The sequence below is a fragment of the Nothobranchius furzeri genome, chromosome 4 (genome assembly GCF_043380555.1).
Source record: "Nothobranchius furzeri strain GRZ-AD chromosome 4, NfurGRZ-RIMD1, whole genome shotgun sequence".
NCBI classification, from domain to species: Eukaryota; Metazoa; Chordata; class Actinopteri; order Cyprinodontiformes; family Nothobranchiidae; genus Nothobranchius; species Nothobranchius furzeri.
Window position 1 is genome coordinate 49,422,802 of NC_091744.1, and position 71,244 is coordinate 49,494,045.

Sequence of the window (71,244 nt, forward strand, 5' to 3'; positions counted from 1 at the left end):
GAACACTCCTCCTTTTTCTGAAACCGATTCTTATAGAGAGCGACTGAAACCCGACCAAAGACTCACGTGAACGTTATATTTGGCTTCATAAACGGCAGTTTTCGCCGAAAAGCGTCAAATTTGCAAGTGTGAGATGAATGTATTTTAAACCCACGTCAATACTAACCAAATTTAAGACTTTAATAAGTCGATTTAAGACATTTTAAATACTTTAAGCGTCTTAATTTTCCTTTCATCTCCTTTACCCAGCCGGGAGCTAGCTGGGAGCAATTTCCCGCTCCTCCCCCACACCCCACGACTGTTTCATTAGCCACAGACTACTCATTAGTTCAAATGCAAAGTACAGAAGTTCCACTGGATTTTTTAATGTAAAAAAGTAATCAGAATAGCAGTTTATGAACGACACAGATAAGCTACTGACACTAGAAAAGGCTAAAGACAACCGCTAAATGGCTAGCTAGCTACATTGTTACCCAAACCAACCAACAGAGCCTCAACAACATTCAGATACCAACAGGTAACGCGGCACAGACGTGACGGGAATCAGATAGTAAACACAAACAATACAAACCTCTTATTGTTGATTTACCTCGCAACGAGGATGTTTTCCCCCACTCAGATCGAAGACAAAATGGATCCTGGCGTTGCGTTGTGGAGGATGACTGTAGATGTAATGATGTTCAAACCGGTTCAAACAAGTACAACAACCCAGGTGCTGGGTCAAGTTGCACTAAAATAACCCAAATCTCATTCAAATAACCCAAAATGGGTTACACATTTCATAACCCAGCAGTTGAGTAGATTAAATAACCCAACTGTTGCACAAAAATAACCCAAATCTCATTCAAATAACCCAAAATGGGTTACACATTTCATAACCCAGCAGTTGAGTAGATTAAATAACCCAGCAGTTTTTAGAGAGTAGTACTGGCAAGTGTAGCTAGAAATTAAGAAAAGGGGTTGTAATCTACCTAAGATTTCTGCCACTGGGAGTCGAACCTGCGCAAAACTACATGCCAACCTGCCTCCATAGCCTCTACCCCACCACATCTGATATGAAGTAAGTGGCGTTACATGTAATTGTCCTATCCAGTGTGTCTTTGGAGATGGGATGTATGGTTTATTGGCGGTGTCTCAGTAGAAGTCATTTCAGAAATAATTTGTCAGAAAATTCACAGAATATCCAGATTTGAGAACCAAGACCAGACCCACTTCAGGGGAGGAGACCAAATTGAAGCTGAGATGGGAGGAAAATGCATGAATGAGGCCAAAAATGGCTTTGGCGTGTTTCTTATGAGGAAATGACAATATAACATGATAAAAAGTTCCAAAATTTAGATTTTTAATTATATGGAACCTTTACAAAAACTGTTCAGTTAACTTCTCACCTCCGTCCTCAATCTTGTATTTTTTAGCTATAAAACCCTCTTTGGTTCCAGAATGCTATCAAGTCTGACAACTGGAAGGAATTGTACTGACTCTGATGGAACGGACGGGGCTGACTCTGGAATGGGCGGGGCTGACCCTGGTGCAGCTCCACCTTCTGGTGCAGCTCCACCTTTGTGGTTCTGCAGCGAGCACCACTTGAATATTTCTGCAAGCCTGGTTTATGCTTCTCCGTCAGCTCCGCAAGGGACAGACACGCACGGACTGACGGAAGCGTTTTGCTCTTGTACTTCTCCGTCTCCTGGAGAGTGTTGCAAAGCAATTGCCCTGCAGGACAACAGAGGGCGTAGCGCTGTTCTGTGGTATCCTGTCATGCATCGGTCCAAGATCGTGTGTTTATATTGTGTTTTTTGTGTATATAAGTGACTTTTAACAGGGACATATTTGTCTCTCATTCTCCCACCCCTTCATGCGCTCCCCACCTCTAAACCCACGTTTCCTGTCATTTCCGTCCACAAATAAAATGCTTGCTGCGCATCTTTTCACTCCTCCAGTCACGGGAGAATTAAACGTTCATATTTTTAGAGTTTTTTCGCGAGGTATTCTTCAAGCTTCTCCATGTCTGCAGCTAGTTATCCTCAGCTCTCTTTGCAATGGCGGCGCTGTAAACAACAGCGGCATCCTGACCAATCACAAGCTTGCGTAATCCGTCTCGTTCGACGGATGTTTAAAAAAGTGGGCTCGACTCCGTACGTACTTGCGTGCCCTACGCAAGTACGGATAATGGCGTTGCGTGTCTCCGCACTGACGCAGACGGAGAAGCATAAATCAGGCTTACGTTGACCAATAGCGCTGCGTTTCCACCAGGGGGCAGCTGTCAATCATCGAGCACGAGCAGGTCTCAGCGTGCACAACAGTGTCATGCGCCTCACTCGGCTTACTGCAGAAACATGGAGCAACAAAACCCCAAATTACCGATTCCTCGACTGCCTTCCACATCTCAAAAAACATTTAAAAAGTTTAAAAGCCCTTCTTCAAAAGTGGCTGTAAGACGTTTAAGACAGTCGAGCAGAATTTACATTGGAGATTGTTTTACACACGATGGAGAGATTTTCGTGATCTACACGGCCTGAAAACGGATGAAGAGTTGGCAAAGTATCTTTTAGACAGGTAAGTTATTTATTGTTTTTCGGATAAATTTACTTATAATCTTTATTTCACTGAAAGAAGTAATAGAACAAACAAGCTTTGTATGCTTGGTGTCCTATTGGCTAATGTAGCATTAGCTTGAATGCTAAGTCGACATGAATCGATGCTAGTCGAACTATTTATGCTATATTTGGAAGAAGTATGAGTAACGAAAGGGGATTTTAGTTTTTTGTTTATATGGGAGCTAATGATTAGTGTGGCGTTTAACTATAGGCCACATCAGTATATTGTTTTAAGCTCTTGTTTATAACTTCCCCGTTAGCGGGGTTCAGTTAGCATCTTGAAAGCTGAATTAGGTGTTTACACTTTCCTGAGCTGCGTGTTTGATTAAAATGAGTAATCAGCAGCTCATGTAGCACTTGTAGAAGTCTGAGGAGATGATTCAGCAGTTAGAATTAGGTGTGATTGATCAGGAACCTATCCGAAACCTTACGTTTCCATTAGCACTGAAAGACATATTGTGCTAACCTGGGTGGGCCACGTGTACAGATTACTGAGTTTGTGGTCTTACCTACAGTAAAACTCCATATTAAAATAAAAGGAATGATAATCAGCTCGTGCAAAAATCTGTGAAGGCTGGGGATACTTGTTTAGCTTGTGATCACTAATTTTTGGGCTTTGTTTTTTACAGTCATCAGTCCAAATATGAAGCATCAACATCTACACCATTGAACTGTGTATTTCTCCAACACCAGTGCCAGCCCTGTCTAGCATTCATGGAGAATCATCTGAAAGGTAAATAGCTGCGTAAAAACCTCTACCAGGAATATTATAATTTTGCCTCTGTTTGTTTTAAGTTAGTGGTGGATTATTTTGAAAAAATTCTAGAAATGGGATAATGAATGACTATAAAAAATGTATAGAAATAAATAGTAAAACTACATTTTATATAGCGCCTCTCAAGATAAAACTCTTGAGACACTTCACAACAAAATTAAACATATTTTAAAAAATTATATTTTTATTTCAAAGTTTATGAGAAAAAAAATAACACAATTGTGTTTTTAAAATGTAAAGAGAGACAGGAAATTATTTGTAAAGAAGGAATTCAGTGGATACAGAGAAATGCGTAATAAGTAGAGTGAGAAAAATAAGGAGAGGGTGATGATGACGGCCAATAGACGAGGTCTATTACCTTCAAAATGACAAAATATGTATTGATTCTAATCATATTCTTGTGCTTGTATTTTATTTTCATAGGGATGATAATTTGGAGGAGGTGATGGAACAAGGTGAAACTAAAAAAGAAGGATCTTCACAAATGTAAGTACAAGGTTGTATCTGTATTTGGCTGTCACATTTGTCAGGAAAAGTAAACAATAATTACTTTTTTAGGTTATCTTGTGTGGGAATTGAAGCAAACATTGACGAGGAAGAGTTCAACAATATTCAAAACTCTGTGTAAGTATTCAGATGTTAATAAAATGTGTCTAATTTTCCATACTAAAAACTTTATATTGTGTATGTTCAGGATAGAGTCATCAGATGACACATGGTCACCAAACAGAGAACCAGAAGTTGATTCGTCTTCAGAGGAGGACGAAACCATCGAGATGGACAGCGGTACTGATGACAGCGGTGATGAGGACTACACACCTTATACACACATAAGGTAATTCTTTTCGTTTAACATTCTATAAAACTGCAATAGCGCATAGTTAATAAAAAAGCTTTTGTTCACAGGACTGGAGCAGCATTACAAAAAACATTACAACTTGAGACTCTGCAAGAAATTAACATAGAGGATACAGTTCATGACTGTAATATCCCAGAAGCAACGGACCGACGTTTGACAAGCAAGAAAGGTCTTCCTCGACGCTACAAGCTAAGGCCTGAGGATCCAAGGCGTTATGATTTGCTGTCCGGAGTTCCTGCACCATCAACAGAGGAACTTCTACAACACCTACGGACTTGCGGTGATGGTAAAATAAAACATTATCTGCCTTACATCTTCCACACAATAGTCCATTGCTAATTGAGTTTATTTTTTATTTACAGGTAAAACTTTGCCACAGACATAGGTGTTGGGGGAGGCAAGAGTAAACCCAAAACCTTCTTTATATTTGTTTCCTGTGTTTTTTTTTTTTGAAAATAAAGATATATTTTGGGGAAATAAGGACTAATAATTAAAAAAATTTATGTAAAATGTTGGAGGTAGACATAATTTTTTGTTGTTGTGCAGGAGTTTTAAAATTTATGGTATTTTTACAAATGCAACACAGAGTTGTGCTTTAGAAGACTTTATTAGAGCATCAAACAAAAATGTATAAAAACAAACTTATGTAAAATATCAAATATATACATTTATTTACAATCGTCTTGGAATAAAACCAGTGTAGTTACCATTGGGGTCAGGTAATTTTGCCAAGTGGTGCTCGCTGCAGAACCACAAAGGCGGAGCTGCACCAGAAGGTGGAGCTGCACCAGAGTCAGCCCCGCCCATTCCAGAATCAGCCCTGCCCATTCCATCAGAGTCAGTCCAATTCCTTCCAGTTGTCAGACTTGATAGCATTCTGGAACCAAAGAGGGTGTTATAGCTAAAAAATGCAAGATTGAGGATGGAGTTGAGAAGTTAATTGAACAGTTTTTGTAAAGGTTCCATATAATTGAAAATCTAACTTTTGGAACTTTTAATCATGTTATATTGTCATTTCCTCATAAGAAGCATGCCAAAGCAATTTTTAGCCTCATTCATGCATTTTCCTCCCATCTCAGCTTCAATTTGTTCACCTCCCCCGAAGCGGGTCTGGTCTTGGTTCTCAAATCTGGATATTCTGTGAATTTTCTGACAAATTATTTCTGAAATGACCTCTACTGAGACACCGCCGAAAAACCATACAACCCATCTCAGAGACACACTAGGAAGCACAATTAGATGTAACGCCGCATGACTTATAACAGATGTGGTGGTGTAGTGGTTATGGAGTCAGGTTTACATGCAGTTTTGCGCAGGTTCGCGTCCCATTACTGTAAGTTTTAGGTAGTGTACAACCTCTTTTCTTCATTTCTAGCTAAACTTGCCAGTACTATGTTTACAACAATTTACTGGCATACAGTTTAACATATAATGACTAATGTGTTTTTTTATTTATTTATTCGTTTATTTAGCCAGTGTGAGTCCATTTGTGAGCAGAGTTTCAACTAAAATGCTGTTTAGGAACGACCAAATTCAAAGAACTTTTACAGACATAAATATTTTGCTGAAAATAAACATTACAACTAAAATATAAACAAATTAAATGTTTCAGCTGGCTAAATAGATTGCTGACGACCCCACCGAGAATCGAACCAGCATCAGCTGAGGGGAAAGCAAAACTTAACTCAGACGATCTCACCACTAGACTACCAAAGCCCATTCAAAAGTCTGTAATGCTGTTATACACCATTTCTGTTAGACCGGCTGTGGGCAGATATTCGCTGAAAGAAACCTTTTCATTTCGAGATATATTCAGTCTTTGTCATGTAGCAAGTTATATTTATCTTGTTTAATTGGAGCATAGAACATAGCATTAACGACTGTAAACTAGTAACAGCCGTAATTCATGTGGGTCAGGTCAGTTTGCGATAAAGTTGAAAACAAAAACGGAAGTCAGTGGGCTAGGCTGAGTTTGCATGAATGGGCGGGGCTGACTCTGGTGCAGCTCCACCTTATGATGCAGCTCCGCCTTTGTGGTTCTGCAGCGAGCACCCTCTCAATTTTGCAGAATAAACTCCTCCATGTGTGGTACAGTTGAAATACATGTCTGGGGAGGCTGTTGGCAGCATTTCTTTTCCAAATCAGTTGGCATATCTCTGCAGCGGGAGCATACACACCATGAAGGTTGATTGGGTGTTGGAGGTGTTGTGGCAGGTGGACCAGAGAGGGCACGTACATCAAAGAGAACACCAGTGTCTGTCCAGCACCATGGTAAGGATGTCAATAGCCTGCTGAGGGTTCAGGTTCTGTATGTGTTGCTACAAAAGTGGAAAGAGATGCTACAGCAACAGTTATGCTTACACGTTCAAAGTCTATTCGCTCGGAACAAAGATTCCGAACTCGAGAGAGATCATCTCCAAGGTCCACAGCTGAGTGTCTCACACTTCTTCGGCCTCTGGATGCACCGCGGCCTCTAGACACATCACGGCCTCTGGATGCACCATGGCCTCTGGATGCACCACGGCTTTGAGATGATGGTGGGCATCTCCTTTTTGCACCACGTCTTGAGGATGCAATAGGAGGTTCAAACTCTTCCTCAGAGGATTCCTCAATCACTGAACTCTAAATTGTATTAGAATAAAAAAAATTATACTAATATAAAAAGTACTCTTGCATATTAATCAATTTTGACACAGATCAGGTTTACATCTAGTCAAAATTTGGGCTAAACCAACAATAAACAGAAACCCTATGAAAACAACCATGATTATAGGAGGACTACACAGAATGCAGTGTTTATTCATGATTTCCACATAAATTATTTATATGCTTTGATATATTCATCCCATCCTGAATGGCAAAGCAATTAAAAATAAGCTAATTACTTGTAATAAAATGCTAACAATTTGATAGGATTAATTTTATTTACAATATAGATTGCCAACTGTTACTGGTATTTTAAAATATAAATATATTTATAGATATTCTTTATAAAATGCCTTTTGTAAACAGTAAGTGTTTAATGTGCTGGTTAAAAACAACTTTCTTACCTCAGATAACTCCATTGCTAACACTAGCTCAGCTCTATTACAAGAAGCAATGCTCCGATGTTGACTCTGCTTTTCCTGCGCGTGTACATTGAGAGGCGTGGCTTTCGGCTCTTTCAGGAAAGGCGGGGGAGTGAGCAACAGCCGTTCGAATTTAAAAATCTCCTCCTCACCCTGACGGCGTCATCCTGCGGACTGTGCCTTTAATGTATCCCTGTATATTCTGCATCTTGTTATGGATTTTAACATGTCGTTTAACACTTCCTTTCACCCAAATCTGCTTCTTCTCTGCAACGTACTGTTAGTTTTTACAATTTTTTTACACTCATAAACATGTCTGCACACATCCCAGAATGCTCTGCTAAACCACGTGTGATCCCAAGCCCTAATGTTCATACTCTGAATTTGTCTTCTGAAAGCTAGAATTTCTTTTTCTTTAATTTTACTGTTTGTGATGCATCAACAACTTTCACATTTGTGGCTCCGTGTCAGGCCTTTCAGAGCAAGTTAAATTTTGTTAAATGCATAAATGTGGGTCAGTCGAACTAAAAAACGCTAGAGGCCACTTTTGTAGCTCAGTCATTCATTGACGAGCACTCAAAGTTGAAAGGTCAGAGAGGGAGTCAGGATGTGTCTGTCAGTGTTTGAGTAAAATCAATTGTTCTTGTGAGAGTTGATGTGCGTCAGTATTGAGTTTGTGCATTTACACTGTTACGTTAAAAACTCAACATTGTTAAATATAAGTGATTGAGTAAGAGAGCAAGCAGAGTGACCTGATTTACAACATGCCCAAAGCAATAACGAGAGCATTGTGTTTCCGACCACGTGCTTCACATCAACAGTGAGTTAATGGATTTTCATGCTGTGACGTTTTTGTGCAAATGCTTTTAATTATTGTCTTCTTTTAAAGTTTACGGAGGTGGACAATGTAAATCCTAAAATATGATTCAGGGACCAAACAAGGTCATACATTAGATAAAACAACTGAACACGGATGGGAGTCTGAAAAGCAAAAAAGGCAATTGATGTAACACAGAAAATGCATTTTATAAAAAAAGAAGGAAAGACTAAGGTAAGCAAAATCTACAGACCATCGGAACCCTGACTTTAGAATAAAATAATGCTTTGAAGCGATCAATACTACAACAGTACTGCTTATTTTTATTTTTTATGTCAAACTGAGAATATCAAACATCCAGTGCACGGTGACTCACATAAAAAGGGCGCTGGATGTTTTAACCTCTTCCCTAAACTCATTTCCCTTCTCATCTAAGAAGCCTCATGTGACATGCCATCATGAGTCATAAAACAACAACCTGGATACACTCAGCTGAATGCTAAAGTGAGCTTTCTCTCCATGATGACCAAGTTGAGCCTTAGAGTGAAGCCTGAGTGACACTTCCGCGTCTGTGTCAGTTCGGAGACACGCAACACCATTATCCGTCCTTGCAGGCCTACTGGAGAGCCCCCGCAAGGACGGACGGAGTCGAGCTCTCATTTCTAAACATCCGTCCGTCGAGACGGAGAACGCAAGCTTGATCAGGGCACCACATGATCAGGGCACCACTGTCGTCTACACCGCCGCCATTGCGCCCTCAAAAACATAAAGAGAGCCGAGGATAACTAGCGGGAGACACAGAGAAGCTTGAAAAATACCTCGCGAAAAAACTCTGAACATATGAACGTTTTCTTCCCCCGTGACTAGAGGAGTGAAAAGATGCGCAGCACGCATTTTATTTGTAGACAGAAATGACAGGAAATGTGGGTTTAGAGGTGGCGAGCGCATGAAGAGGTGGAGGAGAATGAGAGACAAATTTGTCTGTGTTAAAAAGCCTCTTACATTCAAAACACACAATGTAAACACTATCTTGGGGGGGGGGGGGGGTTAATGTAGCGGTCCGATCACTGGACACTCTGCAGCGTTTGAAGCAAATGGCAGCTTGTTAATCAACTTCCACAAACAATTCGGACGCATTTTCGCCTAATTTACTCACTGACAATGCAAAAAAATCAATAAATCTGGTAAATATAACACACTCAACCTGGAGTTAAGTGGAGAAAATTTAGAAGTTTGAAAACATATATTGACGAGGTTTTTGAGTTTTTTGTCATGGGACCGAAGAAAGCAGCAGCAGCTGAGACGAAACACCTAGGACCAAGAGGAGCCGTCCCCAGGACTCGCCCGAGGCCTCATCTCCACATAAGGATGTCTTAGATTTACTACAGTCCATAGATAAACGGCTTCTGGGATTTGAGGCGCGACTCCACCTGCTAGAGGTGCTTCACAAGGAGTTCCAGGACCTCCAAACATCTCTGGAGTTTAGCCAGGAGCAAGTGGAGCGGCTCGCGACTGAGAACACGTCTTTGCGGAATCGTTTTCCTCCTTGACTGCAGGATTAGATCAGATCTCCCAGGACAACTAAGTTATAAAGGAGACGGTTCTGGATCTCCAATCACGCAGCATGAGAGACAACCTGGTGGCACTTTAAGCAGAAAGATCTTGTTAAAAGCCGCGGGAGAGAGCTTATAGGTAAAGACTACAGCGTTAACAATCAGTTTCCTAAGGAAATTCTGGATCGCCGCCGAGTTCTCTTCCCGCTGCGTAAGAAGTACATCCAGGATGGGAAGCGGGATGTGATCTCCGTGGATTAACTGTTTGTTGACGGTAAGATCTACAAAGAACGAGGAGTAACAGACTGGCTTTATTAGACAAACATCAGGTACAACTTTATTATTATTAACAGCTCTCACTGGGTTTGAACATGTCAGGATTTATAGCTGCTAGATCTGTTTAGAAATGTTCACCTGTTCCCTCACCACCTCACACCCACAACACTTTTTCTTTTCTTTCTTTTTTCCTTTTCTTATCCTTTATAATTCCTTTCTTTACCTTTTTTATCTGCTTCTGGGTCTTCTGCATGGCACAATTTTTTTTCTTCTCTTTCCACACTGCAGCACACAACTTGTGTGTGCGCATGTGCGCACGCATGCACACACATACGCACACACACACACATATAGACTCCATATGCACAGTCAAACGGATAAGTAGCCTAAGGCGATTCATTGCCCATCAAAACACTGTTGGGCTTGTCTTGTTATTATTATAATTATTATTATTTTTATTATTATTTATTTATACTTTATCATTATCAGCATTAATATCTTTATATTAATATTGTATAAAAAAATTAAAACAATATTATTTTTTGCTACTTTTTTAATTAATGTTGCAAATAATAATAATGATTATAATAATACCCTTATTTACTCTATCATTTACTATAAGATTAATGTGTGCGTTTAATTACTTATTTTATCTCATACACATGAAGCTACTCACACACACATCTATGGGTGCACTAAGGTTTGTCTCAAGGAACGTACATGGAGCTGGCTCCAGAGAGAGTGCAAGCAGACGTAATATTATTACAAGAGACTCATAGATCTGCCACATCTGCAGATGAACTTAAAACACCTGAGGTCCCAGCATGTTCTCTGCATGCTATAACTCTAGGCAAAGGGGTGTAGCTATTTTAAGACACAAAAACATCAATTTCACAGTAGTGGACACAATTTCAGATCCAGAGGGTAGATTTATAATGTTAAAAATATCTATACAGAACCCAAGCTTATTCATCGTCAGCATTAGGGTTGTCACGGTAACCGGTATAGCGGTAAACCCCGGTAAAAAAGTTGACAATAAAAATAACCGTCCAGTTTTTAATAAACTAAATTATCTCGGTGGGTTTACCGTGGCCGCGGTTTCGGCGCGGTGACCCTTACCAGCCACCGTCGCTTCAGCTGAAGTTCCTGCGGCGCGCACACGCACTTTTTAGTTTGCAACGGCACCAAAACTTTTAAGCTGAAATAATGGCCGAAGGAGGAGACCGCAGCGCCCAGGACATCCATCAGCCCTCAAAGAAGACTAAATCGGAAGTATGGGCATATTTTGGATTTCTGAAAAATGCTGAGGGACAGTTAATAGAAGACTGCTATCCCGTTTGCAGAACGTGCAGGAAAAAAGTGTCTGCAGAAGGCAGCAACACTTCGAATCTAACGGCACATCTGCGTGACCGTCACCCACGTCTCTACAGCCAGTGCAAGGTAAGTTAACATCAGCATTTTAGCTTAAATGCATGACGTGAGGACTTTTGGTTGAGGGAGAATGCAACGAGTCACTATATACTGCAGCCGCAGCGTCCTCTGCCAGCATTTAAACCGTGTCACGGACACCCTGTTGCTGGATGAAGCATCTTATTTGTTGATGAAGAGAAATATACGATTAGTTCCTTGTCATTGATTTGTTTACTTATTCAATGCCATTTATACTTGAACATTTGGATTTGATTACATAGTGTAGTGGTTATTTTAGTAATTTGTTTAAAGTGGCTATTTATTTTAAATACATATTTTTTAAGGTTGACTTGTACAGCGCTCAAGTCAAGTGTGGACTGGAGTTTTAGATTTTCATTTTGATAATGAAGAAAACAAGTATATGAGAAAACAAGTGGTGTTTCTTTGATTTGTTTACATATTTATGTTTTGAATGTTTGGATTTGTATAATTTAAACCTGCACTGACTACTGTAACATGTTCCAGAAAAAGAAGCTATTTGTTCCTTTACTTGTGAAAAGTTGCACTTTTGCTAAGACTTTGTGTTATTTTAGGTTTAATAAACAATATTAAACCTTTTCAAAACTATTTCAGTTTGTGTAGAACAGGACTATCAATGCTTTCTGAACATATGCAACACCGTTTAAAAAATACTGCGATAATACCGAAAACCATGATAATTTTGGTCACAATAACCGTGAGGTTAAATTTTCATACCGTGACAACCCTAGTCAGCATATACTGTCCAAATATTGATGACCCTCCATTCTTTCATAATTTTTTCTCTGTACTCTCCGAACACTTAGACTGTCTACTTGTACTTGGAGGTGATTTTAATTTTTGGATGGACACTTTAACAGACAGGCGCTGGGACTCAGCGCAATTGGCAATCCACTAATATAGTTAAACAGTACATGAGTGATTATGGGCTTTGTGATGCATGGCGATATCTTCATCCTAACCGTAGAGATTAGACTTTTTTCTCACACGTCCATCACTCTCATTCACGTTTGGATTATTTTCTAGTCAGCAGCTCATTGTTGGCTGACATTTCAGACACTGAGATACTTCCCATAGCTCTCAGCGACCATGCTCCGGTTTCTTTAACTCTGGTAAACAAGAAGACAATCCCACCAAACAAAAACTGGAGGTTTAATACATCACTGCTTAAAGACGAAGGTTTTATTGATTTTTTTTAAAAAGGAGTGGGCTTTACATTTAGAACATAATGTCTAGGGCTGTAGCGAAGCCTCGATGACGTCGACGGCTCGATTCTAAAGATTTGTCGACGTCAGATCCGGTAGTCGACGCACCATGCCCACTTGTTGCATCCCCAGGAGTTTGTAAATAGAGGAGGAATCTGCTCCTCCTTGAACCGTCACCTTATTGTGGTGGAGGAGTTTGAGTGCCCTAATGATCGTAGGAGCTATGTTGTCTGGGGCACTTTGTGCCCCTGGTATGGTCTCCCATGACAAATTGGTCTTAGGTGAAGGGTGAGACAAAGAACGGTTCACAGGATCTTTCATGGAGGTAAAGTCAAAGAGTCGGAATATCCGGCCCGGAGGGTTACCGGGGTCCCACCCTGGAGCCAGGCCTGTGGTTGGGGCCCGTGAGCGAGCGTCTGGTGGCCGGGCTTTCGCCCATGGAGCCCGGCCGGGCCCAGCCCGAACCGGATACATGGGCTCATCCAACTGTGGACCCACCACCCGCAGGAGGAACATGAAGGGTCCGGTGCAATGTGGATCAGGTGGCAGACCAAGACAGGAGCCTTGGCGGTCCGATCCCCGGACAAGAAAACTGGTTTTGGAACGTCACCTCGCTGGTGGAGAAGGAGCAGGAGCTTGTGGCAGAGGTTGAGCGGTATCGGCTAGATATAGTCGGACTCACCTCGACACATAGCATTGGCTCTGGAACCCAAGTCCTTGAGATGGGTTGGACACTCTCCTTTGCTGGAGTTGCTCCGGGTGAGAGGCGGAGGCCTGGGGTTGGCTTTTTGTTAGCCCCAAGACTCTCTGCCTGTGTGTTGGAGTTTACCCGGGGGGACGAGAGGGTAGCTTCCCTGCACCTTCGGGTCGGGGAACAGGTCCTGACAGTTGTTTGTGCTTATGGGCCAAAGATCAGTTCAGAGTACCCACCCTTTTTGGAGTCCCTGGGATGAGTGCTAGATAGTACTCTATCAGGGCACTCCATTGTCCTGCTGGGGGACTTGAATGCTCACGTGGGCAATGACAGCTTGACCTGGAGGGGTGTGATTGGGAGGAACGGCCCGCCTGATCTGAACTCGAGTGGTGTTTCGTTATTGGACTTCTGTGCAAACCACAGTTTGGCCATAACGAACACCATGTTCGAACATAAGGATGCCCATCGGTATGCCCACCACTCTGCGATTGTTGAGGCGGCTGTTGCTAGCTGTGGTCGCAAGGTGGACGGTGCCAGTCGTGGTGGCAACTCCCGTACCCGCTGGTGGACACCAGAGGTTCGGTGAGCCGTCAGGCTGAAGAAAGAGGCCTACAGGGCGTGGCTGGTCTGTGGGTCTCCGGAGGCAGCAGACGGGTACCGGATAGCCAAGCGGGGTGCAGCAGTGGCAGTTGCCGAGGCAAAATCTCGGGCGTGGGAGGAGTTTGGTGAGGCCATGGAGAAAGACTATCGATCGGCTCCAAAGAGGTTCTGGCAAACTGTCCGGCGCCTCAGGAGAGGAAGGCAGCAACTCACTCACACTGTTTACAGTGGGGATGGGGAGCTGCTGACGTCAACTGAGGCTATAGTCGGACGGTGGAAGGAATACTTTGAGGAGCTCCTCAATCCCACCTATGCGCATTCCGAGGAGGAACCAGAGCCGGGAGACCTGGGGATGGACTGTCCAATCTCGGGGGCAGAAGTTGCTGAGGTAGTCAAACAACTACACAGCGGCGGAGCACCGGGGCGGATGAGGTTCATCCTGGGTATCTCAAGGCTATGGATGTTGTAGGGCTGTCATGGTTGGCACGTCTCTGCAACATTGCGTGGTCATCGGGGGCAGTTCCTGTGGAGTGGTAGACCAGGGTGGAGGTCCCCATCTTTAAGAAATGTGACCTGAGGGTGTGTTCCAACTATAGGGGGATCACACTCCTCAGCCTCCCTGGAAAGGTCTACTCCAAGGTACTGGAGAGGAGGGTCCGATTGATAGTTGAATCTCAGATTGAGGAGGAGTAATATGGTTTTCGTTCTGGCCGTGGAACTGTGGACCAGCTCTATACCCTTGCAAGGGTGATGGAGGGGGCATGGGAGTTTGCCCAACCAATCCACATGTGTTTTGTAGATTTGGAGAAGGCTTATGACCGTGTCCCCAGGGGCACCATGTGGGGGACGCTCCAGGAGTATGGGGTGGGTGGCTTTCTGTTAAGGGCCATTCAGTCCCTTTACCAGAGGAGCGTGAACTTGGTCCGCATAGCCGGTAGTAAGTCGGACCTGTTCCCGGTGAGGGTTGGACTCCGCCAGGGCTGCCCTTTGTCACCGGTTCTGTTCATTACCTTTATGGACAGAATTTCTAGGCGCAGCCGTGGTGTGGAGTGTGTCGAGTGAGAATCTCGTCTCTGCTTTTTGCGGATGATGTGGTCCTCCTAGCTTCATCCAGCTCTGACCTTCAGCTCTTGCTGGGTAGGTTCGTGACCAAGTGTGAAGCGGTTGGGATGAGGATCAGCACCTCCAAATCTGAGACCATGGTTCTCGACCGGAAAAGGGTGGCTTGCCAAATCCGAGTCGGGGGAGAGGTCCTACCTCAAGTGGAGGAGTTTAAGTATCTTGGGGTCTTGTTCACGAGTGAGGGTAGGAGGGATCGGGAGATCGACAGGCGGATTGGTTCAGCATCTGCAGAGATGCGGACGCTGAGCCGATCTGTCGTGGTGAAGAGGGAGCTGAGCCAGAAAGCCAGGCTCTCGATTTACCGGTCGATCTATGTCCCAATCCTCACCTTGGAATTATTGACAAAAAGACACAATTTTTAGCACAGACTCTGAATAGAAAACTTTGAACATAGTAATAAATCAGGTAAATTTCTAGCTAGCCAGTTAAAAATTAATAAAGAGAAAACTACCATATCTGCTGTTAAAGACTCAACCGGGAATATAGTTTATGACCCTGAAAGAATAAACAACACTTTCAGAGACTTTTACCAAATTTTGTACTCACTACAAATAAACTCATCAGATAACGAGATCAATGAGTTCTATTTTGTCTAGTCTTAGCCCTTAAGCTAGCTGCTATTGGAAGGATGATCTCAGCATCAGCCAATCATGAAGAGCTTAAATGTTCGCCCACCAATGCTGGGAACCTCTGTGGGTATATAAGTGGGGCGACTCCACTGTTCGCCTCCGTTATCTCTTCAAGCCAAGCTTAAGAGCTTCCTTTAAAGAGCAATTATTCAAGAAGCATTCTACTCACCTACCATGTCCAGCGACGCCAGGACCTGCCCGGCCTGCCAGACGGGCTCCATCTCCAGCGGCGACCTGCAAGTCAAGTGTGAGGTCTGTCTCTGGGCTCATCACGCTGGCCTGGCCTTGACCCCCCAGGCCTCGTGCCCGTTTTGTGCCGCTCTGCCCGTGGCTGAAAAGATCCGCCGGGTCGAGTACTTCACCCCCACCGCCGACGAGGAATTTCCAGTGGCTGACACGTACTCGCTGGACAATGCCTTACAGTTCTTCAACGTCGGCCAGGAGCCGGCTGGCTTCAACCGACTGGACGATGTCATCGACAGTGAGGAGTATGACAAGGCTGGCTGCCATAGCCCTTCTTCCCTCCTGGACAACACGGAGGTCGACGAGCCTTGCTCAGCGGGTCCTTCTGCTCCACTGACTTCTCGCTCCTCCCTGCCAGCAGTTAGAGCACTGCTCCAGGAGCTGCCTGCCATCATCTCCGCGGCTGTGGTCCGCAAGGGGCTAGCCGTGCCAGAACCGGCTTTGCCTGAAGCAGATGATTTGGCTGGAATTTTCGGGGCAACACAGATCCCCCATCCCTCACCCTATCTGTGCTCTTGGTTGTAGACACTTCATTCAGCTCCTCTTGCTTCACCATTTTCTTAAAGGTATTTCTTCGGCCTTCCACCATTCTGATACGATCTCAGTCTGTCCGCTGAAATGGATTTAAGCTTTTAAAGAGGCAAGCAGGGTTAGAGGGAGGGATGTGGGGTATTATGTATGAGAGGGGCTGTGGGGTTAACACAAAACAGTTATCAAGCGAAACTAAAGTGGTTCAGATCAAAGCAGATCATCAATATACATCTTCACAAAAGGGGACTACAAACAACAGTCATCAATTCATTTCTTGACATATAGGGTGCAGATTAAATACATCAAAGCAGATCATCATTATGCATCTTCACAAAAGGGGACTACAAACAATAACTTCATGCGGCATAAAGGTCAAAGAACAATAGACCTGTCAAAACTCTTGACGAAAGGTGGTTCTTTGTACTCTCCTCTCTGCTCTGGGAGCGCTTTGAAATTCCCCGGAGGGACCTGGGGAATATCTCTGGGAACAGGGATGTCTGGGTATCCATTCTGTTACTTTCATGCACTAAAGTTTTATCAGGACTGAAGCTGATCCCCACACAGTATCGCTGCAATGTATATTTTCAGAAATATGATCAAAACATCTGGCATGTCACCTAGGACACCAGAGACCCTGAGACCTTCAGGAGGGATTTAACACACATTAAACAAAATCTCACTACTGATTGAAAGATTGAACATAATTTGCTTGAGTTGAAAAGCCTTTTTAATGAGAAGCAAGAAAAAATACAATTATTAAAAAAAAAGAAATCAAGTTACCTTTTATTTAACTCACTATAGTTAGTTTACAAGGGAGAGTCCATTTACCCTGGTCACAATAGTGGCTGAAACTTTTTTTTAATGCACACGACTAATTCTGTTGGTCTGACCCACTTAGCCATACAGCAAGAGGACTAGATCACAGCTTTGATTTTGCTGTCATCTGCTGGTAATAATCGAGACTGTACCCTTTGGTCTTTTGACTGAGGCTCAATGTGTTGAATTCAATATGATCAAAAGATAAAATTTGTATTACCAATTTAGTTATTTAAGTTATTTAATTAAAATGGCCAGATTAAATAAAAATATAATATTTAGACTTTCTATGAGGTGTAATATCATCTGGTGGGGCCACCATTGCACTGTTTATTTGTGTGAAGTATAATTACAACACAGCAGTGTATTGACAGGTGTTTAAAAACAGAGCTTTGTTCAATAAAAGCAAGAAGATGGGGTCAACTCCATAAACCACCCAATGCAACAAACAAGCACCTAACCTCTGGGCCACGGCAGCACTTGCAAGCGGTCTCAGAAAATTACAAAAAAATCTGCCGGAGTAATGAAAAAAGTGAAAACATTTTTTTGTCTCATAGCAGGGCCAACTGAGAGAAAATAATAGACCAATATCCAACAAAACTGTGCTGAAAGTGCAGCCCTAACGGTACAACTGACAACAAATAACCAGTTTTATCATGTTTGATGTTTCCCTTTCCTTACGTTTTTAATCACGAATTCTTCTAATTTTAAACAAATTTTTAATCATTTTTTGAAATGATTAATGTTTTATATTACTTTTTTTTTGTTTTTGTGAAGCGCCTCATGATTTTTATCTTGAGAGGCTCTATATAAAAGATTGTTTTCTTTTTTTTTCTAGTGTTTAATATTCAGCTGATTATTGATTGGATGGAACAGATTTCCTAGCATGCTTTAATCTTTCTTATATGTTGAAAATCAAGCCAAATTCATTATTTACAGTTTATTTTTGTTCAAAGTAAAAGTAGGGGAGATCGGGCATGGTTGTAACACGGGTTAGTTGTAACACTTCCAATATTTCCAATCAGGAACCATTTACAAACCTTGTGATTCACACTGCACATGCTCAGTGTTGTGACCTGCAGCACACACAACAAAATTTAGGAGCAGAAATGACATTTTGATGCCAAAAAGAAAGTTTTTAAAACTTTTTAGTTTTTGTTATAGCATTGCCTGCTTTGTAGTTGTTATGGGAAATTTTATGTTTATTAATTCTTGATCATGGACTAAATCAACTCAATGTAAATGTATTGCTCTATGCCTCTCTGCATACTCACTCATTCAGACACACCCACACAAGCCACTCACACACACACACACACACACACACACATTCTTGACTTCACACACACAGACACAATCTCTCCCTCTCTATAAATAAACTCTGTGACCGGATGTTCGGTGCATTTTGCCTCTTGCATCTGCCACAGTTATAACTGGTTGACTTGTTGTTCTTTGTCTCCCTTTTCTCTCCAACTATAGGAAATGGGTTATTGATAAACATATTGATAAAATCCATGACATTATTTGGTCCTTCAAAAGCCGGGGTCCCATCACCTAGCGACGCCAGGACCTCCAGCGCTGCTTTCGCTGGGGGTCGGTGTGAGGGTCTTCAATTCAATTCAATTCAATTCAATTTTATTTATATAGCGCCAAATCACGACAAGAGTCATCTCAAGGCACTTCACATAATAAACATTGCAATCCAGGTCAGTTCATTAAGCCAATCAGAAAAAGTGTTTCCTATATAAGGAACCCATAGAGTGTACATACTGGACAAACGGATTCCATAGACTCCAATAACACGTTTTTTGTCCATAATGGGAGGTGGCCAACACCGCCATTTTGACCGTGTCACAGGTTCCGTCCAGCCCAGACAATTCCATAAAAGGGAAGAGAGGAGGCGCTGAGGGTGGGGCTGTAAGGCTGGGATCGAGTGACGAACTAGCTACGAGCTAACCTGAAGCTAACCCTGGCTAACCCAAAGCTAAAGCGGAGGTGGGAGCCGAGCTAACGGATGTAGCCACCTAGCTTCAATTCAACCGGAGCTAACTGGAACACCCAACGACCTGACCCTCACACGGAGTTTAGGTGGAGGTTTTCTGCGCCTGTTCGTGAGAAGTACCTGTATTAAAAAAGTTTTAAATCGGTAAGTTTATAATTTATTTCCGTAATGAAAACATTTTGCTTTGAGCAAGTTTTCAGTAGTTTTTTTCGGTGCTATCACTCCTGAGTCGCACCAGCCATTAAATGTATCATGAAGAAGAGAAAATATATTTAAGTCGTATTTTGGGGGGACATTTTATTATCTTTCTTACAAAATCTGAGACCAAGCGTTTCACATTGCAACACAAGCACCGGTAACCATAACAGAATGAACAGCCAGCAGAGGAGAGGATGGCGGTGTTTCAAACCCTCCCGGCCGGCGTGGAGAGCTCATTCCTGGGCTGGAGCCGGCCCTCAGCACCCCGCCACAGGCTCTAACAGATGCTGGCGGTGTTTCATATATTACCAAAACGTAATACTTGTTTGTATCTTGTACAGCCAACTAGCCTTTATTCTGGACTCAGTACAATTTACCAAAAGTAAAGAGACATTATACAGATGAAGTAAGCACAAGATAACTTACTGGAATACACGGAATTATCATGAGAACCAGAACAAGAGAGCCTGATAACAGTCATGTGAAAATAACAGTTAAAAAGTATGTATGTGTAATAGAAATAAAAATATATTAGAATTAGTGTAACTCACTGTGATCCAAACAATAAATCAGCCATAGCTGATTAGTAAATATGACATGAGGTCTGGGAGTTTTCAAGTTTCATTCTTTTATTACATTTTTTTCTTAGACCTGTTAAAAGGTCACCATGGCAGCCTGTGTGTCTCCAGCATCAGCTACACAATGCAGCGTGTAAGTTCCTGTCTTGACCACTTCATGTATGGTTTTGTACTTTAAACAATTATGACAAACCTGTTATTTTTTCTCCATAGCCATTTGGAACATTGGAGACAGCTACGTGAGGCATGGTGCCCAGAGAGCTGCAGAGACCGTCGGAGACAACCTTGGCCTCCCTGACGTCTGTGTCTCCTGGTTTGGTTGGGGCGGACCATCGACATACATACATGTGCCGACACTTTGCGCCCTGTTTTATAAAATGTAGTGTTAAAAATAAATATTTTTGCTCAATTACTGGAATTTCTTTGGTTAAGACAAAAGTGAGGAATAATCATTTACAAGTTATTTGTACAACAGGCCCATTTTAAATCCCAACAGTTTCTTAGCAGACAATAGAAATGTGTTCTTTACTAACTACTTGGTTTGAAAATCTTACTAAAATAAACTTGAGTGCCGTATTGCAAAACCCAATCATACTTGTTATGTAAACATTAGCTTTGTAGATATTTTTTACAGATATATATTTGTGTGCAACAAAAACCAAACTTAAATAATTTGTCATTCTTTATTGAAAAACAACAAAATACAGGTATACAGAAGTGTGGGAAAATGATAATGTGAAAGTATTGCACTATAAATGAAGTGAGGTGAGATGAAGGTGGACGCCAGCGGGCTGGACGCCGGACGAGGAAACCTGGAGACGGATCGCTCAGACAGGAAGGGAAGAGCTTCCTCTTACCTTGATGGAATTAAAGTTAGCCGTCGTCTGAACGCCCAACCGTACGGTCTGAGGTCAAAGGTCACAGGAAACACACACCAGTCAGCAGTCATACAGATGCATAAAGATCACTGTAGCCATGGCAACCAGCTGACATGTGCCCACTTTCACCAGCACCTGGTGCCTGCCGGGTCACCTGAATTCCTGTGTGATGTCAGCACGGTCGGCCGTGACTGCTGCCATCAGAGGTGACCTCTGATCAGCTGAATGAACTCACCTTCCAGGGTGACGCCGTGTTAGAGTCGGCTTCATCCTGTAAACAAACAAATGAGTGGTAACAAAAACACCACGTCTGGTTCTGGTGGAGGCGGAGGACAACATGCACCTTTCCAGGAGCAGAACCCAGATGTTCTTGTTGCTACAAACAGAGACGAGCAGAGTTAAACCAGGAAGTGAGAGGGACCAGCTGCTGCAGACAGGTGACGCTCACCTGAGCCTGAACCATAGGAGCCTCCTCAGCCATCAGACCTTCTGACTCCAGTTCAGATGCCACCTTGTTGATGTCCCTCAGGCGGGACTCGTTGGCCTTCAGGTCCTGCAGGACAAAAGCACCTGCTGATTACCTTGTTGCTGTCGGGTTAACAGGTCTGGTGTTAGAACGTGGTGGATAAGAATGTTCTGACGGGCCGAGGGTTCTGAACTCACCCTGCAGGACTGGGCCTGCTCCTTCAGGGCCTGGATGCTGCTGCCGTAAGCTGACAGGTCCGACATCAGGGCCTCGTGCTTCTTCAGGAGAGCCTATGGAGCAGAACATCAGAACCTTCAGCTCGTCTGACACAAGTGGAGCTTTCTCGCAGCGATGGTCCAATCGGATCCGCCACCGTAAAACAAACCCTGCTCAGTTCACCGCAGACGCAGCTCTGCGGCTGTTTAGTGGAAAAGCGTGAGCCTTCTGCCGGCTGCCACGTGTCATGGCTGCTCTGCAGCGGGAACACACATCACAGCTTGTAAACCGTTTGAAATAAGAGCGCCGGGAACACGTTTGTCATCACTTCCGGTGCGAGGCCAGCACTTCTACCCCTAACCCATGAAACGCTCAAACGAGCAACGACGTCTGGTAGACAACCGAAGGAAATGACAAATACAGAAACACTAATTATGAAGGACTGGAAAGAGAGCAAAGAAAAGCGATTGGAGTTTCTCAGGAAGGGACTTCCATACCTCGGCCAAGTCCTCGTCTTTCCCTTAGTCTGGACTTCCAACGATGGGCTCCTTCTCCCTCATCCAGGACTCGGCCTCATTAGCATCCGCAAAGTACTGCTGGGCCTGCAGAGAGTCCTCCAGGTCCTGCCTTCTCTGGGACGCCTTGGCCTTCAGCGTTTCCCAACGTCCATGAAGCTCCCACAGTTTAGTCTTCACTTCCTCACCAGCGAAGTGACCTGGACCCAAAAAAAGTGAGCCAGAACCTGCAGACACCTCAGAAACATGTCAGGACCAGACCTGCTCTACCCTCCTCCACCATGGTCTCTCCTTTCTGGGTGACAGCCTTGATGCGAGGTTCATGACCTGTGATCTCAGCCTGCAGAGCCTGGTGCTTCTTCAGCAGGTTCTGGACACCAATCAGGTCCTTCCCTGAGGACACATGTTAGAGTTCAGCATTATGCAGTAGACAGACCAGTTTAACCCAGGGGTTTCTTTCTTCTACAATCTGCTCTTTAACTGTATTATTTCCTGCTATTTCAGCTGTTAACTTTATTTTTTCTCTAAGTGTTTTTCTCCCCAGAAGAAGCTACAATGGTGTTCTGCTGAGCTGTGGTGGCCTCATGGAGGGGGCCATCAGCTAGCACACTGCTGCTAACCACTTAAACATTCTCCCTCTCCTGATAATAACATTTTACTTTCTTTGATGTTGGATGTGGTGCTACTAGTTTACCCGTTTAATTATAGATTCACTAGGATAAATACAATAAAGTTTATCTCTCGCCAAATAGAATATTTACTGTGGCGAGCCCGTGAAGATGTGTAGGAGAATGCGACAAATTTGTCTGTTAAATGTCTGTTATGTACAAAAAACACAATATCATCACACTATTTTGGACCGATGCATGACAGGATACCACAGAACAGCTCTCCGCCCTCTGCTGTCCGGTCCGGGAATTGCTTTGCAACACTCCCCAGGAGACGGAGAAGTATGAGAGCTAAACGGCCCCAGAGAGAATTATAAGATACCTTTCGTCAAACTTTTTGACAGGTCTATTGTTCTTTGACCTTTTTGACCTTTCAGTCCTATTGTTCATTTGACCCTTGACCTTGCCCCCCCTTCCTATCATTAATCAAATGGACAGGTGTATTGTTCAATCTTTGCCCCCCCCCCTTCCGTATCATTAATCAAATGGACATGTGTATTGTTGATCGTCCAGATGGCCTAGACCCCCCACGCCGCATCATCAATGGCGTATTGTTGAACGTGTCCAGATGTCCATGATTCCCCACGTCATAGGCTAATGTGTGTAATGGCGTGTGAAGTTTCTTATTGTGTTACCCAGCGGTTCCCACAGCCCCCCTCCCTTCTGAGTGTAATCCTATTGTGTATAACTCTTTAAAAGCTCAGATCTGTCCGAATGGTGAAAAGCCGAGCTCTAAGAAAAAATGATGAACCACGAGGAGATGCATGAAGCACCAAGCCACGAGGAAGAGGTGCCTACTACATCCGACGCTTCAACTTCAACTCAAAAAGTGAAAGAAGAGAGCGTGGATACACCGCTGTCGAAAACCATGCTTTGTGAAAAATCCATCGCTATACATCAGATGCCGGCTGGAATTGGTGCTCCCCGCAAATCTACATTTTACATCTGCAGAGTGCAGGTTCCTCCTTTCGGCGGTAAAGAGATCTTGGAGCAAATATGGCAGTTGGAACCTTACGGCTATTCCGGTAGTTTTGGGTACCGGTTCAGCTACGACACTAAGGAACTGTGTTTAATCCAAGATGTGGCTGAGGGGGAACCTCTTAAATCCAATTTATCAAACTCACCAGCGGTTCTCTCCTACAACGATTGGGCTGTGCTCAGGCTGGCTGTTCCACGCAAGGTGCACAGAGATGATGAAGAGAGACCTCGTCCGCCTGTTAATCGCAGCGGGCCGCAAGCTCTTCCAACGCTGGATGAAATCCAGAACGCTGTGACAGCATTCAGCGCTTCATGGGAGGGGGAAGAGGATGCTGATGGAGAGTGGATGTTCAAGGCCTCGGTCCGTGTGAGAGGATTTGAGCTCTTTTTTGTGCTGGAGAATGTGCATTCTGTATGCGGAATTTACCGCCTTCTACAGGTTGTACCTTTCGAAGCCTGGTGTGAAAAAATAAATGAAGTGGAGGATCGTATTACTTCACTTTTTCGTACCAGCCGCTGTTGGAACGACATTCTGACAGTGCGAAAAAAGCTGGAGTTCTAAGACCTGCCTTAGGAGGAGGAGGAGGTTGCATCATCATACCACGCCCCCCACCCAGCACTAGTTATAAAGAGCTTACAGTTAGAAACCATTTCATCCAGACGATCTAAGGCATCAGCATGACGGGGTTCTACAATCAGACGACCCTTAAAGACCTTTGGAGCCCACCACCGAGCTGGGTACTAACGGATTCATCACCACCGAGATACAACACCAGTCCGAGGTCCAGATCGCTACCATCACCACCACCGCCGAGATACAACGGCAGTCCGAGGCCCGCATCGGCGCCACCGTGTTTTCCAGAGGATAACCTATCACGACTCCCCACCATCATGGAGGTTCCGGAGAACGTACCATTCAGGCCCTGGGTCGACGGGGCTGATCCACCTTTGGTGACATCAAACCCTGAGCCGCCGCCAGGTCATGAGGAGGAGGAGGATGTGCAACCCCTCGACATCCAGAGCACCGATGAGGAGCCTCACCGTCTGCCTGACTGGGTGTTTTCAGAAGACAAAGTAGACCGTGTGAAAATGGGTCTTCTTCACTTGGTCAACATGGCGATCAAAGCTCACTTACCAACCATCTGCCACGGATGCAAGATCGATCATCCCAGTCAACGGCAACACGAATGTCTTTACGTAGCTGAAAATGAATTATTTTACGATTTTCACTTTACGGACATTATTCGCAGGGTTTTAACACCTAAACTGATTCCGGCTCTTCAAAGTTTTCTCAGTCTGCACGGCTTCCAGCCTCTGGACACTGAGATTCTGTTCACCATGGCTGTGACGCAGCTGCACGGATTCAGGGCTGTGATGCCCATTCACAAAGACATTTTCCCGGTGTACGATCGCCTGTCCAAAGCTGACCTGGACGCGCTGTCCGGGGTGGTGATGGAGTGAGCGAGCTGCGGAGGGTCTCTTCTACAACTTTATTATTATATTTGACGACAGTATGATTAGATTTTAGTTCTGACTAGTGTTTAGATTAGACTGTGTGATTTTATTCATTATATTTGATGACTGCTGTTTTTACAGTATGATTATATTTGATGACTGCTGTTTTTTACAGTATGATTAGATTTTATTTCTGACGGTAGCGTCATTAGATTTTAGTTCTGATTAGATTGTGTGTACAATTTATGAAATAAAAAGAACTAATGAAAACAATTATGCATCATTTTTGCCAACCATTCATCAGAGATGGAGGAGGTAATGAAAAAGGTTTATTTTACACCAGAACATCAGGGTAGTTACGGTGGTGTGGAAAGGTTTAGAACCGGTTTACAACAAGATATTGGGGAGAAAGTTTCATCGGATAAGGCTCGCGATTTTCTCTCAGAACAAGACGCCTATATACTTCACAAACCTGCAAGAGTTCATTTTCCGAGAAATAAGGTTTTTGTCTCAGGGCCGCTAAAACAGTTTCAAGCTGACTTATGCGACATGTAGGCCTTGTCAAAATCAAACGACGGCTTTAATTACCTATTAACCGTCATAGATGTATTTTCAAAGAAAGCCTATGTACGAGCCCTGAAAAACAAATCGGGGAAAGATGTTACAGAAGCTTTTGCTTCAGTTTTGAAAGACAGCGGTGTCCCTAAAAAATTGCAAACGGATTCCGGTAAAGAATTTTTTAATAAGAAATTTGAAGCCCTCATGAAGAAACACGAAATTGTGCATTTTGCCACAGCCAGCAGCGTAAAGGCCAGCGTTGTGGAGAGATTTAACAGGACTCTAAAAGGTAGAATGTGGAGATATTTCACAGCCAAAAACACCCATCGCTACATAGATGTGATTCAAGATTTGGTGAAAGGTTATAATCATAGCTACCACACTTCTATCAAAATGGCCCCCTTTGAAGTTAACACGGAAAATCAATGGCAAGTGTTTCGCAACCTTTACGGGACCACCGCACCGAAGCCTGCAAAGAAAATGAAGTTTAACAGGGGTGACGTTGTGAGAATTTCCAAACTCAGAGGTGTTTTTGATAAAAAATATGAGCAGAGTTTCACGCACGAGCTGTTCACAGTGGACCAGTGTCTTCATCGAGCACCGCCGGTTTATAAACTCAAAGATTTTGATGGGGAAAAAATTGAAGGGTCATTTTATGAACCCGAATTGCAGAAAGTAAACTTATCGACCGAACGATCCTTCCACGTTGAAAAAATTTTAAAGCGCAGAACTTACAGAGGCCAGAAGCAAGTTTTTGTTAAATGGCTTGGCTGGCCTCAAAAATTTTCCAGTTGGATTAAAGCCTCAGACCTGCACGACGTTTAAAAAAACAGATACAATAAAAAAATGGATCTGAGACAAGAGGAGGGTTTTTATATCACATTGCCCTCTAACGCCAGTAACGAAGTGTTTAAAAATAACACGATTGCCAGTTACAGAACCGATCTAGCCCGTCACATCAATCTCAATGGCAGGTGGCAAGTGGGACTGTCTGAAATCACTTACGTGCACTCGTGGTTTAATTTACCGAACGATCGTGCGTTTGTTGAATGGCGACGAGTGAAAGAACCTAAGAAAATCAACAGAGCTCCGATTACTCCCGGATATTATAAAGCTATCCAAACACTTAGAATGGAATGTGAGACTGCTATGAGAAAGATTGATCCTGATTTCTATCTCATTCACAGATTCCCCGACCCCATTCTCAAATATCAGATCGGTGATGAAATAGAATTTAGATTTTTAGCGCCTCTGGCCTATCTGTTAGGTTTCAACGCGGGTGAGTGGTTGACGCCTGAAGGTACTTCAGGCCTCGATGAACCGATCAAATCGGCGCCTCACCCACCCGATTTAACAGGCGGTCTATATCAGTTTTACTGCTACACGGATGTCGTGACCGAGCAGTTGGTCGGGGACGTCTTTGCGCCTTTATTACGTACGGTGAAAGTTGAAGGGACCTTCGGTCACACGGTCACTCATGTGTTTAATCCTGTGGATTACATCAGCGTTTCTATGAATCATATAGAAAGCATTCATATCGAAATAAAATCTGATCAGAATGAGCCGATTCACTTCTTATACGGAAAAACAACGGTGAGGCTTCATTTCAGGCCTGTACATCAGAGAAATACAATAATATAACGCTCGTGAAACAGGGTGAGAGAGTCAGTTACGCTCGTACGTCTTGCAGACATGATTTATCACCTGCAGAGAAACGATCCCAACCGTTTTATCAATTATTACGTCACTCAGGCCGGTCATGGTTTACCAGGTTTTAGCGGTGTTCCTTATATGTACGGACGTGGCTTTGGATCGATATTTTCAAGACTGTTTCGATTCATATCACCTTTTGTTAAAAAAGGATTTGCTCTGGCTAAACCGCATCTCAAAAAGGCCGCTACAGGAATCGTGTCAGATGTGTTGACGAGAGCCGTCGGTAAAATCAATGACCCTAATGCCCAAGAGGGGTCAGGCCTCATGGTTCTGTCGAGGCGTGTTCGCAAAAGACCCCCCGGCAGGCGTTTAAAGACATCTACATCACGAAGCGACCGACGCATCAAAGCTCCAGTTACAAAACGCAAGCAAAAGAGGAGGAAGTCTCGTCAGACAGGCTCTGATATTTTTTAATCATGTCACTGCTCCACAGCAAATCGTCAGAATGTACGCTGAGTGAACTGGATCTCTTCACCGTACCCATGACGCAGTTGTCTATCGAAGATAAGATCTACAGCGAAATTTTACCCATAGCGGCCCTGACGGACGGCGGGCCTGTAGAATTTTTTGTCCCCGGAGATGGAGAAAAATATTTGGATTTAAACGACACTCTTCTATTTTTGCGGGTGAAAATTACAAACGATGACGGCAGCCCGCTAGATGATGGTGCTGCCACCGGTCTGATTAATTACCCGATAAACACGATTTTCTCACAATGTGACGTGGTTCTCGGCGATCATCTGATTTCACAATCCAGCGCCACGCACCCCTACAGAGCGATCATCGAAACCCTGCTGAACTTTTCTGAAGCGAGTTTGAATTCTCAATTCAGCGCGGGATTGTTCTTCAAAGACACCGCAGGCGCGCACGATTCCACCGTTGTAATTAACGGACGCAATTTAGGCCTTAATCAACGAGCGACTTTTACAGAAAACTCCAGAGAAGTGGATCTGATAGGACCCCTGCATTCTGATATATTTTTCTGTGAAAGACTTCTTTTAAATTCTGTCGATCTCAGAATTAAACTGACACGCGCGTGTGATGCTTTTTGCCTGATGGGGGCGCGTGATTCCACCTACAAGCTGAAACTGCTAGGTGCATCGCTTTTTGTGAAGAAAGTTAATATTTCACCCGCCGTACGTTTGGGTCACGAGTCTGCTTTACTAAAAGCAAACGCCATGTACCCGCTCTCACGCGTGACCGTCAAAACTTATTCCATTCCACAAAATTCGAGGATATGTAATCTGGAGAACCTCTTTCTCGGCGCCATTCCTAAATATATCGTCTTAGGATTAGTGGATCACGAAGCTTACACAGGACGTCGAGATCTTTCGCCTTTTAATTTTCGCCACATGAATGTGGAATATCTGGCGTTGTCCAGAGACGGAAAACAGATTCCATCGAAAGCCTTCCAACCTACTTTTTACCAGGGAACATCGGTCAGAGAATTTTATAATCTGTTTACAGCCACTTCAAGACAATTGAAAGATTTGCCTCTATCGATTAATAGGTTGGAAAATCAACAGGGGTATACACTCTTTGCCTTTAATCTGAACACAGCGGATGACTCGGAGGCGCTTTCAACCGTTTCCACCGGCAACCTGAGGATGGAGATGCGCTTTGGAGAACCTCTGAGAGCCACAGCTACACTCATTGTGTATGCGTGTTACGACTCCATTCTGGAGATAAACTCAAAGAGAGAGGTATTGGTGGATTATTATTAATGGATAATCACGAATTGGACGGCATATTATCGAGCCTGCTGGGAGATTATTTTGGTGGCGTGTACGCGTCTGATCAGCTGTCTACCGTCCCAAAAAACATTCGACTACCGGCCTACTTTGTGGTAAACACTCATCCTGTCCATTTACCCGGTGAACACTGGTTGGTGCTAGCTGTGGAACAAAATGGCCTCGGAACATTTTTTGACTCTTACGGTCTATCGCCTGAATTTAAATATTACCCTGAAAACATCCTGAATTTTCTAACAGAACGTTGTTCAAGAATACAATATCAGGATCGTCAGCTACAGAGTTTTGCATCCGACCGTTGTGGCCAGCATTGTGTTTTTTTCCTGTGTCATAAGGCTTGTGGACTTTCTCTGAAACAAATTCTGTCTAAATATCATAAAAATGTAGATAAAAATGATGCTATGGTTTATCATTTTGTTAAAAAATTTTCAAATTGCATCAAACGTCATGATGTATACTTCACACAGGTGAATTGTACTCTTGAAATGTTTAAAGAATGTCACGGACTGTGAAATTTGTTTTGAATAAAGTTTTATTGAACAAACAAGAGAGTTAAGGTGTAAAGCTGATCCATTTCTTCAAAGTGGGGACATTGCTCCAGCTTGGTGATAAAATGATATTTCTCCTCGGTTTTTTCTTTTTTTTCTTCAAAACACCGTCTTCAGAATCCGGAAGCACAACCCCTCCGTTCCTGAGTTGCGTAATCTGACGTTTCGCTAGCGGATTGGACACGATAGATAAGGGCACATTTTTTTCTACTAGAGTTTTTAGGAAAGGAGTCCAACCCGTCGGTTCTGATTGTGGATGTTTTTTTAACGGGTTGCTGATGCTTTTAATCAAGTCAAGGATGTGCGATCCTTTCTGCACATCGCCTTTATATTTAAATTCCCCCGTCGGAGTCCAGTTTAATCGTGTCATTTTCAGCAGATACTCGGCGTTTTTTCTTCCGCGTACAGGAAGATTCTGTAGCGTTTCATTAATGAGTGTGTCAGCCGCTGTTTCTACAGCTGACGTAGGCTCAGCCGTCACAGTGGGCGGTTCAGTGGGAGGTGCGCTTTCGTGTAATCCGCTTCTCATCAACTTTAAATAACGCTGTAGCAGCGCATTGTATTTTTTTAATTTTCTCATACGGCGTTAATCCCGTCTCCTGCATAATTAATTTCATTTCAGAGTCAAGATTCTCTTCAGCCACGTCCCGTATCGTAGGTTTAACAAGCTGACGTAATTGTTGGGGGGTCACCATAAACATTTTTTGAGAAGCCATCGTTTATTTCCTTATTAAGCCACCTATCAGTTCGCCGATCAGAGGCGCAGCGGCTGCTAAGAGTATGGGTAGAAATCCGCCTTTCTGGCCGACTAAAAGCTTCTTTTTTTTAAAAAGGCTAGTTTTGTTATGAGTCAACTGTCTGAGCACCGTTCTGCTTTTAGACAACTTTTGAAATTGACGCGGCGACAGACGTATATTTCCTTTGATCACGTTTAAAGCTATCTCGCACAAAGCCTTCAGAACGTCCTCGGAGCACCCTTTTAAAAACTCCCGACGTTGGCGAGGCTTCATACGTGACAAAGCACGTAGAATCTTGGCGTTGCGTTTTATCCGGGCTGACATGGCTCTGTTTTAGACAAATACACCGCAGTGAGCTGATCCGGAAGTAAACCCGTACGGAGACGGAAAGATTCTGGCGTTTCCGCTTTTAAATCCACAATTAAATAACCGTACGGTTCTGACGTAGCGTCTTGAAAACTCTCCATGAAATATCTTTTTTGGGTAGGATATATTTGATTTGCTAAAACATTGATTTGCAATTTGTCTCGAGGGTTTTTAAACAAAATCAAATAATTGGTGTTTAAGCTGATGGAACGACTATGTTTTCCTTGATGAAAAACATTTTGAGTGATTAAAATGACGCTCATATTTCTGTGATGTCTCAGCTGCGTAAATAATTTTAGCACTCCAGGATGGCTGGACGTTTGAGACATCATGTCATCCAAGATCACCAAGTGGTTATGACCCGATGGAAATAAATCATCATCCTCGAATGAAAGCGGGAGACCTTGAACGAATCGAATACTTTTATTACAAAGATCATCATACATAGGTTGATAAGATGTAAAAAACCACACGATGTTTTCTGGCATTTCAGTTAAACATTGCATACAATTTTCCAAAATACTTTTTACAAAAAAGGTTTTTCCACAGCCTGACGGACCAGCAATTTGTGCACTGAATGGAAATTTTAGTCTAGCGTCAAAATCAGTTTCCATTTTTAATACCCAAATGGTTCTGTACTGCCGTCAGCAAATAACCTCCGCTTATCAAAAATCACACGAAACCTTTTCACAAATGAAACATTCGAGAGAGTGAGACCTTTTTTATCCCTCTTGACAATCTCCTGCCGAGTTTGCAAAAATCTTCCCCTTTCTCCAGCCACGTACCCCTCAACCAGCAGCGCTAAGCTGTCAAAATTGATGTGATCAGATGAAATGAATGACTGTGTGATACCCTTAGCCTTTAGCACCACCTGCTGGCGGTCCCGGGTTTTGTAAGCATACGTTTTTGGACCGGATGAAGCAAATTCTGTGATGGAATCGCCGTGCAGTTCATCGGTTAAATCCCCCAGCAGCGGTCCTGTTGGTAAAACACACTCATTCTCTTTGACAGAATAAATTATAGAATCTGTATCGTAATAAATGACGCGATTTCCCAGTTTGTTCAACGCATTTAATAATTTCAATCTGGCATAAGTTGTGGTGAAAGCGGCGATAAATATGTTGTTGCTTCTGCCAGGAGTCGTTAGGCATTTTTCTGTCAAACTGTGCTGCACCAGAACGGCTCCTGAAGTGACAAAGCTGAAGAATTTAACTTTGTGTTTACCTGAAAACAGAATGTCAAAAAATTCATCAGGTTTTTGAAGAAATGTGGTTTGTACAAGATCATCTCTTTGACCAAACTTTCCCCAGAGTGAATTGAGACATAATTTTGAAATGGCACGCTTAGCAGGATTGTGCTGAATCTTAGACTCATCTAATTGTATTCCCTGATGAAGTTTGTAGTCCTGAATGTATTTTCTTTTCGAGTCATCGTCAATCAATCTTTCAGGAAAACCAGACGCTTGTTGTTTCTGCTTCAAAAACGTGTTAATGTAACCTGCGAACACATCTTTACTGCTTTTCTCAAAATCCCAGACTTCAATCATTTTCACCAGACGGTAACCTGACTCCAAAGCGTAATTGAACTCTACACTCACCCAAACCCCCGTCAAAGCACGTTGAGACGCGCTGTGTGAACAAGAATCAGATTGATTATTCATTTCAGCGCATGTGCGACATAGTGTAAAAACAAGTTTACCTTTGGATGTTTTAAAAGGCAGAACAGGGAAAAACAGTTTTCTGGGTGGCAAAACGACAGCTTTAATCAAGCCAAAATAGTGACTTGGATCTCTGAAATTTTTAACATGAATTTTGGGATGGCCTATGGGGTAAGTCTGTGTGGCGTTTACATAAGGGTACAGGCTCGTAAAATCCACATAGTGGATTTTTTCACCGCTCTGAGCCGAATGCCTCAGCCGAACCGGACAAGTTCTGCCTCCATACAGGGCTTCACGAGGTGAGAGAGGAGCTGGCGGTGGGTCAAATCTTGAGACAAACTGTTTCACGTCCGGATCAGTTTTTACCATCTCCTGCCAATCATGTTCCCAAATGACATTCATTTTTAATCGATGCACAGTTTCCAACGACTGAAGCTTTTCGACGGTTTTGTCATAAATTTCACCAAAAGTGATTTTTCTCAGAGGACATATGGATGACTGTAAGAAACATTTTGGACAGCCGTGGAAAAAACAACCCATATACTCAAACCCTTGTTCGACGCCTGAAATCACAGCATATCCGTCGAGATAAAAATCTCCCACTTTATACTCCCCCAAAGGCGTTAAAGCGTGTTGAATGTCTACATTTTGACTGCGTGAAACCCATTCCAGCCACACGATGCTTGAACTTGAAAATGGTTTTTGTTGCGGTCGATAGCCGAGCGGACAAGGAATGGCTAATGTGTCTGGTTTTAGGAATTTTGATCTAAACACGCGCATGCAAGCTGAAGCGATCGTGACAGATTTCAGCGGGTCGATACCTGTTTCATTAAAAAACTCCTCTCTGAAAATACCGCATGCTTTACGCAGAATTTCTACATCGTTTCTACAATAAAACACGGCCTCCTTTCCGAAATCAAACAGCTGCTGTTTAGACACATCGGTGTACCATTCTAAAAATATTTTTTTATGCTCCGGAGACATTTGTTCAAACCCATAATGGCTGACATCTGGATAAGGCCCTTTATAATTCAGATGTTCAAGCGATGAAAGTCTGTGAGGAAAATAACCTTTAGTTTTATCTGTAAAGCCCAAAGCAGCTGGAAGGTTAGCTAATTTCATCATGAGAAAACTTAAGGAATCAATGAATCTCAACCCGAAATCTGGATCGTGAAAACTCAGGATTTTACAGCCTTGCATGAGTATATTTTTGGGAACAATTTTTAATTGACACATAGCTCTCAAAATTATATAAGCATCAAATCCGCGCGCATTGTGTGCAACAAATGTATAATTGCTGAATTTAGGACGACGCATCTGCATAATAAAATCTTTAATGCAATCTAAACCAAATTTCTCCCAAACGTCGCCTGAATCGGATTTTGCACAGATTAAAAAAGGTGTATGCACACCGTTCTGATCCGTAAACGTTTCAGTGTCGTAATAAATAACCTTTTCCGTTAAACCGTCATCTTTTTTTTCAAGCTGAATAAAACAGCGATGATCATCCGTGACCACCGACTGTTTGCAAACGATGCATTTGGTCGCTGAGCAAACGTGCTGTGAGCCATTTCCACCCATGGCGATGTAATAAGTTTGTTTACAAATGGTGCATTTTTTAAACATTTCGCAAGGAGAAACTAACCTGTTTGCTTGAGGCCTTAAAACAGGTGTTTTGTGAGTTTGAAAACATATCACATTTTGGCATATTCGATTACAATCAGAACATGTGATGAGAGACGTTTCTGTCCGTTTGCATAAATCGGTATTACACACGCGACAGAACCATTTACAATGATGTCCGTTCATGTTATTATAAGCGGAAAAGCACCATGAACAAAAATATTTGGCTCCTAAGAAACCTTTAATATTTTTTATGCCGTAATAATGTTGGTTCAGTAGCAAAATGAACAACGGATTTGATCGATCGCTAAAATCTGTTTCAAATTTAGAAATGATTCTGTCGGATCTGTAAAAAATGATTATTTTTCTTTGAACAATATTTTCAAATCGAATCACGTCGCTAAATGAAACGGTTGATTGCTCCTGAAGCCCTGCCTGTTGATGAATATTTTTAGCCACATTCAATAATTCTGTATCTCTCGCTGAGGGATTTAACAGTCCGGCTATGCTTAGCGCAAAACACAACGGCTGATTGGCCTCTGGAGGGCAAATGAGATGGTTTCGTTTTTTATTGACTAATTCGTGATCCAGAATGGTTTCGATTTTTCGTTTTCCGCCGCCGGACGGATTATTTATCACTTGCAGTCTGAAATTAAATTCGTTGTCGGCCTCTAATGCTTCATTTGATTGGACTAACAGATCCAGTAAATACTGAAGCTGATTTAACATATTTGATCCGTCATAATTAAAATTAACGTGGTGCGTCGTGTGCAAAGTATTAATTTCAAACTGGACTCTATCGTTGGGACGCGCGATCTGGCTTCCTCTTTCAGCAAACCTGTTTAATATTTCCATCAGATTAATATAAAACTCGGCTGGGTCGTTGATTGCTTGAAAAGACACTCTCTCTCTAATTTCACGCTGGTTAAAAGCTGCGTTTACGCTCCCTCCGATCTGCCGGTGTTCTATTTGTCTCAAAATTTCATCTACAGCTTCTGATGAAGGCTCATCTGAATTTGCTAGTATTTGATTGATCTCGTTTACGCGCTGCTGGTGTTCTATTTGTCTCAAAATTTCGTTTATTGCTTCTGATGAAGGCGGATCTGAATTTGCTAGTATTTGATCGACCTCGTTTGAAACGGCTTGGGATGCTAAAATATCGTCTAAGATCTCACTATCTGAAGCTAATTCATCTACTTCACTCAGTCCGCTTACATCAAACCAGTCAGTTAACAGATTTTCGCAGGATGGATGAAGAGGGGGGGGGGGTTTCATTATCTAAAATTCGATCTAACAAATCTACGTTTAATTCATCATCTACTTCAAACAAATCTGAAAGGTCATCAAACCAATTTTCACTCATGATACAAAAGACATTAAAAACCTACTAAAAATGAAGAAAAAAATCTGCGTCGTCCTTTTACAGAGCCAGAACTTGTTGCATCACATCCACCAGGCCGGAATTGACTTGCAGGAGCAAGTACCCAAGCTTCATCCTGTTTAATCTCTGAAGTGGCGTAAATCTGCCCCGCTTCTTCTTCTTCAACCGTTTTTCTGATGTAAAAATAAATAAAATGAACGAGCTTTTAATAAATTATATATATAAATTTAACTTACTCTGTACAGGTGCAGGAGGTGGTGCGTTCTCTTCGTCGGTCGTGGGTTGTTCTGAAAGGATAAAAAACATCATCTTTTTTACTTCAAAAATTTAATATACTCTGCAGAGCGGTTTTGTGAAACAGCTTACCGGCTGGCTGCTCAGGAGCACGTTCAGCGGTTTCAGAGTCGCTGTCGGATTGTTCTGAAAGAATAAAAATAATGAAAAATATGAACGAATCATCTTTGAAGTAAATAACCACCTTTTTATAAATCTCTTACCCTGTGCTGGAGAAGGGGGAGGAGGAGGTGTGGGCGGAGATATTGAAGCGGCTGTCGGATGTTGTTCTGAAAGTATAAAAAACAACGGTAAATGTGAACGAGTCATCTTTGACTTATTAATCAGTTGTTTTTTTTTATCGTTACCATCCGTCTGCGCATGAGAAGGGGTTGGAGGTGGTGGGGGCTGAGATATTGGGGGTGCGTAGGCCGTCGGCCGTTGCTCTGGAGAATAAAAACGATAAATATGAACGACACATCTCTGACTTATTAATCGCTATTTTGTAATCACTTACCAGCTTCGAGGATCGTCTGTGGCGTGATGGTCCTGTAACGAACAGCTTTCACGTTCGCATTCGCGTGTGATCTGACGGTATGGCTGGGCTGATACGAATGTAAGACGGTTCGGCTGGTGGATGGAGGCGTGGTTGGGTAAAAGTTATCACTTCCGGGGTAAGGTTGAACCCCCTCCTTTTCTGTAAAATGAGATATTTCTCAGCTGAAGAAAAGAATGTTACGTATATATTTATAAAATCCACTCACTCAGATTCTCGACCGCACGATTAATTTTAGACAAATCATCCAGGTGGACCGGAGTTTTACAAGTTAATTCCTCAATAGGAATTTCTTCCCACTCGCCGTCCGATATGACAATAGCGTCTGAAAATAAAGATGTTAAACCAGAAAGAGAAAAAAAGATTTGCGTCTTAAGTTAAAAACTTACCCGTCATCTTAGCTTGTTACACCTCAAATCACGACTCCGAAAATGCGGTTTTACATTTTATACAGCTGTTTAAAAAAATCTTGAATAGAAAACGGTTGCGATTGGTCGAAAAAAAAATGTTTATAAACAATACATAGTCATTTGCTTTGTTGTATAGGTAGACAAATGTCTGAATGGGTGTTTAGAGTTGTGTGTGTGTGTGTGTGTGTGTGTGTGCGTGTGTGTGTGTGTGTGTGTGCGTGCAGATCCAAAAAAATAATACCGGACCGGTTTTGTACCGGACATTTCTTCCTGAAATCGCTTATGAAAAATCTGTTGCGTTGTCAAGCCAATCTCATCATGTCTCAATTCGAACGTTGTTTTTAGCAGAGGAAGGCTATATTCAAAACACGTCCCTGCTGGAAAAACCAGCATAGACCAGCATAGCTGGTAACCAGCATAGACCAGCATATGTTGTGTTTTGGTGCTGGTCTAGCTGGTCAAGCTGGTCCATGCTGGTCAAGCTGGTCTTGCTGGTCTAGCTTGTCCATGCTGGTCAAGCTGGTCTTGCTTGTCCATGCTGGTCTAGCTGGTCTTGCTTGTCCATGCTGGTCTAGCTGGTCTTGCTTGTCCATGCTGGTCTAGCTGGTCTTGCTTGTCCATGCTGGTCTAGCTGGTCCATGCTGGTCCATGTTGGTCCATGCTGGTCTAGCTGGTTTATGCTGATCTAGCTGGTCCATGCTGGTCTATGCTGGTTCAGCTGGTAATCAGCATGGATCTGGTTACCAGCTGAACCAGCATAGACCAGCATGGACCACTATTGATTGTTGGTCCATGTTATTGGAGCAGCATTCAATGGTGGTCCATGCATGGGATGCTGATTAGCAGTACAAATTCTCCCAGAGGATACGAGTGTACTGAACAACCACACTGAATTTTGTTACAATAAGACAGAATATTGGAAAATATTACATACTGTAACTACTACAATAAAGACAAGGTAAGGTTTTCAAGTCAGTATGTACATTTATTACGTTTGTGTAACAAAGAACGTGGTAACAAAATGCATACAAATCATTTAAAAAACAAACTAATAACAAATAAGAACAAACACTAATAACAAGTAACTAATTTAACTTACCTTATGAAAACATGAAACATAAAAAATGCCACATTTCAGTCCTTGGGGGTTTTGTTTTTTTGTTTATTAATGTCCATAATTTTTTCTGTAAGGTATCGCCCTGCTTTTACCCATCTTGCTTGCAGCTCGGGCTCCTCCAACTTTTTGTTGATGAGCCACTCTTTGAAGCAGGCTGAAATGAAATACAAATAGACAAGAACCTAAGTATTAAGTCTTGAAAAAATCATTCACATAAGCATGAACAGGGTTTCCTACAAGCAATATATTATCAACAATGTTTGCTTCATTGTTACTTGAGTATTGGGTATCAGTCAAAAGTTTGAAAACAAAAAATATAGATTTTTTTTCATTTTCTTCTATAGTATGAATTAAAATTGAAAATATCAAACAATGAATGAAAACATATGGAAATGTGTAGCAAACAAAATATAGCAAATGTCAATTAATCTACAATGTAGAAAAGAGGTCCAAAGAAAAGAAACACCACAAAGAAAAACTACTCCATAAAAGGATGTGTCCTTTATCCGGTACTGTATATGTTTGTAAAAGCCATGTGTTGCACTACAACACATGGCTTGACGCGCTCCGCTATCCGTGTGCTGCGGTGTTTCACCTCACCGACGCAGCATTGAAACGCCTACTACACTTTGCGGTCAGGAGATCCCTTTGATCTGCTCAAAAGTAACTGATGAGGTGAAAAAGTAAGAAGCCAAGTAGTAGTTTTTCTGGAGAGTTTAGAGGAGATGCAGGAAGATGAGAGATGGGACAGAAAACAAAGCAACAAGAAAACAAAGTAAAGTGTTTGAAAGTAAAATATAGGTAGATTTATCTCCACTACACGTTGAATAAAACAATAAGTTATACACATGTAATATTTATACATTTGATACAATTCAGATCACCTTCAAATTCAGTCACACAGCCAGGGCTGTTTCAATGCATTTTGGGGGCCAAGGTAAAACGGCATCAAACAAATTGTTATCGAGGTTAAATCCTCAATATATCGTGATGTTGATTTTAGGCCATATAGCCCAGCCCTAGTGTGATTTCTTTTTGGGAAATGGAAATATGACCACCCTAGTTCAAATTCAATTTTATCTATTATTGACATTAAAGCATTTGTCTATTGATATATTTAATTATTTGTGCACTTTTACTCCTTCATACTTGTCAACACTCAAGAACATTTTGCAAATCCAACTAAAAATACCATACCTCTCAATGTTTCCAGCTTCTTTGGGGTTAAAGGCTGCCTGGTGCTCTTAGTTGTAGGACACGCCTTCCCTGTAAGGCTTTTCTGGCCTAGGGTCTTTGTTCCCCAGATTGCCACTGCAAGCTCCTTCACAAACAAAGAATCCTTTGATTGGTTTTTAATCCTTGACCAGGCCTCTCTCCGGATGTAGACTCCTCCTCCCAGGTGAATCTGACAAAAATAAAAATAAAAATAAACACCCACACAAGTCTAAAACAAATACACTGAAAAGTTAGTTGGCTTGTGAACAAATGATGGAGAGGTGTTCTTCATAGTTCTACATATGAAAACACATTTTGCTATTTGAGTATGGGGTGCCATTTGTAATGTTACACAGTCAAAAATTAACAGCAATATTTTTAATTATTTATCTCATAATCAGAGCAAAAAAGTAGGTTTCATTTTTTAAACACTTATTTTCACCTTGTCATTCAAGTATTTATAAATGTTAAGTTTCCTAGCTAAATATTTAGTTAACAAGTTAAATATATATTTTAAAAACAAAATATTTATTGTGAAAATTAAACATTTAGTTTGGAACAAAATATTTAGCTTCCTAATTTAATATCCATTTTTCAAATCAAATATTTTGTTTTTAAACATTTTTTTACAGGCTAAATGTCTAGTTTTTAAAGAGCAAGTCACCCCCAAATCACTTTTTTTTTGCTGATAAACTATATAAAGGAGTGTCTAATCATGCTACAGACACGTGCAGTCAATAATTTGGCAGTTCAGTGCATCGTGGTTAAAATTCAAATATTCTGCCTAAAACTGTCAGTGTTGCGCCGTCGTCAGGGAAAAATTCTGCACTGTATTTGAATTTAAATCTGCCAAAAACATGACTGTTAGGTTGATCGGTCTGTCCAAATTGTCCTTAGGTGTGAGTGTGTGTGTGCATGATTGATTGTCCTGTGTGTCTGTGTTGCCCTGCAATGGACTAGCTCTCTGTCCAGGGTGAACCCCGCCTGATTGCCCGTTGGCTGCTGGAGTTAGGCACCAGCCCCCCCCCCCCCCCCCCCCCCCCCCCGCATTGACAAAGCGGGTTCAGAAAATGGATAGACGGATGGATGGACAAGTTTGTGAACTGGAAACGCAGGATTTGATAGTAAACAGGTAAAAATATCACACTCTGGGGCTTTATTTAACTTGCTAACTAAATATTTAGCTAGGAAACTTAACATTTATAAATACATGAATGACAAGGTGAAAATAAGTGCTTAAAAATGAAACCTAGTTTTTTTCTCTGATTACAAGATAAATGATTAAAAATTTTGCTGATAATTTTTTACTGTGTAACATTACAAATGGCACCCCATATATGAGTTGTGTTGCTACACTTGTGGTGTGTATTTGAATACTGTATGCAGGGGAAGTACAGTACCTCCTCTCCTTCTGGACACCTAGGTGTCTCCACTCCATCTTCACTGCCAGACTCTGCAACTATGAAAAGAATGTTAAAATATTCAGCATTTGTGTCTTGCTTAAACCAAGCAAGAAGCCACATGGTGTAAGTGGAGAATGGATAATTTTTTTCCAAAACTGTCTCACTTTAAATCAAAATCAACACAAGTACAAACACAAAAGGCCATTTTTAAATGAGGGTTATTATGAGTAAGGGAGAAGAAAAATCCAAAACTTCCATGGCCCAGTGTGACAAAGTGATTGCCCCGAAACCCAATTACCTCGATTGGGCTGCCCTTAGCAGCTTCAATTCAATTCAATTCAAGTTGATTTATATAGCGCCAAATTACGACAAGTCATCCCATTTGTTGCTGAATGTCTTGGAATCTCTGCATGATGTTGAGGATATTTTGATCTACTTCACTGTTTCAGGAAAGTCTGACAGGATTGATTTCTTTACTGAGAACAGGTGTGGTAGGAATCAGGCCTCTGTGCGGCAGGACAAACAGAAGTCGGGTGTGATGAGCCGCTGTTAAGTTATGTTTCAGCTAAAGCTGGGTATTGGTTCATTTCAAGAATAAATTTGATTTTGATTCTCAAGAGTTAGAATCGACAAAATTCGATTCAACCCAATCTGTTCCAATTCAACATGGGTCACTGCTTTTGAAAACTTTTCTGTGAGCTGTTACCTTAATTATATTGCTGAAATGAAATGATGCAACACTGAGTAACAATTCACCTGAAAAAATTGTGTTAACCCTTTCAGACCTTACTTTTCATTAGTTTTAAAGAAAAGGCAAACAATGTTAAACCAAACGATTCTTGGACTTTTTAATTGATACGATTTGTTTCTTAGAAGAATTGATTCAGAATCAATTTTTCAAAATGTTTCAACACAGCACTAGTTTCAGCTGAGGGCGCAATCATTTACTCACCCAGGGCTGTGTAGATTTTCAGTTCTCCCTTGATAAAAACCTTGATTTAAAACTTCCATTTTGTGTTTGTGTTGTCTTTGAGTAAAATTTACATTTGTGTGATGACATGAAACATTTAAGATTGACAAACATGTAAAACCAAACATGAGACCACTTTGACTAAATTAAGGGGGCTTTTGAAAATGTAAAATTAGTTCACAATTCTGATTTCACTTATATCAAGTTGGTACTGCAAGTGTAGAAATCTATTTTAACAATGTAAATTTAAAAAAAAAATTGTATTCTAAATGTTGATAAATTTTGGTTGCACTTACTGTATAAAGTCTTTGAGTTTTGGGTGGCAGGATCTTTAACAGTTAGAGAGAAAATAAGCATATCATGAACACAGGAAATAATGGAAAACACAACAACAAAGAATATGTTTCCCAAACCTTATTAGGTTAGTGATACCTAAGCTCACAGCTGAAGTACTGCAACTAATGGTCACTTCCAAAGTGTTTTTGATGTTTGCTACCTTCAGCTACTTGATAAATGTATATATTTTGTCCTTATATCCTTGTTAAAATGTTTGTTTCTGAGCGTCAGGCAACTGTAAAAGTTAAGTGAGCTACAATATATATTGCTTTTCTATCTTTTTCCCTATTCACAAACAAATGGGTGCATAACTGTCTAAGTTCAGTGTTTTGCCCAAAAACATTTCAACAAGATAAGAGGGGTTTGGGACTGCCAGCCCAGAGGGAAACATTTCCTTATATGGGATAATTTACATTAAGCCCAGAAGTATACATTAAAAAATACCCACAACACATTTCAGTTTTAGGTACAACTGCATTAGTAAAGAGACTTAGGGGAAATGATCTGTCCTCACCACTGCTCTTGGAGGAGGTTGACTTCAGCGCCTTCATTAGATGCTGTTGCAGCTCTATGTTCAGCTCTCGGAGAGTTTTATTTTCAGACTCCATTGTTGAAAGACTCTTTTCTTGCTCCTGCATTCTTAAACAGAAGAAAATATGTAATGACTATATTATTAGGAAATGATAAAAAAATTGTTAATTATTATCTGTGAAATTATCTAGCTGCCTATAGTGCAGATGGGTAGTGCTGCACATGTGCACAGCATTCAGAAAGGCCAAATCTGGACAGCATGTGGTAGTTGTGTGACAAAAACAAGTAGCAAAATATTATATTACCAAATATATAAATTTAAAAGTATAAACACACCTTTGAAATATAAAGATTCAATAATAAGGCTCAATAATTAAAAACATATTTTTGATCAAAGTACCCAGCCTATTTCAACAGGACCAAATAATGCTATTGCTATTCACAATATTCTACACACCCATCTACTTTTGGCAAGGACAATAACAAGACTGAATCCAACTAGAGCTTAAAGGTAGATTTACAGTATATTGTTAGGACACATTAACAATAATACAAAATTATTTTTCAAGGCTATTCAAAACTTACCTTTTTTCCATTTCCTGCTGCTGTAGACACATGCAACTATACTTTTTCTGATAAAAGCGTTGTTTTTTTATTGCCTCCTCATAAAGTTTCTGTGGGACAACACCACCATCATTATCGTCATCCTCAGTATCATCTTCAAAGAGGGAATCGCTGAGGATATCTTCTCTGATTTTTTTGGTACTGGTAGGGCAGAGTGGAGAGTTCCTCTTTCTGTTTTTTCTTTCCTGCAGAATGGCCAGTAGGTTAACATCTTTTGCTTCCTCTGCGGCCTTTTTCTGAGTTGTCTGTAAACATTACAAAAGCACAACTTAAAATTACAGTATGACTTTCATAAGATTTAAAGTTAGCAAACTCACATACTAACAAACTAAGCAATGCTACACAAAGCAAGCGCAATATTACTGGAAATAATTTTTAACCTAATGTCATGGCCTGATGTTGGCTTTATTCACTCCAGTAACAATACACTTTTGGACACAGATCTGCTCAGAAAGGACTGAGTTTGCATATTCTTGTAAATGACATTTGTAGCTTACACTGACAAAACAACTTTCTCTTGCTGATTCCTTATTAATGCGTTTTTTGTTGTGATGTTTTTTTTTCATTGAAATAGACCATGTCTTCCCAAAATAGCTGATAAGTGACTTCTTTGTCTAGACCCACATTACATGTATTCGTTTTGTGTTGTTAATATCGAATTTGCTCAGACGACTTCTTCTCTTTCTTAATATTAGTGCCATAACTTTTTTTTTGTCATTTTGTGTTTATTTTCTAACCTTATTCTCCATTTAAGAGCATGCACTGAGCTACTTTAAAAAACACATTAACTATAACATTTTTTAACTTGTGAACATTAAAATTCTAATTAGACCAAAAAAGACCAATGATTAATTTTACATTGACTTCTTAAAATTTCGGTAAATTTGCCTGAAATATTTTGATTGGTGTGAAATAAATATGTAAGAATGGGTTTATTCTTTATTGTCTATGCAGCAGAAAAGGATCAAACAGTGGAAATAAGTGAAAATGGTGATCTACTAATATCGTCTTTGTAACACAAATGCAATTTATGGTTACAGAAGGACTTAACTATACCTGGACGTGTGTTAATTCCCAAAGCTGAGGGTCTTTCTCGATTAGTAAATACAAGCTCAGCCCTTGAGATCTCTAACGATATTTGTGAAATTTTTTGAAAAGATCTGATTACATTTTTAAAGCATAATTTCTCTCCCTAAGTGTTATACAGTATTTGCAATAACCAGGATATTTATTTAGATGTGACATTGTTTTTACAGAACTGGATTGATTATAATATTCTTCTCATTAAACAACTTTTTAACAACGATGGTCTAACTTTTACATATGTAGAATTCCTTTCTGGGTTTAAAACTTGACTTGACTCCTTGATTGTTATGTTATGGATTCTATTCCTTTAAGCCTAAAACTAATTATTTCAAACTAGGCTGATTTACAAATTTATATATATAAGAAACTCAGACCCCGTTTTGAGTAGTAGCTGTAAAACACAAAAATAAAATAAAAATAATTCAAAGAGATACTATGAGCCAGACAGCTGAAACTTGCTGCATGGAGATGGAATCTGCATGGAACAAACTTATTTAATGAAATATGTTGGAGAAAAACTTGGTTATTTGGGAGTTTTCTTATATGAAATATATCTATCCACACAATTTGGGTGTCAGTAAGTAATATAATGACCTTTTCAGTAGAAAATTAGAATTGGGTGTTTAATTTAAACTGAGTATGTTCCATTTTAATTTAAACTGAGTATGTTCCATTGACAGATATGCATATGTACATTATTTTTATTTGTTGTCTATATAATATAGATCATGATTGATTGAAAGGTTAAGGAAGATGGTTAACAATTTAATATAAAGATTTTAGTTTATAATTCTAAAAAAATTCGGATTACACTGGATTTATAAATAAAATGTAATCGCTGATGCACACTCCGGAGCAGTAGGGGCGGTAAAAAGTAAAGGTAAAGATAAAAACTGCAACTCCCAGTTGGCTGCCAACCGCCGTAAAACCCCTCAAGAAAGGAGAAGAAGAAAAAACAGAAGATCGGAAGCAGCTGCGCATTTGTGTGTTGGAAAGTTGTGAAGATTTGTCTTTTCATTTTTGTTTTACCAACGTTGGGCCCATTTATTCATCATTGGTGAGTATTGAGTGGTTAATGAACATTGCCTAATGTTTGCCAACATGCTAGTAGAATATACTTTTTTTGTCCTGGCTTCCTCCGCCTCAGAAGGTAGCGGTGAAGTGCTGGGATCCATGACTTTTTTAACACGGACCCTCTTCCCCGTTGACAGCTCCTCTTCGATGTCCTCTTTGGTGTCTGGAATATAAACAGCACTTCATGTAAGTATTTGACTGCATCGGCTATACTGTACATAATTTTATGTAGTTATTTCATTATTCGCTCTGTTCTTAAGGAACGCTAACTTAGCAACGCTACACTATCGTAACTAGCTAAAAGCTAATAGCACACTAGCTAGCTCGACTAGAGCGGTAGACAGAGATTTCAGCCAGTCAAGTTAACTACACATCCTAGGTCGACCTTATTAATAAGTAAAACTGTTTGTGAGATCGTGACTTACCCTTCAGCATTAATATTTGAGCTTTGAAAAAACTGTCTTGCCAGCGAACCCAGTAAATTTTGCTGGTATCCTTCTGGCTGTCAAAATCTTTGATAAAGGTTGTTGGAACGATTTCTTTACAGCCGTCGTCTATATACCTAACATAAGCAAACATTTTTTAAGGCAAACAAAATTAGTTTCCTAAATTCGAATTAGTTAAATATAACTGTTGTCTAAAAAGAAATAAGGTCTAAAATATTTTAGTTTTTAAATCGTGACGCCGCAACTTAATTTGCTCTTGATCTTGGTCCTAATGCTAATGTTGAGATACGCCCCTCCAGCTAGCTTTGACTTCAACGGCGGGAAGCGCGTGAGCACTGAGCAGAGGATGCTGTAGTTCCCAGTTCCCCCTCTCAATTCATAGTGGGGATTTGATTACAACCAATTATTTTTTATTTTAAGGGAGAATAAGTGACCCTTGACTCATTAAATGTTAATAGCTAATTGCAGACACTATATCTGAAATATTTCTTAAATGTAAACATTGACATTTTTTGAAACTACAATCCATCTAGAAAAAAAAAGTGATTTATTATTACTTATTATCCACCAGAGGTGGGTAGGGACTTGTTACATTCACTCCGCCAATTTCCTTTAGTAACTTTATGGGGGAAAAATACTTTTTACGGGTAGTTTTACTTTATCATTTCTACTCGAATAAAATGTTGCATATTCATTTAATTCAATTTTATAATTAAATAATTTTAATAAAATAAATTAATGAAATAAAATAAACTAATAAAATTAAATAATTAGTAAATTTTTATTTAATTTAAATTTAATGATTTCATTTAATTGAGTACTTTAAAATTAATTTTAAGATTTAAATAATTTATTCAAAGTGTTTAGTAGTTCACAATTACTCTTATTTGACTAACATTTCTGAATACTGTAACCAACGAGTAACTTCAGTGAATACAAAAAAACATTAACTAAAAATGCAGAAAACAAACATCTACAGTTCTTGTTAAAGGGAGATGTTTGCACAGAATTTTGTTCTTCTAATGTAATTTTCTAGCTATTGTTTCCACCACATGATGACCATTCATGATGAAAGACTCGCCTGATATGAGTACAATTTATTTTAAAATAAACCATGTATAGCTGCCATTATTGTAGTTATAAACTCTCTCAGATTGGTGATTTGCTCAAAGGTGATAATGACTTGACCTGGACTGGAAGATTATTTTAGGGACTTGGACTCACACTTGCCCAGTAGGGTCCAGTGACTTGACTTGGATTAATCCTATGAGACTTGGACTTGCACACTAACCCCGGCTTTCCACTGGAGCCGTCAGCAGCACGTTACTGCAGCAGCACGTCATAGCTGCTGATAGGAACCGTGTGGTCAACAGAACCGTTTCCACTGGAGCCGTCAGCAGCGCGAGTCGGCCACGTCTCAGGAGCAGCATGTCGCGGCCTTTACGCGCCGGTTCTATTTTCTACGCGCGATGCCTCTGAAACGGGTCAAGTTCGACATTTTTGGGGAAGGAAAGACAGGAAATCGGATGCGGAAATGGAGAGAAGCTCCCGAGATTTTCAGAATAAAGAACGTACTGCCTTCCGGTTGCTTTACTTTAAAGAAAAAGTTACTAACTGTGCGGCCCCGTGAGAAGTTATCACCTAGCTAGCGGTCTCCTTTGTTTTTCAGGTCCGTATTGGCGATTATAAAACGGACAGAACATAAAACACAAACCATGTTGTAGTTTTCTCCTGCTTGTTGTTGTGTTTACTGACGAAGTCACTCGTGTGACTTCGTGCCCTGTCGGTGACAGCTGCTCCCCTGCTGCTTTGCGTCTCGTGGGAAGGGCCAAGCAGCAGCTTACGCGAGCAAAACGTGCTGCTGCAGTAACGTGCTGCTGACGGCTCCTGTGGAAACCCGGGGTAAGGCAAGGGTCGGCAACCCGCGGCTCTGGAGCCGCATGCGGCTCTTTCATCCATCTGATGTGGCTCTCTGCTTGTAAACTAACTAATGAATAGTTAAAGATTGTCTGCGTAAACCTGAACAGGTCAACTGTTTGTGCATAATCCAATAAGTCTATAGGCGCTTTCTGAGCTGAAGAGGATATGAGATTCTGGACTGTTCTTCAGACAGGCTCATTGATGTGTTGGAGACAGGAACAAGTGCTATTCAGCCAAAGATTCATAATCAGGGGACATTTTTTAAGTCTCTGAGAGACCGTGTTTAGAAAACACTGAATCTTCCTGCATGGTTCTGGTTATGCGATGCGCTCCAAGCCCCCAATCTACACATCTTCATCTTGCTGTCCACCATACGCATGCGCTGACAGCGAGCTGCGCTGAGCTCAGTGTTCATCTCAGATGTTCTGATGGGAATCTTTTCCTGATTGATGTAGCTACCTCTACGATGTGCATAACGATTAAAATATCAGCGCATCTGCAGGTTTGAGATTTCTCCATCAAAATAAACAGTCAAACACGGGAAAAATCCGGTCAGTGCGAATCCTGTCATTTAACTGTTTTACCTTCTTGTGAAAATTGTTGCAAACAGAAACATTAAACCGGATGAACACCAGAGCCATGCACACTGTGCCGTTACCTCCGTCAGTGTAAATGAGGGCAAAAACTACCTGATTGGATCCTTTTCAACAATGATTAATGCAAAGTTTAGTTCAGTACAATGTTTAATTACAACAGTCCAACGAGACAGAGCAGTTATGTGTGACGCCTCAAGAAGCGTCACCTGCTCAGCTATTAAAACCACTAGAAGGGTGAAAAATATCAAAATATTGTAGCGCAGATGGGCTACATTTTTTTTGGATCAATTTGAAACAAACTGTTTTAATAATCTTCTGTTGAAAGATAACTTTGAGGTACATGAGCGACTGGTATTGGTTGCTGTCACCTGTTGTGATCTGTTAAAGCAGCTCTCTGCTGTCTGAGTGTAGGCCCCGCCCACAACGCCACAGCTGCTGTGGCTCCCAGTGTTTTCTTTACCGTGGGAAACGGGTAATAATGGCTCTTTGATGGGAACAGGTTGCCGACCCCTGCACTAAGGACTTGAGTGTGACTTGGACTTTTGAAATGGTGACTTGACTAATACTTTCAAATAATGGTATTTCTTAAGTGAGCTGAATTTCACCAGTGTAACTGTTTAAATTTACCATGGTTTTATTCACGAATCATGTCTGTTACTGATATCGATGTTCATTTTTGTTTTAGAATGCCAAAGCGCAAGTACAAATTGTACCTGGAACCAAACAGTACCATCAAGTTACCCTCTGCAAGATGGAACAGAGAGACTTTGGATGTAAGTTAGCTCATGAAAGATGTATCAGAGTTCTTGCAGGGTCTTAAATGGTCTTAAAAAAAGTCTAAAATACATAACTTTAAATTCAAGGACTTAAGTCTGAACAACGCCCACCCAGTTTTTTGTTCTATGTCTTAGGACTGCACAATTAATCGTTAAAGGTTGTGATTTCAATTCATGCTTGCAAGCAAACTCATTCTGAAATGACAATTAAAATGAAAAAGGGAAAAAAAAAAACCACAATCATTGTACCGCATTTTAAACCTGGACATAATCTGCATGAAAAAAAGTGCTCCCTCTTTTTCCCTCAACAACTGATAATGGCGGAGCCTTATACCATGTGATGCAGAAGCGAGCTGGCAGGATAAAACAACAGTAGCCTTTATTTATTGTTTTTATTTTCAGTGTCAGCTGTTACAAAGCTGATTTGCAGTTAATACGTGCAATAACTATTTAAATTGGGGAAAAAATTGTGAGAGAATCATGATCTAAATATGAGCAAAAAATAATTGGGATTATTTTATCCAGAATCGTGCAGCCCTACTATGTCTTAGGTTTAAACAGGTCAGTTCTTTTGATTGACTGGATAACAAAACATCTGCCATCAGATGCTTCTGAGATGTTCCAACTCAAACAGACTTTGTTAATGTGTGACTTTGTGTTAATGTGTCATGCTGGTCTAACATTTTGTTCATAGCGGTCTTAAAAGGTCTTAATTGTAACTTTCTGAAACCTACAATAACCCTTTTGTAATGCAGTAATGAAATTTGACTTTTTTTTTTCTTTAACAGATCTATCACATTGCCTTTGCTGATGTTTGAAGATACTAAATAGGGAATATGGTTTTGTAAATATTTTCAGACTTCTCCCTTGAGCAGTGAAAGCTGTGACCAAGTGACTTCTGGTCCATATTCTGCAGATTTTGAGGTGAGGGTTACATGTATTCTTAAATTGATAGAAACATGATTTCACACTGTGCTGCCCTGCACAAAGTGTTGTGGTACTTTCTTACTTAGTAACATCTTTTCTACCTCCTCTGAAGACCACGTCTTCATCTGGTCATTTTGATTTCCCGGAATATCCAGATGACACAATCAACCTTGTAAGTTCTTTTACCAAACCTCATGTGCAAGTTTGTGATATTTACAAACTGAATGTACAAAGAAATGAACTAAAAAATCTTTTCAAATAATTTCTTTTGTCTCTAGACCTTGCCCTACACTGAATGTGGCAGAGAAGATGCTGCAGATGTTGAGGTGATTGACTAATATGTGAGGCAAGATAATATTATTACACATTTCTGTTTCTTACTGTGTTTGTGCCTTTTCTACATTCTCTTCAGACCATGTCTCCATGTGGCTGTCTGGAGTCTGATTCAGATGAGACATTCAACCTGGTAAGCTTTTAACCAAATCACACAACAATACCGGCAATTCTTATTTTTATACACAAGCAATGTTTTTCTATTATCTTTGCTGTTTATTATAAGTGTTAAACAGCAGTCCACTGAAGTGAGGCATTGTAGTGAGTTAATAAAAAAAATAAATTACAAGGTCTATTCAAGAAACATTAAATAAAACAGAAGGCTCGACATGAAGTTGGCAAAAACAGAATGAGCGAAAAACTGAACAGATCAGAGGATCCGGTAATTAACTGAAAAACTGTAATAACGGAAATTGGAGAGACAGCATGTGTATCTCATGATAATGATCAAGCAGCACAGGTGAGTGACATAAGTGACATTTCTGGGAAAGTAAAAACAAATAGATATCATGTAGAGAAAAAGTATTCTAAATGCTGGACTAAAAAGAGGGAGAACATCTGCAATGGTCCAAGAAATTACAGTATAAAGAGACCTAAACCAGGAAAAAAAAGATCTAACGTAACAGTGCCTTCAAAACCACAAACAGGACATTGGCAAAATGGAAAGGCGCTAAAAATCCACAAAAAGAGTGCAACAGATATAAGGGGTAACATACGGGCTAGTGAACACTAGAAAAGCTATATAGATCAAACTAAAATTAACCCATAAAACTAGGGATAAAGAAATTAATTAATACTGCAGAGTAAATTAGGGCTGATCAATAAAAGAGGAAACTAATATGGAAATCAGCATCAAAGACCAGAAAAAAAAAACGTCATTTCTGATGGAAATAACCTAAGAAAAACTAAATAAAAAGAATTCATTGAATCAAGGGGTGTGCCGATTAATTTAAAAATGATTAATCATGTTAAGCGTACCAAATTGTTTACAATTCAAAAACGTTTAAAATCTAGCATTTTAGTCGTGAAAAGAGCGTCTCTGTTGGGTTTCATGTTGGCAGCAGCGTCCAGTTTACCCGGACTTGCTGACTTTTTCGGCACCGTTGGAGCGGGGGTGCATAGACGTACTAAGACGGTCGTTCTGAGACATCGGACTGTATGTTTTTGGGTGTTATTTGGTATATGTGGTGCTTTGGGTGCGTCCCATCGGGGGGTGGTTTACAAGGACTCACATCATCTGTCAGCAGTAAAGAGTTACAGCTACATGTCACAAATGTCTCCCAGGAACTTTTAGTTATGATTAATGTAAAAGGATTTAAATTCCATCTAGGGTCATTCGTAATATTACCTGTTGTTGTATTTTGCCAAGCAAAAGTAATCTTATCATGTTAAGCTAACTTTGTGATGTAACTGCATCGACTAACAGAGGATTATGTTCATGTGGGTCATCAGCATGATGTTGTTGAAGTTATGAAAGCAAACATGGCTGGAATCAGTTTTACCTGTAATCTTATTTTTCTTCTCTAAGTGTGTGTGCTGCTGTAATGAGTGAATGTCCCCACTGTGGGATTAATAAATCTATTCTGTTCTATTCAATACATTTTTATCCGCCAGTAGGGAAAAATACATTTGAGGATTTTTTACCTTTCCGGGCTTCCGTACAAATAACCTGGTTACGGAGGAGGGGTTCGTCTCCCAAACCAAAAAACACAATCCCAAACTATGCAGGTGTTGATAAAATGCGAGTTCCAATGGCCTGTATTTGATTTGTCACAACTCCTTTGTTTGTTAGTATTCGGTAGCTCTCGCGGTTGAAACCACGCCTAGCATGCTGCATGCTAAAAGCTGTAGCATACCAAACAGGAAGAGAGAACGCCCGGTGTTAACAATGAGCAGCGGGGCAGGAAACGATATATCTTGCTCTCATAGGCTAGTTTGTTAGCCAATCTGAGGCTAGCAAATTCGAATAATGAGTATGAACGAGCAGCAGCCGAAGCTGCCTGATGGAACAAGCCGGAACCACCTGAATATTGACCCAGACCGATTGAATGGTCTGTTAATCAGTATTTCGTAACGTTTTTTAGATGTAAAATGTTTCATATTACTGGTTAATACTTAAGAAATAACCACAAAGTCCTGAAATTAGAATTCAATTCAATTCAGTTCAATTCAAGTTTATTTATATAGCGCCAAATCACGACAAGAGTCGTCTCAAGGCACTTCACATAATAAACATTCCAATTCAGGTCAGAATGAAATGGCCTCTTTAATAATAAATAAATAATGAATAAATCGGTTTCCTGATCTCTAAACAAGATTTGTCCAAACAACCGAAAAAATAATTTAGCACCAAGTAAAGAGGGGAATCGATCCGATACAGTCACCCGATCAGTTGCTTTTATCATTTGTTTTTGCTGGTAGATACATGCAATAATGTGTGTTTATTGTCACCCTACAGCCCACAACTTCTTCTGGTGGCTTATCTGTGCTGCAATCAAGTGACGTCAGCCAGGAGTTTGAGTGCGATTCCTCATCTGAAAGTGATCCTCAAGTTGATTCAAACATTGAAGACCTTCCAGAGGACGACCCATTTGGACAGATAGGATTTGACACTGACATGGATTCTGCACTAATTTCAGGGGGTACAACAACAAGGGCTGAAGCACTGCTCATGGTAATGAGTCATGCAGCAAGACATAACATAACAGGAACACAACTTGATGATTTGTTAAAGCTTATAAATGCACTGTTTGGCAAAGAGGTTTTACCGAGATCCAAATATTTGTTCAACAAAGTGTTTAAGAACTCTTCTGACATAGTGGAATTTCACTTCTACTGCAAAACCTGCAAATTATACATTGGCAAACAAGAAGACATAAAAGAAAAAAACATTGTTCAGTGTACAATTTGTAGTGCTCCCATTGAAATTAGCACATTGAACAGTGCAAGCTTTTTCATAAGCATACCAATTGCACCTCAAATTCAGACACTGATGGAAAACCCTCAAATTCAAAACAGCATGAACTACAGATACCAAAGGCAACAGAATGAACATGTTATCTCTGACATATATGATGGTGAAATGTATCAAAACCTGTCAAAACCAGGTGGCATTCTGTCAGATCCGGCCAATTTGTCATTTAATTTTAATTCTGATGGTTCACCTGTCTACAAGTCTTCCAAATTTTCAATATGGCCCATCCAGCTGCATTTAAATGAACTCCCTCCCAAATTGAGATTCCAGAATGTAATGCTTGCAGGTCTTTGGTTTGGTGCTCAAGAGCCAGTCATGCCAATTTTTCTAAAACTATTTGTTGATCAGGCAAAAACACTGGCATCCAAAGGTGTGTCCTGGAGAAAATGTGGAGCTCTGGTGAACAGCAAAATTGTTGGACTCTGTTGTTGTGTGGACTCAAAGGCAAGACCAGCTATGCAAAACACCACCCAGTTTAATGGGTATTTTGGTTGTGGCTTCTGTTTACACCCTGGGACTCTCGTTGAAAAACAGGTGAAGTATACTGTGACTGCCACAGAATACCCTGAGAGAGAGGCTAATAAAATGATTGCAGATATGGAGCAGGCCGTAGAACAACACAGAAGTGTCAGAGGGGTGAAAGGTCCATCACCACTGATAAACATGCCTTATTTTGACATTGTTTGGGGGTTTGTTCCAGACTATATGCATGCTGTCTTGCTTGGTGTCATTAGACAGCTGACAGAGCTTCTGTTGAGTGGCAGTGATCAACCCTACTATATCGGCAGTCCAAATACAATGAGGGTGCTAGAAAACAGGATCAAGGAAATCAAGCCACCACACCTTATTACACGACTTCCCAGACCCATTGCAGAGTTCAAGTACTGGAAAGCCTCAGAGTGGCGAGCTTGGCTCCTGTTTTACAGTTTGCCAGTCCTGAATGGGGTGCTTCAGTCACGTTATGTGAAGCACCTATCCCTGCTGGTGTTTGCAGTATTTCTGCTTTTGAAGGAGAATGTCACATTCGAAGAGATCAACAAAGCAGATGAGATGCTGTTCGAGTTCGTGGCAAGGTTTCAACTGTTGTATGGAGAAGCATCTATGACATTCAATGTACACTTGCTAACGCACCTGTCCAAGTCTGTGAAACTGTGGGGGCCGCTCTGGGCACACTCAGCATTTGTATTTGAAAATGCAAATGGTGGTCTGTTGAAACTGTTTCACGGAACAAAATGTGTAGCTTTGCAGATTGTAAACAAATTCTTGTTGCATAGAACGGTTCCGCTTTTCAGTACAAGGTTTGCAGTTAGTGAGCAAGTAAAGAACTTCTGTTTGGAGCTCACAAATAACTCAAGAGTAAAGTCCTTCATTAGATATCAAGACACAACTGTTCTGGATAATGGCAGGGTTACTGAGACAACTGAGGAAGAGAAAAGTGCCTTCATTTCTGCAGAAAAAGTTCCACCAGATGAAATGGTGGTACACAAGAGAATGGTGCACAAAGGACTGGTTTATACCAGCAAAAGCTACAGCCTCAGTAAGAGAAGAAGGGATTGTTATGGAAAGTTGAGTGATGGTGTTTGTGGAGAGATTCGAAGCATTATATCTTTTCCCTCAGAGTGTGGTACAGAAATTGCTGTACTTTTCCAAAAGTTTCATACACAAGCATCATTCCCTTTACCACAAGGGTACAGATTTGAGTCACATATTAGACTTATAAGTAGGGGACCTACTGTGGATCTGATTCCAGTAGACAGGTTAGAGCAGAAATGTCTGGTCCTGAAAACTGGTGATGAGACTTACATTTGTGACTTTCCAAACCAACATGAAAGAGACTAGTCTTTGGTTGTCGTTCTGTAGGTAACATTTTTCTCTTGTGTTTCACAACTTCTCTTGATCAGTTCTGGCTGATTCAGATTTCTGCCCAGGAGAGTGGACTTTGTGTGCTGTGCCATGTGTCTGAACTTGCTTCTTTGTTTTCCTGATTTACAGTTCTGAGCATTCCTCACTGTACTGGAGAACACCAGGATTTTGTATTTGTGGAAGGTCCTTCTTCAGAGGGGACAGGGAAACAACACAATATGGGGTTTGATTTGTGCCATAAGTGGGGAGACCAACTTCCTTTTCCGCGCTTGCATAAAATGCACTCATTTGACCAGTTTCCTCAACATTGCGCATGCTGAAAGTCCACTCCAAGCATGCACCTTCTTCGAGAGAGGGCCAGCTCACGTGTGTGGCCAACCTGCTGTGGGTGTGCTAGACTTGGTTCTATCTGCACGATGCCTTTTGGAAAGCTGCAGCCTTGAAGTAGAATTTTGCTCCCACAAATCAAGCTGGCTTTTGACAGTTGGTGGTGAAGACAAAGAACTGTATTGACTTCCCTCTGATGGGTTCATTTTTAACATCATTGACACATGTACTAAAAATAACCACAACTGTTCTGAAAAATTGCAAACTCTAGTGGTCAAGTGGTCTTGTTCCAAAACCTTTCTTGATGGCTGTAGTATTTTTAGCATGCACAAGATGAAACTTTGATCAATTTCTTTTAAACATTAGAAATGCTCGGTGTCACTGAGAAAATAGTCTTTTTGTAAAGCACCCCAACTACAAAGAGCATTTCTTTGCCTGTGCACTTTTCTTTTTTAGTGTGCATGCTTTAATTCCATTTCTAGTTCTTTTTAAAACACAGGAAGTTTTTTCTTTACCTGCTAACATTTCGTTTGTGACTACAAACATCCTCAGAGCTGACACTGATGGTGGCGTCACTTCCTACTCCATTTATCCCCGGGCAGCAGAGGACGTTGTCGCCCTCTGCTGCCCGCTCTCCCCTCTCCGTTGATGTAGTCCCATGCACGATCCAATGTGTAGACTCCATTGTCTCTGTTCATGGTCCCACATCCACTTCTCCTTATCTCTATAGCTTCTTTGATCCATCTTTTGTATTTCTATTGTTCGCTGTTTATGATCCTTGTGTCCCAGTCCATTATGTGGTTTTCTCTTGTGCAGTGATCTGTTACGGCCGATTTCTTTATTGTGCTTTCTGCTTCTTGCTTCACTGCTCTTGTGTGTTTTCGACTTGTTTCTTTCTCGCACTCCTTTCTGTGTTCTATTGTTCGTGTGTTGAGTTGGCGACGAAGCACTATAAAGAAGTCAGCCGTAACAGATCACTGCACAAGAGAAAACCATATAATGGACTGGGACAACACAAGGATCATAAAAACCGAGCAACAGAAGTACAAAAGATGGATAAAAGAAGCTATCGAGATGAGGAGACGTGGATGTGGGACCATGAACAGGGACGATGGAGTTGGATCGCACATGGGACTGCATCATCGGAGAGGGGAGAGTGGGCAGCAGAGGGCGACAACATCCTCTGCTGCCCGCGGATACACAGAGAAGGAAGTGACACCACCATTGGCGTCAGCTCTGAGGATGTTTTTAGTCACAAACGAAACGTTAGCAGGTAAAGCAAAAACCTTTCCTGTGTTTTAAAAAGAACTAGAAATTGAATTAGAAACAGAACACAGCAAGAACACACCAAAGATCCATGCTTTAAGTGTTCACCTTTTTTAATCTGCTCAAATCTTTAAGTTTTGTTTTTACTTTATGTACACAGTGTTTATTGATGGATGGAAAAATATTACTATTTTATCGAAAAACTGCAATGTTAAAATGTGAACAAAAGTGATGTAATCTTGATTAGTTGCTAAAGCCACTTTAAATAGCAATAAAAATTCCCTTAAGATTTTAATGTTTATGATGTTTAACATTTGCTGAAACAATTACAATTTGTTTGTTTTATATAATAAATGTATATAAAGATAATATTGACTATTGTGTAATTATTCATAGATCCATTTTTTTTATCTTAGAATCTGTTTATTTTATTTATTTACTTATTTTTCCTAATATTAAATGTACTAAAATATGTATGCTCTTGTCTTCAGTGTGGCTTGTGTCTGATGGAGGAATGTTTTTATTAAAGTGCTTTCATAGATTCATCCAAAACATCAAAACTGAAAGTGATTGAAAACTATAGTTTTAGAATTGTAATCAGAGAGAGAATTAACCATATTAACAGTATCAAGCTAAGCACTTTAAAACACATTCCCCAAAGCAATCTAAACATTACTGGTCTCAATTTTTTGGGCACTACTGGCAGTTTTTCACACTGCAAGGAAGCAGGAAACCTTGGGAGAGAGGAGGGAGAAATGCGGCTAAAGATATGGGGCTGGAATTCAAACCCTGGATCAACTTTGGCCACCAGCAGACATTGCTGGTGGATAAACCAGCAATGACCAGCAAGGAAGCTGGTTTAGCTGGTTTATGCTGGTGGACCAGCATAAACCAGCTAAACCAGCACCAAACCAGCATGGACCAGCAAAAACCAGCAAAGACCAGCAAGGAAGCCATGCTGGTCTATGCTGGTTTTTCCAGCAGGGCTCTTTGAAACAATAGCAAGTCATTTTGCTTTTGTGAATTGTTTCCATGCCGACTAGGTTAGAATGAACCAAATCTTTGTTTTAAAACTTCCCCGCCACCTGCAAAAAAAAAAAGAAGTCATTTGCTTTGTCAGAAGTCGCTGGCCGTGTAAAATTGTTTAGAATGAGCTTTAAGAAAGCTCAACAGATCTTTGTTGAACCAACTTCCCGCCACTCTTTCAATTCAGCCCACCTGCAGAACAATACAGAGTCATTTGCTTTGTGAGTTGTCGACTAAAAGCTCACGCTGAGGTAAGGATCAACTTTTATTCTTATAGGCTTGAGTATGCAGGGTGGTTTACAACAGAACCATAAATGGTTTAGGATGGCAAACCATTGCTTTTCTGAAGTGAGAGAAATGTATTGTTGGTCTTTCTTCTGTTAGACCAAGCACGGGTACGGAGAAGATGGAGTTAAACACCTTTTAAGTTGACAGAACGAGGAGACAAATGATCAGAAGTCCAGTCACTGTTTTCACCGCTCATGAGGGGGAGAGCCTTTACAACATACAGCAGGTCCCGCGACCTGCTCCCGTCAGTTGCTTCGGACAGACTCTCGCCGTTCTACTGAAAACGGCTGATTTTTATTGGAGATTACAGGAATGTTACATACGCAGTTTGCCATGTACATACGTCAATGATCATGACAGGTGAAAATAACATCCTTGTTAGCGGACAGTTTAATACATCACTAGAACATACATCCTTGAGATTACCAGGAACATCCTGATACATTCATGACAGGAGAAGATACATTCACTGGTACCGAGAGGCACTGAGTGGAGATGGAATGTGCACACTCCCTTCTCTTGTGCAGGAGAAGATACACAGCTATTAATCTTTGTGTGAAGGCCTTGAGTATCTGAGCGAGTTTCCATAGCATAGAATAATAAAATGAGCTTATAAGGTAAATATATATATATATTGCCTTGTTAGGCAGGATCTAACATGTCACAAGAACTTGTAATTCTTAAGATAAGCAGAAACATCCTTGGTAACCTGGTACAAGAAGAGACTGCAATGTCTCACTCCCTTTTGGAGTTCCTGCAGCTGTTTTAAGAGCTTGTGCAGGAGAGAAACACAGAGAGACCTTTATATTATAACATGATCCCATAATGAAAAGAGTAGCATGTAAGAATGAATAATAAAAGAGCTTATATGAGAGTTACATATATTTTCAATCCCCCTTTTGAACTCTTTTAAGAGTTCACCAAAGATGTAGGAAATCAAAACAACAACACCAAATTTCATCAAAAAGAATCAAATAAGCAAAGTTTTAAAATACAAATACAAACAATCAATCAGATTACATTTTCTCATATTTCTAGCAGTAAACTAATACAAAAAACATGATCATATATTTAACTGAACATGTTACAACATGAATGGATCGCATGCTCACCGTATGAGGGCGAAAAACCCTAATTATCGTACGTCAAATAGGGAAAATTCCCCCATGTCCCCTCATTTTGAGGCGAACGCCTTTTGGCACAGAGTGGGCATGCCTAGGACATCAATGATCAAAAAATAAAAACAACACAATTAAAAAACTCATAGAAATAAACAGTTTAAGGGATTGTTACATAAATCACTCAATATTCTCACACTCTAACAACATCTTCTTCATCATGAGAGTCATCACTTTCATCAGAGGGTTCCCCTCCCAAATAGATGTTAGGATTGGCTAGTAACAAGGGCATCTGGATAATTGGGTCAGCAGGTGGAGGGTGTAAAATATTACCCTTGTAAAAGAAATGAGGGTGTTAAATAGAACCCTTGTAGAATGTTCATAGGGTGGTTACTTCTTCCCCCTGTTGAGGTCCCTTCACTGGCTCCAGGCAGCTGCAGGGGGTGATGATATCAAGATTCTCGTCCTGCAGGATGTGGTGGTAGCTTGGCACGCTACTGTAGTCAGCAACTTCTCTTCCAGGTTTTAGTCTGTGATCCTTTTTTTTTTTTTTTTAGTTAGGCAGATGTCAGCTGCTTCTCGTCCTGGTCCTTGGGTACTTTTTCTGGTCAGGCAGATGTCGGCTGCTTCTCTTCCAGGTTAGGATCCTCCCGTCCTGCCGGACAGCGTGTGACGTCCTCTCCGTGATCCTGTATGGCCCGGTCCACCTTGGTTCCGTCCACTTTCTTTTGGTGACCTTCAGCAGGACCCAGACGACGCCTGGCACCGAAGGCGAAGTATCTTCATTTGTGGTTTTGGTCCAATGAAGGCTTTCTCGGCTTGTGCAGTCCAATTGATCTTGGCAGATAGTTGGTAGGAAGATTCACACTCCGGCCGGACCAGAAGTTCCCCGAACCGATCGCCTAGGGATTAAAGGTTATGCACAAAAATGTCCTAGCTCTTACTGACCCTAGCCTCTGATACCTTCAACATCAGACACATACAGTTACGAACAGCAAGCGCAATTAAAGGTACAGTGACATCACGACATGGACACACACAGACACACAAACACATACACATGCACATACACACACAGAGAGAGGGAGAGAGTAAGAATGTGTGTGGGAGAAAGAAATGAGTGGGATCCACTTTGCCACCAGCATCTTCACCTGTGTCACAGAGAAAAAATTACAAAGAAATTAAAACACAAAGCAAACAACAATAATTCAATGAGTATAAATGATCAAACTAAAATATACAACCATGCATGGGTTTTATAACAGTTCCGGCAACACTGGAGAGGAAGCCTTGTACAATGAATTCTTAAGATGTCCTTCATCAATTAGAGGTTATAGCCAAATTGTTTCAGGATCCTGAATTTGAATTGGTCAATTTACTCAGAATAGTCCAATGGCTTTGTTGATGTTTCTCAAGGCTCGGCCACGCCCATATAGATAAATAAACAAACAAACAAAACAAACACAGTCAAACACACGGTCCATACACGTCTCTGTGCCCCCACACACCAAGCAAATGTCAGACTGAAGCGAAAGTGTGAAAACACTTAACCTAACGCTAAATCAGTGGAAAGAAAAAATAAGACCCAAAGCGTGTGATCAAATTAATCCAACAACACTTCCCATAACTGCCGTTCTAAACTCATCTTGCGGTGTGATCTCTCCAATTAGAAATTAGGACAACCACTTTTACTATCAATTCAACCAAATAGTTTCAGGTTGTCCCTTACCTAAACTACCTGTCTTTCTTACCTTCTTTCTTTCTTTCTTTCTTTTTTAGGAACACTACTCGCACAAGAAATCCTAAGAATTAATTCACTACTTAAGGTTAATTCATAAATAACGAAACTGCAGTTACAGGTTTGTTTGTGCATAGTATTGGTAATCAGCAGTTTTTTTCCTTATCTCCTCATCTAGAAGTGTTTCTGTGCTACTCCTCCATCTATAACACAAGTTAGTATCATCCTTAAAGCATCTGAAATTAAGCTGCATTGCTAAATCAATAACGTGATTTGTGCTAAGAAATACTCCCCTATCCTCTTCCTTTTTCCAGTGGCACTGATTGACAGATTTTAGATCAATTTAACGTTTTATTACTATTACGTTTCATTTAATTAATTTTTCTTTTTCTCTCTTATTTTTATCTATTTATTTATTTATGTTATTTACTTATTTATCATGCCATCCTGTGATGATAATCTTAAAGACTTTTTAGCCAATTGTCGTCAAAAAGGCCAATTAAAAATATTATGTTAAAGATTTCACAAGATAAAAATGTGAGCATAATTTTTATCGAATGAGGGGTACCATTATTCAATATTTTTGTAACATTATTTTCTACGTTAGAACTTACAGCTGATAGAAAAATATAGGATCAGCTTGGTTTGGCTAGATCTGTTGGGAAACTCAACGGAGCTGAAACAACACTGTTGTCTCGGATGAGATGTTCCATGAATCATTTAGTCAGCTGAATGCCAAATTATTCATTTAATGTTTATTTTTATGCAATGAATGGAATGGGATGGAACGTTACTATAAACTGTCCGGAAATTTGCGCATGTTTGCTCGAAGGAGAAAACTGTTGAAGCCTAAAGCGTTCTCCTAGACTTATAAATAGACACCGTTTCCTTAACCAATGAAAATAAGTGATAACGCTGATGTATTCCGTTTTGAAAAGAAAATAAGGCTTTACTGCATGTCCGCTGCAGCTGAGAATCCTAAGACAATAAAGATTATATTGACGTCCAATGGTGAGTTGGGCTGAAATCCAGGTTACTAATCCTATTATTTATTTATTTATTGATATTATTATTATCTTTTTTTTTTTTTAGGCTAACTTTCTCAGTTAACTATGTTCTACAGTAGTTTAGTAAATTTTCCACAGTTCTGACATTTCATCAATTCAACTGGTTGTTGCCAAAAAGCCTTGTTCATTACCTGACTGCAGCAAGCACTCTTTTACTGGGTGTAACCATAGGAAACAGTCTCTTTTGAGCCTCTCTTTGTAAGTCCAGGATGACCACCGTCATTGATTAAAGTTCACATGTTAGCACACATGCTCCCCCTTTTGTACTTTGTTTCATCAGCAGCAGGGCAAATAAGTTTCTGCCTCTTTGTCCATCTTGTAGTGCTCCCCGTCTTGATGTTATAAGTCACAGCTTTTGGTGAGGGCTTCCAGGTTCTCTTTGTATAGAAGTCAGAGCCAAACATTCTTTGCAGCTGGTTGTGACAGGCCCACCCAGTAAAGTTCATGCCCGCCACAATGCACAGCAAACGTTTTCCTTAAATATGTTGATTGGATTGAAATGACAGAACTTTCTCTTTTTACAAATCAAAATCAACGATGGTTTCTAATAATTAGTCGACTTTATTGACCCAAAGGTAAATCTAGACTACTTCCTATGCACAATTTGTTCTGAATCATCAAATCAGTTCTACACAGGTTTTAAACGCTAGGCACAATCTATCCCAAATGCAAGATCCCTCCTTTCATTTTTTATTTATCTATTTTTATTTTAGGAAAATAACTACCAGTTTTTAACTCAAAACAGCCTGGTACAGTTTCTAGCCAGGTTACAGGAAATAATACTTAGTTTATCTGTTTTTTCATTATTCAGCGTCCCAAAATCCAGCCATTAACGTTAATGGTTCTTAAAGTTGAGGCAAGACAATTATTGGATTTTGTTTTATAGCAAGATTTAACAAATATTTTGTTTCTTGACTGATTATTTGTTAATTTTATGGTTTTCATAAAGATGATCCTGAGAAGTTCAGAGCTGCTTTTCGCAGCACCCTGTGCTATTTTTAGACTATGGGATTCTTGTGTGTAAAAGTGGGTGGAGTCAGGTCCCCAGGCTGAAACTCCAGTCATTCTCACTAGATCTGTCCGAGAGGAAGGATCTCCTGATTACCCTAACCAGGAGCCTTAAGGTACGTCCAAAACACCGAAAAATATCCTTTCTAAAGTCACAAATTGCTTAAAACTGCATGTTACACAGAAAAACAGTGAGAGCGAGGGAGTCCAGCTGACTCCACGGCCCATAATCAGACAAAATACTTCCTTTATAACCACAACCATGCAACTTTTGTATTTTAAAGGATTTACTTGTCATCACACTAACGATAAATTCTTTTTCTATTGTTTCCACAGTCTCTTGAACTAAATAACCGTCTAGCAAAAACATGGAACGCACCGTTTCTCAAGCAGCTGCTCCCTCTATTAAAAACTGAGTCATTTCAGGAGAAGATCCAGCGAAAGCAGCATTTACTTCTCATGCAAGAAGACACGCATCCACTCATTCACAAGGCACAGAGACATTCTTTGTTTGTCACAGTCTTTTTTTTTTTAAAGTAAGTCAGTTCGTCACTTATTTATTCTCTCTCTCTATATATATAATATTTTAAGCACAGAATTTATTTAACACTGCACTGGTTATTTTCAGAATTTAATGCTTACTATGCTTTTAAGCAGGCCTTATGTAACATTAGAGCAAATCCAATTGCAATTTTTTGAGAGCGCTCTGAGGAATAGTTTATATATTTATTTTCTGCAGATCTGTTTTGATTTTACTGTTTAGTAGCTACCTGGCTTTATGTATATCCATATATTTCTGAAATAAAGCTGTCATATACAACCTTACTTGCATTTCTTATTGGTTTTTTTTTTTTTTTTCTCCAGGCCACTTAACCCCCAGATCGGGGTCCCTCACATGCTGCCCCGCACACAAATGATTATCACGCTTGTACACTACATATGTATATATATGTATACACATATACATACATACACACATACATACACATATGTTACTTTAAAAACCTTTTATTTATTAACTTATGGTGTTCTGTTCAAAGACTGATCAGAACAGGGTTGCAGAATTTTGAATTTTGCGTAGCTCCAAACATTAATTTTAGCACTGCAGTGTAATTTACATATACGAGTTGCAACTTTTTAAAGCTCTTATTTATCATATTTATTTATTTTCTGGTACCACATCAGGCCTTCACACACACCATCCAGCGCTGTACACACACACACACACACGGAGCTCCCAAAACTCTGCTCTGCATTCTGCACTCTCCTAGTGCTGCACTTTCAATCCAGAGCCGTAAGCAGCCTCTTGCTGCGCCTCACACACACAGGCTGAACTCAGCTTACACACACAGTAAAGCTTGTCTACAGCTGTGCCTTTTTCTCTTGATTCTGCAGCCTTCACTTCCCAAATCTTGCTCCAGTTACCTCTACTGTTAACATCTACCCCTTTTCCTTCATCGCCTTTTCTGCTGACTTTCTCAATAAAACCTTATTTCTCATGGCTTCAACTGGGCTGCTTGTCATATTTAAAACATTGCTTATTTTATGCAAAAACAGTTACCTTAGAACATTTTTCTCATCTCATACAAAAAGGTCCTTGACCTTTAAAATCTAGGGAGCTCTCTTTAGCCTCCCCTGCCCTTAACACAAAACCAGGTCCTCGACCTGTACTTTAGGGAGCTCTCTTTAGCCTCCCAGGGCCTCAACACAAAACCAGGTCCTCGACCTGTGGACTTTTAGGGTTCCCACACCTATGGACTCTCTCGCCAAGCTCTTATATAACCTCGTTATATATTCTATTCGCTTGTCAGCAAATAGTGTGGTCAGCCACGACCTGGAAATGGAACTTTAGGGCTCTTCTAATAACCCTGGGCCACCATCCCTTCTTCTGTACTATTTCCTTATCTCATTTACCATTAAACCATTAGAAAAATCCTCATTTCATTTCACCATTAAACCATTACAAAAAAAATCTCTTATTCTTTCTGCACTTGTCTCCACTTTCGTCTCCAACTATTATTTTAGGACCACAGCTACTATGATTCTGGACACAAAGGCTTTGGATAAATCCAATGAGCAGATTTTAGAAAATAGGGTTCTGCTCACCTTGTTTTCCACCGCGGTGTTCTGTGCCAAGATCGTTCGCTGGGTCAGTAGGTCGAATCGTCCTCCAAAAACTCCTTTTTCTTCAAAAAGAAAAAATCCTGTTCGTGACGCCAAATTTGTTGGTCTTTCTTCTGTTAGACCAAGCACGGGTACGGAGAAGATGGAGTTAAACACCTTTTAAGTTGACAGAACGAGGAGACAAATGATCAGAAGTCCAGTCACTGTTTTCACCGCTCATGAGGGGGAGAGCCTTTACAACATACAGCAGGTCCCGCGACCTGCTCCCGTCAGTTGCTTCAGACAGACTCTCGCCGTTCTACTGAAAACGGCTGATTTTTATTGGAGATTACAGGAATGTTACATACGCAGTTTGCCATGTACATACGTCAATGATCATGACAGGTGAAAATAACAGCCTTGTTAGCGGACAGTTTAATACATCACTAGAACATACATCCTTGAGATTACCAGGAACATCCTGATACATTCATGACAGGAGAAGATACATTCACTGGTACCGAGAGGCACTGAGTGGAGATGGAATGTGCACACTCCCTTCTCTTGTGCAGGAGAAGATACACAGCTATTAATCTTTGTGTGAAGGCCTTGAGTATCTGAGCGAGTTTCCATAGCATAGAATAATACAATGAGCTTATAAGGTAAATATATATATATATATTGCCTTGTTAGGCAGGATCTAACATGTCACAAGAACTTGTAATTCTTAAGATAAGCAGAAACATCCTTGGTAACCTGGTACAAGAAGAGACTGCAATGTCTCACTCCCTTTTGGAGTTCCTGCAGCTGTTTTAAGAGCTTGTGCAGGAGAGAAACACAGAGAGACCTTTATATTATAACATGATCCCATAATGAAAAGAGTAGCATGTAAGAATGAATAATAAAAGAGCTTATATGAGAGTTACATATATTTTCAGTATGAATGGTGTTTAGAGTTGGTAACAGAGAGAGTCAGACATTTTCTGAAAGGGGAAAGTGCTTTAAATGTGTGTGTGTGTGTGTGTGTGTGTGTGTGTGTGTGTGTGTGTGTGTGTGTGTGTGTGTGTGTGTGTTTACAGCCTCTGATGATTCATCCATTATTTGAGGTGCTGCTAGACAGAAAGTTTTACACAATAGTTTTAGTTCTGGTCAAAAAGTGTCAGTGAGCTGCATGTAAATAACACATTTAAACACAAAGTTTAAGACTGAACATACGAAATCCAACGTGAACATCTGCCAGATGGCTGAGTAAATCAAAGAGAGTATTAATGACATAGACAATGTGTCACTCTGAAGAGTTTGTGTGTGTTCAGCAAAAGGCTGCAAAAGTTCTTGCATTGACTTCAGCTTCTGCCACTCACTCGAGAGCAAGCAGACCATCCCATCTTGTTTGCTACTTCACAAACAGATTCTTTAACTTTGAGGAGATGTACAACCATTTCATAAGTACTTGACCAGCGTGTGGGGCTGTCATTCACAGCAGTTAGGCCGCACTCATCCACTGTCAGTGAGCCATGTCTGTAGGCACCTCTTCCTCGTGGCTTGGTGCTTCATGCATCTCCTCGTGGTTCATCATTTTTTCTTAGAGCTCGGCTTTTCACCATTCGGACAGATCTGAGCTTTTAAAGAGTTATACACAATAGGATTACACTCAGAAGGGAGGGGGGCTGTGGGAACCGCTGGGTAACACAATAAGAAACTTCACACGCCATTACACACATTAGCCTATGACGTGGGGAATCATGGACATCTGGACACGTTCAACAATACGCCATTGATGATGCGGCGTGGGGGGTCTAGGCCATCTGGACGATCAACAATACACATGTCCATTTGATTAATGATACGGAAGGGGGGGGCAAAGATTGAACAATACACCTGTCCATTTGATTAATGATAGGAAGGGGGGGCAAGGTCAAGGGTCAAATGAACAATAGGACTGAAAGGTCAAAAAGGTCAAAGAACAATAGACCTGTCAAAAAGTTTGACGAAAGGTATCTTATAATTCTCTCTGTCCCCGTCCGTGCGTGTCTCTCCCTGTTGGAGCTGACAGAGAAGCATGAATCAGGCTTTATTGTAGCTGTCAATTGTTGCTTGATAAGCAGAAACTGTCACCTTCAAAACACCTCCTCTGCACAGGTGTTTCTTTGTAATTAGGAACAGGAATAAAGTTATAGAGGTCAGCAGGTAAAAAATCAGCTTAAATTAATTTCACCATTAGAACAAAGGATGTTGTGTAGGCGTGAGATCACCAAAGATGATAGGGTCTTTTAAATCTTACTTTCAGATAAGCTGATGACGTTCAAAACTTACCTTGTCATTCCTACTTACCTGTTCTTCCCTTCTTGGAACAGGTTTTTTGACCTTAAAGGATGAGAAGATTGTAGGTACGGCTGTGTCCTTCAGGCAAACTCTCCCCTAAAATAAAAAAACATAATTACTTAATTTTAAAAAAAAGAGATTCACATACACACACATCAGACAAGGTCAGCTTCTGAAGAACACACTGGTACACCAGAGCACTGTGTGTGTGAGTGAATGTGCTTGCATGTGTGTGTGTGTGTAAAAGGCATGTGTAGTGTTTGTTATTTATAAAGCATATGTTGTTGGATTTTATCCAGAATCGAGACTTTGAAAATATATAGTTTAATTACAGTTTGATTTATTTGACATCTGTATAATGTTTATTATTTTGTTTTTTTTCCCCTAAATGCCTAACGTTTTAGTTTAACATGAATTTTTGTCATTCATCCAAATACATGAAGTTACACATTAAAGACTGTCCAAAAATTAATTTGTTTCTCTGAGTAATTAACCATAGAATTAGATGGAAATTAATAACATGATTGTTTCCCATCTAAACAGCCCTAGTCACAGACAATTCAAGGGTCGGGAAGATTTTCTTCTAGTTACACAGCAATGAAACGTCGGTATATTATACAGCTAATGCTTCAATTTTTTAAATCTCAACCAAAATATGAAGTAATGTGTTTGTACCCTGGAGTCCGTGGTGAAGTGATGACTCTCAAAGTGTTCACTGCACAAGCGGGAGAATGAATTGGGAGTCCAGTCTCTCTTTTTTGGTTGCTCACCCAAAGGTCAAGCCTCTCTGGATCACCTAGAGGAAAACTTCATACAAAGAACTAATTAAGTATATGGCTTTAAAATACTTACCAGAAATTACTAACTCGTGCGTACTGCAATATAAGCCTCACCCCCCCCCCCCCAAAAAAAGAGCTAGTTTATCTGATGGCATACAGACTTCTAACATCAAGCACTATCTACCAACTCACCGAGCTGCAGTATATCTGTGGTCAGGTCCGGCTTGGGGAGAAAATATGACACGTCTTTCAGGATGGACATCATCTTTGGTAGCTGGCGAAGCCGGGAAAAGCAGGATCTAACCACCTGGCTAATGTGGGAGTCCATCCGCATCTCTGGGTCCAAAACCACCCCCAGGTTAGTGATGGTTGGCTTCACTAAGCTGCAAAAACAGGGTTGCAGGACAGGACTAACTGCAGTGGGAGAGGGAGGAACAAATATTCCAGTTATAAATATTAAATATTTGAACAAATAAATATTTGTTAAAAGGAAGAAACTGATGATGACTTTAAGATTAGAGGAATGTTCTAGAACGGGTCTGGAACCAACGATGGCCCTTTGGATCAAATTTGGATTAAAAAAATAGCTCATGATTTTATTTATGGATGGAATAAAAATACAGGTTTTAAGCATCTTCTCAGTATCTTCATGTTGCACGACTTTCCACAGCAGAAGGACACAAAAACTGCCAGAATTATGATTAGAAAGATTTACGTTTTAATCTCAGAATCCCAACTTTTCCGAGAATCTTCACATTATTCTATAAATTCAGAGAAAATATACATTTTTCAGACATCTCGCTCCCTTGCTGTGGATATTTCTCAAAATTCAACCATTTTTTCTTTTCAAAAGCTTTAGTAAGAGTTTGGACTCTAAACAAGTTTTACTTTGCAGACTGCTTGTCTACACCTTCATCAGATCTGCTCATAATAAAACATTTGGGTTATATTTAATGTCTAGAGAAGATGCTCTTCCTGGGCATTAAGTTATCAAAAACAGATAAAAGTATTTTTTTACCATAATTTTAACTGCTATCAGCTGATAAAAATAATAAAAAACAGCCTGATCATTAAAGGGGTGTAAGTGAAACCGCGCGGATCACACAAACCATCATGCTGTCTATATGACTTTGAAAATATATAGTTTAATTACAGTTTGATTTATTTGACATCTGTATAATGTTTATTATTTTGTTTTTTCCCCCTAAATGCCTAACGTTTTAGTTTTACATGAATATTAGTCATTCATCCCAATACATAAAGTTACACATTTTAAATTTTAATAGGGGAAGACTGCAGGAGGGAGCGGTAAAATACAGAAATCCCCAGCAATAACAGGAAACTTTACGAGTCTGATGAAACCCGCTGGTGTTCCTTCAGCAGGCCTGGTGGCAGCTACAACGACCCAGTGGCTGTGCTTGGTCAATGTTATCGAGCTCAGTCCGGCTCGGCTGTGACGAGCCGAGGCGACATCCTGCTCTGCTTAAGAAGAAGTGTTATTTTCCGCTTCAGAAGAAACGTCCGTGTTTTACGCTTTCTCAGAGACATATGTCACGTTGCTAAGTTGTTAGCGCCGCGCGCTAACACGTCAATAGTGCAGCATAGCCTGCTGGAGGTTTTAAGGGTTCAGATAAAAACACCCTACCACTCAGGCTGCTTACACATCGATATTAAGTTGTCGCTGTTGCGCTCACGCCGTAATACAGTATTAGATGCGGTTAAAGTCAGACATGAAAAACTCCACGAGCGGTCAGACCGCGCAGCAGCTAGGCGCAGCAAGTAGGCGCCGGATCGGTCAGGCTGCCCGGCCTGACCGCTGGGGATTACCGGATGGAAGAATGGACACAGAAGTCTCCCTCTTAGCGCTCCGTCATATTTCAACCCATTTTTATCTTAAATGCACTGGGTTTTACCCTATTACCCATCTAAATATGCCCTATTAATTATTTTACCGTATTTTACATTTAAATTTCATGGTTAAACAGTACATGCTACATGTTAAACTGATAGTTAGCTAGCTACTTCGGTAAACTCAGCTAGTTTAAAGGCAGCAGTGACATAAAATACGAATATAGATTTTAACTTACCGAAAAAAATGAAGTGGAGACTCCTTGGACGCTCTATTAGTGCAATTAATACCACTGCAAGTCATTTTGTCCAACAATTGCACCAATAATATCCAAAACAAAATTCACAAGCACAGAGACTCAAAATCCCGAAACAGCTTCCAGGAGGGGCCGAGGCTGTACTGAGGCCTTTCCACAGAGCTAGCTCTGTGGTCACGTGGGTCTGAGGCGGCTGTCACGTGTGTCGGATGCTCATTAATTATACAGAATTTTAGGCTTTCAATACACTTAAACAGAAGAGTGAGAAAAAAATTCACCCCCCTCAGAGTTGTCATGAGTATAAACTAGATAATTTAGACAAAAAACATGTTTTGGTACCAGGCTGTAAACATGTTTATTTCTGCTGTGAAATCGGCATTTTTAACATGGGAGTCAATGAGGATTTGCTCGCTTCTGACACCAGCCCCCAGCGGATGAGGGTGGAACTGCAATTTTTCTTACTTCCGGGTTGGGACCATTTTTAGAGAGGCATTGTGGGGGCTTGAAGGAACCCAGCAAATTGCATCAAGTTACTGACTAGTGTCAGTGACTTTACAGCAGTCCTCATACTAAGCAAGCATATAGCGACAGTGGACAGGAAAACTCCCTTTTAACAGGAAGAAACCTCCAGAGAATCCTGGCTCAGTATGATCAGCCATCCACCACGACTCACTGGGGATCGAGAAGAGAGCAGAGACACACACAAACTCACGCACGCATGCATGCACACACACACCCACGCACACCAAGCAATGTGTCTATGATTACATTGTGATTTCTTACTAAATATTCTATTTGGCGAGAGATAAACTTTATTGTATTTATCCTAGTGAATCTATAATTAAACTGTTAAACTAGCAGCAGCACATCAAACATCAAGGAAAGCAAAAAGTTATCAGGAGAGGGAGAATGTTTAAGTGGTTAGCAGCAGTGTGCTTGACCAGCGGTTCCCAACCTTTTTCCCAAGGGACCCCGTTTTTTACCAGTAAAATTTTTGACGACCCCCTCCCATTCTCTCTTCCAGTACAAACATTATTAAGAAATGATAAAATTGTTCAAGCACATTTTAATATGCTTTGATTCAATAGATAACAGTAATAGTAGGCTCCAGTACAGAACTAAGTCATTAACAAAACCAAACAGAG

At 40.7% G+C, this 71,244-nt stretch overlaps 4 protein-coding genes and 2 long non-coding RNA genes across 12 annotated transcripts in view; 1 reads left to right on the forward strand and 5 right to left on the reverse strand.

Annotated features, from left to right (window-relative positions):
* Positions 1–767, reverse strand: part of LOC139069747 (uncharacterized) — a 5,232-nt gene extending 4,465 nt beyond the window's left edge. The window contains exon 1 of one of the 2 annotated variants that reach the window (XM_070550647.1): positions 590–767. The gene's annotated coding sequence lies outside the window, so the exon portion shown is untranslated. Of the gene's footprint in view, positions 1–571 lie in introns of both variants that reach the window. The other variant, XM_070550646.1, reaches the window with a different exon arrangement.
* A 19,522-nt stretch (positions 768–20,289) lies between these two features.
* LOC129157100 (spectrin alpha chain, non-erythrocytic 1-like) lies at positions 20,290–23,037 on the reverse strand. 3 transcript variants are annotated; one of them, XM_070550235.1, is made up of 6 exons: positions 22,358–23,037; positions 22,070–22,287; positions 21,554–21,646; positions 21,339–21,443; positions 21,126–21,266; positions 20,290–20,917 (listed from the first exon to the last, which is right to left on the reverse strand). In XM_070550235.1, exons 3-6 carry the CDS (start codon positions 21,617–21,619, stop codon positions 20,840–20,842), a joined length of 390 nt encoding a protein of 129 aa, XP_070406336.1. In that variant the 5' UTR covers positions 21,620–21,646; positions 22,070–22,287; positions 22,358–23,037; the 3' UTR covers positions 20,290–20,839. The 3 variants fall into 3 exon arrangements, with proteins under 3 accessions (XP_070406336.1, XP_054592243.1, XP_054592244.1); XM_054736268.2 differs by having other exon boundaries at positions 20,291–20,917; positions 21,126–21,161; positions 21,234–21,266; positions 22,070–23,037; XM_054736269.2 differs by having other exon boundaries at positions 20,291–20,917; positions 21,126–21,161; positions 22,070–23,037.
* Positions 23,038–35,758: 12,721 nt separating this feature from the next.
* Positions 35,759–35,943, reverse strand: LOC139069621 (uncharacterized). Its single transcript, XR_011520302.1, has 2 exons — positions 35,889–35,943; positions 35,759–35,809 (listed from the first exon to the last, which is right to left on the reverse strand). It is a non-coding gene; the product is annotated as an uncharacterized lncRNA (long non-coding RNA).
* A 95-nt stretch (positions 35,944–36,038) lies between these two features.
* LOC139069620 (uncharacterized) lies at positions 36,039–36,612 on the reverse strand. Of its 2 annotated transcripts, XR_011520301.1 has the most exons (4): positions 36,560–36,612; positions 36,313–36,492; positions 36,164–36,241; positions 36,039–36,085 (listed from the first exon to the last, which is right to left on the reverse strand). It is a non-coding gene; the product is annotated as an uncharacterized lncRNA (long non-coding RNA). The 2 variants fall into 2 exon arrangements; XR_011520300.1 differs by having other exon boundaries at positions 36,164–36,492.
* Positions 36,613–37,731: 1,119 nt separating this feature from the next.
* Positions 37,732–46,308, reverse strand: LOC129157099 (BEN domain-containing protein 5-like). The gene is made up of 8 exons (XM_054736264.2): positions 45,543–46,308; positions 45,162–45,280; positions 42,919–43,202; positions 42,317–42,441; positions 41,763–41,795; positions 40,494–40,552; positions 39,076–39,283; positions 37,732–38,032 (listed from the first exon to the last, which is right to left on the reverse strand). Exons 1-8 carry the CDS (start codon positions 45,694–45,696, stop codon positions 37,896–37,898), a joined length of 1,119 nt encoding a protein of 372 aa, XP_054592239.1. The 5' UTR covers positions 45,697–46,308; the 3' UTR covers positions 37,732–37,895.
* LOC129157097 (uncharacterized) lies at positions 43,202–55,068 on the forward strand. Of its 3 annotated transcripts, XM_054736257.2 has the most exons (8): positions 43,202–45,100; positions 45,255–45,303; positions 48,765–48,852; positions 49,714–49,779; positions 49,895–49,954; positions 50,061–50,108; positions 50,195–50,248; positions 52,574–55,068. In XM_054736257.2, the coding sequence occupies exons 3-8, from the start codon at positions 48,766–48,768 to the stop codon at positions 54,926–54,928; spliced, it is 2,670 nt and encodes an 889-aa protein (XP_054592232.1). In that variant the 5' UTR covers positions 43,202–45,100; positions 45,255–45,303; position 48,765; the 3' UTR covers positions 54,929–55,068. The 3 variants fall into 3 exon arrangements, with proteins under 3 accessions (XP_054592232.1, XP_054592231.1, XP_054592230.1); XM_054736256.2 differs by lacking the exon at positions 43,202–45,100 and having other exon boundaries at positions 45,191–45,303; XM_054736255.2 differs by lacking the exons at positions 43,202–45,100; positions 45,255–45,303 and having other exon boundaries at positions 48,156–48,852.
* Positions 55,069–71,244: the final 16,176 nt, after the last annotated feature.

Coding starts and splice junctions, on each gene's coding strand:
- LOC129157100 (XM_070550235.1), bottom strand. CDS start 21,619: ATGTCGGACCTGTCAGCTTACGGCAGCAGCATCCAGGCCCTGAAGGAG. Junction 21,444..21,553: donor AGCAGGCCCAGTCCTGCAGG/GTGAGTTCAGAA, acceptor TTTGTCCTGCAG/GACCTGAAGGCCAACGAGTC. Junction 20,918..21,125: donor ACACGGCGTCACCCTGGAAG/GTGAGTTCATTC, acceptor CTTTGACCTCAG/ACCGTACGGTTGGGCGTTCA.
- LOC129157099 (XM_054736264.2), bottom strand. CDS start 45,696: ATGTTTGCTTATGTTAGGTATATAGACGACGGCTGTAAAGAAATCGTT. Junction 43,203..45,161: donor AGGAAGCCAGGACAAAAAAA/GTATATTCTACT, acceptor TAATGTTTACAG/ACAACTCAGAAAAAGGCCGC. Junction 41,796..42,316: donor AACCTCCTCCAAGAGCAGTG/GTGAGGACAGAT, acceptor TAACTGTTAAAG/ATCCTGCCACCCAAAACTCA.
- LOC129157097 (XM_054736255.2), top strand. CDS start 48,727: ATGTCTGTTACTGATATCGATGTTCATTTTTGTTTTAGAATGCCAAAG. Junction 49,780..49,894: donor CATATTCTGCAGATTTTGAG/GTGAGGGTTACA, acceptor CCTCCTCTGAAG/ACCACGTCTTCATCTGGTCA. Junction 49,955..50,060: donor CAGATGACACAATCAACCTT/GTAAGTTCTTTT, acceptor TTTTGTCTCTAG/ACCTTGCCCTACACTGAATG.